The sequence below is a fragment of the Narcine bancroftii genome, chromosome 6 (genome assembly GCF_036971445.1).
Source record: "Narcine bancroftii isolate sNarBan1 chromosome 6, sNarBan1.hap1, whole genome shotgun sequence".
Lineage (NCBI taxonomy): Eukaryota > Metazoa > Chordata > Chondrichthyes > Torpediniformes > Narcinidae > Narcine > Narcine bancroftii.
In genome coordinates, this window is record NC_091474.1 from 202,767,485 (window position 1) to 202,838,801 (window position 71,317).

The following is a 71,317-nucleotide window of genomic DNA, read 5'->3' on the forward strand; positions in this document are numbered from 1 at the left end:
CTTTACTCCTTGGGTGGCATGGTTGGTATAGTGGTTGGCACAATGCCTTTACAGCACCAGTGATGAGGGCCAGGTTTCAAATCCTGTGCTGTCTCTAAGGAATTTGTATGTTCTCCCTTGTTTCTATGGGTTTTCCCCAGGGGTTCCAGTTTCCTCCCATCGATCGAAACAGGCCAGGGGTGTAGATTAATTGGGTGTAAATTGGGCAGCACGGACTCATAGGCAGAAATGGCCTGTCACTGTGCTATATGTCTAAATTTTAAAAATTAAATTTAAAGTGTAGGAGGCTGTGGGGGTGAATTTCTTGTGGTATATAAAATAATGAGGGGCAAAAATAGGGTGATTTGTCATAGCTTTTTTTCCTAGTGTTAGGGAAAGTTTTAAAAACAACCTGAGGGGCACCTTTTTTCCAAATACAGTATGGATGTGGAGCAAGCAGCTTGAGGAAGCGGTATAGGCAGGTACAATTGCAATGTTCAAAGGACATTTAAAGTGATACATGGATTAAAAAAAAGATTAGAAGGATTAAGCCAGATGGTACCAGCTGGACGGACAACTTGGTCGGCATGGTCAAAGTGCCCGTTTCCATGCTACGACTCTAATTGGGCGTGTTACCCTTGGTTTCCTATCGATGCTGTGTCCTGCTGAGTTTCTCCAGCACTTTTGTGTATTTCAACAATCTCAGCGTCTGCACTTTCCTATTGTCTATTCTCTTCCTAATTTTTTTTTTAGATCCTTTCATTCTTCGAAATTCCAGTATTATCACGGATGAATCCTCTGCACAGCCTCAAAACCTCTATATTTCCAAATGCCGCTGTGACATTAACTTGACTACTCCCCTCGCTCATTCCAATTTCACCCCCTAGGAACACCTGGGCCTCCACACCAATCTGAACCTCACCGTCAAATCCGCAGATGCCTCGTGCCGTTGCAGTCTGGTGCACTGACCTCTATCTGGCCAAAGTCAGATGACAACTCTCAGACATCTTCTCTCCAACAAGACCCCACCAAAATTCATTAAATCACTGTATCATGCACCATCTCTGAACTCATCACTTCCAATCACCTCCCTGGCACGGCCTCCAACCTTATTGTTTCCCCCCTGTTTCGACCTCCTACCCAAGATCAACAAATTCAATTGTCCCAGAAGACCCATGTGTGTGGGTGCACCTGCCCCCCCAAATTGGTCTCCGTTTATCTTGACTCTGTTTTGTACTCCCTGGTCCAATTCCTCCCCACCTATATCTGGAACACTTCACACGCCCTCCATCACTTCACCAACTTCCAGTTCCATTAACTCAATCTCCTCATATTTACTAGGGATAACCTCTATTCCCCTTGTTTCTTTCTGAACAATAGAGCCAACCAGTCCCCCTCCATCACCACCACCACCCTCCTCTGGCTGGCAGAACTTGTCCTCACTCTCCATAATTTCTCCTTTCACTCATCGTCCTTATCCCCAGCTATTGCACCTTTGGATAAAGGGCTCGCGTCTCCGCGCAGTCCATTCAGCTCCAAGAGTGGGTCTGAGCGACCGGCACCGGGACAGGGACACTCCGCGCACAGCGCCCCTCCGCTGGCCAGAAGAGGGAACTGCCCTGCACGACCGACGCCGGGACGGGGACACTCCGCGCACAGCGCCCCTCCGCTGGCCAGAAGCGGGAACTGCCCTGCACCGGCGAGTCGCCGACGGAGGAGAAATGCTGCCCTTTCACCCCTCGTGCTCAGGATTCAAGATGGAGTCTTGTTGCGTCTGATGAATGCCAGGATCCGGCAGGTGGGTGACAAGATGTGTGGGTGAGGGAGAGAAAGCGTATCCAGAAGTTTCACCAGCGCGGGGTCGAGTGACCCGGCGAGTGAATAGGTTTGATGGTGGGCTCCGGGCTGATGCCGCTCTGCTCGCTCGTCGGCGCAGCGTCGTGGGGAGCAGACGGCCCAAAATGGCCATCAGTGCCAGTCTCGACCCACTCCGTGCATTCTCTGCTGGTTGGGGAGCCACTGAAACGCTTAATGTGACCAAAATACGGGTTTGCCCCAACAGACAAACACTTGATTGTAATTGACGGGCTCTCGTGGTGAAAAATTGGCTTTTATTTATAATTGGGAGGGCCTGACTCAAAAGGTTGCTGTTACTTTTGGAGTTGATTAGACATGACTTGAGTTTATTGCCACTTGGGGGGTGAAACCTCCGTCAATAGGCGGTTAGTTTAATCGGGTTTAAAATGTTCGTTTTCGTATTTTGTCAAAACGTTTTGTTTTATTGATTCCCTCCAGGACTGAAAACGTCATCTGTGTCGTTTAGGTATGTTTGCCTCCCAGTAGGTTTTAACTTTTAAAATGATCAGAATAATTGGCAGCATTCATCGTTTTTTTTTCACTTGAAATGGTCGTATTTGAGAAGTTACTCAGACATTGACGATAAAGAGGCTGGAATCTATTCTGTTTAAAATAATCCTTTTTTCCATTCCCTTTCTCCGTTAATCACAGTGAAGCAGTGATTGTATTATCTTCGTCCAAAAGGTCAATGCATTGAAATGCTTGATGGTTGATGCAAAGGTGATTTCTTTTTAGAAATATTTAACTTACTTTTTCCCATACTGCACTGATGCCCATTAAGTACATTAGTCAGTAATTCATGAATACTAAGGCTTTATATTTATAATGATAAAAGAGCAGAGTGAAAATTTTGAAAACTTCATTGTAAGTAGTTCCTCTTCTTGAATGTTATGTAATGTGAAAACATTGCACTTTAGCACCATGGAATCACAATCAACATTCTTTGGAGTGGGGAGCTGTCAGCGTAGGGATAATTATGACAGGCTTGCAGTAATTAGGCAGCCCAAAAATTAAAGAACAGATTCTGGCGCATCATGATGAAGGGACAAGAGTACCCAATCTCAAATATGGAAAACAAGATGGGTCTTTCTCAAGAGTTTTTTTAATTAACTGGAATTAAAGAATAGTGCCAGGATTATAGTGTACATGTAATTTTCTAACTTTATTAATATATAAAATATTCACCATTATTAATGGGGATTAAAAATGTTGTGTTTAAGATGTTTCCTCCTAAATTTGGGCATGTAGATAAAATTATGATGCCAGAGCCAAACCAGTGATTTTTGTTGGACAATGGATCAGCTTCTGATTGATACAAGATGATCACTCTTTGCAATCTTCTCACATAATTAATATGTGTGATTGGGACAGACTGTTCTGGATGCCTGAAAATCTTAATTCTTGTTCCTCTCATTGTCTTAAGTGATGTGCATTAAAGGTTATTCAATAATGAAAATGTGGTTGAATTTCATTATTTAACTGTGCTGCCACCTCCAAGTGAAACAAACTTACAGCACAATCTTGGAACTACATTTAGGATTGCATGATGTAGCTACTCACTAGGAGAAGGCTAGCACTTTCTCCAAATTAGTCTATTTAAAATCCAATTAGTTTTTTATCTAAAATCTCCAGTTGGTGGGAGTGATGTTTTGTACAATGAAATTTTAAAAAATGATGTGAAATATCTGCAAAGAAGACTAAATATAATAGTTATTTTCTATGTGGTTTTATCGATTATCGACAATAAACAGGAATTCAAAGTTGTATCCTCAGAAAGTTAATGTATCATTAACTGTCAGGCTTTTTAGCGGAATTTGATTTTAAACCTGGTATTCAGGACAGATGTGCTTTGCACATTTTAAAGTTTTAACTGATATTTTTAAAAAAACTCTTCAAAAAGTTACAATTTGTAAGTCTATTGTCAAAAATTGTACATATTTAAAAATATCGCTCCATCCAATAAATAAATGTAAAGAAGGACCCGAGCATTATGGAAGTTCAGGTAATAGAAATTCACCCTTGCACACTTCACAAACTGGTACCAAATATCTAAGGTATGGAGTAAAAATTCAACACTGCAAAATTTATGTGGGAAAAAAAAATAAAGACAATTTCTTTCAACTCTCATTTCTTGATGCACATGATTTTGTGTTGTGATTAATTTGAATAGATCCATTTTCTAGGAATGCAGCTCTTTCTCACCCCACCCCCCCACCCCCCCCCCCCCCCCCATCCATTATGGATTGTTGAGCTTGTAGTTGTTTGTGAGTTGAAGAAACACTAAGTTTAATAATTCAGTCCAAACATTAAGTTTAATAATTCAACACTTCAGATCAGATGGTGCTATCCTTGGTCGAAAATGCAAACTGACCTGCTGATCCAGAGAGAGGAAAAGAAACTCCCCAGCCTCGTGCTGCTAGTCTGCTGCTTGGACCCCATCATGCCCCTGGGCTCTCACAAGAGCCCGAACCTCCAAATGACAGTTTGGGGACTAAGTTGCATGATCCACCACATGATCCTCCACCTCAGAGCCGGAATATTGGAAGTAGTTAGGTTATCGAGTTGAAGGTGGATTTTGTCGTGATGGTGGATGCCCTCTGCAGTGAGGTTGTGCTGCCTGCACTGGTTGGTCAATGTCCAAGTGTGCCGGCTTGAAATGGTCCATGGAGACAATTTTGTGTCTACTGACCATGTCGATGATGAAAACCATGGCACTGTTTTGCAGTACTCTGAAGGGCCCTCATATGGCTTTTGTAGAGGTGTACAGTGGGAATTTCGGCAAAGGAAAAACGTACTGGCAGTCCTGGAGGTCAGGTGGGACGTACGTGGTTGTGAGGCCATGCTGGGACTGGAAAAAGCATGCCCACCTTCCCATGGAGGCATGCCAGCATGGTCATGGGCGGTTCTTGATGTCCACGTGCTACCGAGATGAAGTCCCCTGGGACCTTAAGAGGGGTCCTGTACACCAGCACAACTGAGGAAGTTACGAGGTCCCCCTTTGAGGCAGTGCATAAGCCTAGCATGACCCATGGCAATCCGTCCATCCAGTCTGGGTCTGTGAGCCATGCCTTGAGGGATGTTTTCAAGTGCTGGTGAAAATGTTCCACTATGCCCTTTGCTTTAGGATGGTAGGCCATTGTGTGATGCAACTTAGTGCCAAGCAGCTGGGCCATTGCTGACTACAGCACAGGTGAACTGTGCACTTCTGTCAGAGGAGATGTCTGCCAGCAAGTCAAAATGGGCTATCCAGTGTGCGGTGAGGGCACATGCACAGGTCACAGTGGAGGTGTCCAAGAGTGGGATGGCCTCTAGCCATCGCTGAATCTTGGGAGGTTTGACAGGGGATGCACACTCTGGCCCAGTTGCCGACCTGTTTGTGCAATCCATGCCACGTGGACTTGGCTGCAGTAAATTTCTTTGTTGCCCAAATGGAAGGGTCAGTACTATGCCGTGAACCATAGCAAAGATCCAGCATCCCCAAGCAGCAGGGATGATGGGTCTGGTGGCTGTTCTGTAGTCACATCATGGAGGAGTGTGGTGTCAGCAGGCCCAAATCTCATATCCTCTAATTTTAGGTCTGAGATGGCAGTGCGGTAGATGAGCATTTCTTTATCCTCTCGCATGGATGAGTAGTCGACACCTTGGGCCAGACTGTGGATAGCATTGATGGCCTTGCGGGATAACACATCTGCGACCTGGTTGCTTTTGTCTGTGATGTGCTGGACGGAAGTCGTGTATTCCGAGATGTAGGTCAGGTGGTGCTGCTGTCGGGCTGACCTAGCATCAGACGCTTTGGCAAAGGTAAACATGAATGGTTCGTGGTCCTTGAAAACCATGAAATCCCTGCCCTTGAGAAAGTAGTTGAAATGCTGGATGGTGAGGTAGAGAACGAGGAGCTCCTGGTTGAAAACACTGTATTTCTGCTCGGGTGATGACTGAAAAAGGCAAGGGGCTGCCAGCTACCAATGATCAGTTGTTCCAGCACTCCACCCATGGCTATGCCAGATGCATTGACCATGAGAGCGGTCAGTGTATTGGCCTGTGGATGTACCAGCGTTGTTGCCTTTGCCAGTGCTTCCTTGGTGTTGTCGAACACGATCATGCCCACGTCATCCCAAACGAGCTCTTTCAGCTTGTTGGCCAGAATCTTGGAAAGCGGTTGCATTATCCTGGCTGCTGCTGGCTCGAAACAGTGCTAGTAGATGACCAAGCTGACAAACTCTTGGAGTCCCTTCACAGTAGTGGGTTTGGGAAACTTTTATATAGCCCTGACCTTGGATGGGAGCGGACTGCTACATGCTGGTAGCTAAGAAAGTTGATGGAATTGAGGCCAAAATGACACTTGGCAAAGTTGATCACCAGACCATGCTCAACAAGTGCGCCTGGCAATGCCTTTGGAAAGCTTGGCAACTTTCTTGAGGTTGAAAGGCATGCGCCGTCTTGAGAGCCCTCTTGGGGATGTGTGAGTGGACTGGAATCTGATAGTAGCCATGTACCAGGTTGCTCTTGGAATAAACCTTGGCACCATCCGGGTGTGCCATGAAGTCCTGGATACCCATTAGTTGTGGTGACCTCATTAAGACGCTGGTGGTCCCCACAGGATCTCCAGCTCTCAGATGTTTTGCGAACCATGTGAAGCAGGGATGCCGCAGGCTGTCTGAGAGGCACACTATATACCCATTTTCTCATCCTGTGGAACTCATCTTCTACCAGTTGGAGCTTATTGTGGTGGGGAGGGGGGCAGCCTACTTGTGTATGCATGGATTCGTAGTCCGGTGGTGGGGATATGGTGCTGCACCCCACGTTTGGGCTGGCCGTTGTGAACTTGGGAGTTATGATGTCTGGGAAATAGGCTAGGATCCTGTCATATTTGCCGGAGAAGGTCACTGAAGTGGAGTACAGTCAATTTGGCATGGCACTAGCCGATATGTTAATGGTAAGAGGAAAGCTAGAGACAAAATTGGTCCCTTAGAAAATCAGAGCGGAAAACTGTGTGTGGAGCCTAGAGAAATAGGGGAGATATTGAACAGTTTCTTTTCTTCAGTATTCACTAAGGAGAAGGATATTGGGAGATGTGAGATAAAAAAAGCAAATTGGGTAAATATGGGGAATATAGAGATTACAAAAGGTGTAGCTTTAAGGCTTTTGAAGAATATAAAGGTGGATAAGTCTCCGGGACCAGACGGGATCTTCCCCAGGACATTGAGAGAAGTGAAGGAGGAAATAGCAGAGGCTCTGGCTGTAATTTTCCAAATGTCATTAGATATGGGGATAGTGCCGGAGGATTGGCGCATTGCGCATGTGGTTCCGTTATTTAAAAAGGGTTCAAGGAGGAAGCCTGGCAACTTTCGGCCTGTAAGTTTGACGTCTGTGGTAGGTAAATTAATGGAGAAAATTCTTAGAGATAGTACTTATAAACATCTGGATAGACAGGGTCTGATCAGGAGCACTCAACATGGATTTGTGGGAGGAAGGTCATGTTTGACCAATCTGATTGAATTTTTTGAAGAGGTGACTAGGAATATGGATGAGGGTAGCGCAGTGGATGTTGTCTATATGGACTTCAGTAAGGCCTTCGATAAGGTACCACATGGAAGGTTAGTTAGGAAGGTGCAGTCTTTAGGTATAAATTTTGAGATAGTCAAATGGATTGAACATTGGCTGAAAGGGAGAGGCCAGAGAGTGGTAGTGGATAATTGTCTGTCAGGTTGGAGGCCGGTGACCAGTGGTGTGCCTCAAGGATCTGTATTGGGCCCATTGTTGTTCGTTATATACATTAATGATCTAGATGATGGGGTGGTGAATTGGATTAGTAAATATGCAGACGATACTAAGATAGGTGGAATAGTGGATAATGAAGAAGGTTTTCAAGGATTGCAGAGGGATTTGGGCTGCTTAGAAAAGTGGGCTGAAAAATGGCAGATGGAATTTAATGCTGATAAGTGTGAGGTGCTTCATTTTGGTAAGAAGAATCAGAATAGGACATACGTGGTAAATGGGAGAGCATTGATGAATACAGAAGAGCAGAAAGATTTAGGAGTAACGGTACATCGTTCCCTGAAGGTAGAAACTCACGTGAATAGGGTGGTGAAGAAGGCTTTTAGTATGCTGGCCTTTATCAATCATTGCATGGAATATAGGAGTTGGGAGGTGATGTTGAGATTGTATAAGACATTGGTGCGGCCTAATTTGGAGTTCTGTGTGCAGTTCTGGTCGCCTAATTATAGGAAGGATATAAACAGAGTGGAGAGAGTGCAGAGAAGGTTTACCAGAATGTTACCTGGGTTTAAGCATCTAGAGTATAGGGAGAGATTAGACAGATTAGGTCTTTATTCTTTAGAGCGTAGAAGGTTGAGAGGGGATTTGATAGAAGTATTTAAGATTATGAAAGGGATAGACAGAGTGGATGTGGATAGACTATTTCCGTTAAGAGGAGGAAAGATTAAAACAAGAGGACATGAGTTAAGAATTAAGGGGCAGAGGTTTAGAGGTAACATGAGGGGGAACTTCTTTACTCAGAGAGTGGTAGCCGTGTGGAATGAGCTTCCGGGAGAAATAGTGGCGGCGGAGTCAATTGTATTATTTAAGAAAATGTTGGACAGGTATATGGATGAGAAGAAGATGGAGGGTTATGGGCATTGTGCAGGGAGGTGGGACTAGAGAGGGGTGTTTGGTTCGGTGCGGACTAGAAGGGCCTAATGGCCTGTTTCCGTGCTGTAATTGTTATGTTATATGATTTGAAGGTCTTAGAAGTGATGAGATGTTGTCCTTTCAAATTGACCTGCAGGGTGTGTGCCCAGAGAAAATTGGCACCCAGCACTGGTTGTGAGATGTCAGCAATGGTAAAGGTCCACTTGAAAATGGAGTTAAAGTTGAACAGACCCCATATGTCCTGATTCTGCTACTGTTGGCAGTGATCAGGGGAGGCCCTTTTTTTAGGAACGAGTATACGAGTGTCGATGTTTGGGGTGGGAGGCAACACACTGACATCTGCTTCTGTGTCAATGAGAAAACACTACCCTGAATGATGATCCCAAATGTAGAGGACTCTATTTTTTTAGCCAGCCATCTTTGACACTACTGATGGCCAGCCAAGATGTTTCCGGGATGTGTGCAGGGTGGTCGCCATCAGCCGGCCGTGGAACTCCATCTTTGGTGGTAGTAGCATCACTTGTCCTTACTGGTGCTCTTTGAGGCTGACGTCACTGTCACCCTTTCTGTGGAGGCTGGGGCTGTCCATATCACCCGGTGAAGCATAGCTACCATCCAGTTGATGGTTGCTTCTCCCTGCTGTTTGGCTTGCCATATTACGTCTGCACGGGCTGCCAGTTGTCGGGGTCGGTGAAATCATCATCTGAGAGGAGCAGGCAGATGTCTTCAGGCATTTGTTTGTGGAAACCCTGTTCGAAGAGGAAGCATGTCCTGTGTCCATCCATCAAGGCAAGCATTTTGTTCATGAGCGTAGACAGTTTGCGGTCACCTCTGCCATCCTTGTGCAGCAGTTTTGCCGCCTTATTGTGGAGGGAGAGACTGAATGTATGCTTGAGGAGCATTTTGATCCCTTCATATTTGTCGGTTGGTGAAGGTAATCGATGATGCATCTAGCAGTTTCCTGGTCCAGCGTACTGACCACGTAGTAGTACTTTGTGGCGTTGAAAGTTATCTGGCATGTATGGAATTGGGCTTTGGCCATACTTGTGGTTGTGATGCCGAGAAGATGGGCAATTTGAGTGAAACTGCATTCTGTAGATCTGAATTGTCTCCTTCCAGCATTTTGCAAACCAAAAGAGGCCATTTTGGATCGTCGGAGTCACCACTGTAGTTGTTTGTGAGTTGTACAAACACTAAGTTTAATAATTCAACAATTCAGTTTAAATGTTGTTACCCATGGTCAAAAACACAAGCCGACCTGCTAATTAGGAGAGAGGAAACAAAACCGGCCAGCCTCACACTGCGAGTCTGCTGCTTGGACTCCATCATGCTCTCGCAAGAGCCCGAACCTCCGATCGACAATTTGAGAACTAAGTGGCGTGATCCGCCACAAGCTATTATATAGTTTTCTTGTTTATCTGCAAAAATTACAGTTTACTGAAATGAAAGTAAGCATACTGCAGATGCTGGAAAAATGAAATAAAAGTAAAATGTATAAACTCAACAGATCTGGCAGCATCTGTGCAAATATAAAGAATCAATGTTTCAAGTTGATGACTCTTCATCAGAACAGGGAAAGAGTGATAACTTGTTTAATAGAACATTGGTTTTCTATCCCTTTAAAGGGCCATCAGGAAGTGTATATCATAACATTTGTGCAATCTGGCTTTGAAGATGAGGAACAAAAAAATTCAGTTCTGTGAGAACTTTAGAATGATACTTTTATGCTCTCTATTGATGTATTTTTCAAATGTGAAATGCACTGCTGTATTTATTGGTTATCTATTTGCTTGGACTGCATGGATAACATAATTTTATTTTTTAAAAATAAATTTAGAACCACACAAATAAAGCACATAATGAAAAATAATTCAAATCAATATAAATGGCATATAAAAAGAAAAAAGGACAAGAACACCTCCCTTTATACCACACTCCTTCCTCTATCCCCACAAAGAAAAAAAGGAAAGAAAAAAAATAAGGAGACAAGAGACCCTCAACAACGGTGCTTATTACTTTAAAGTTTCTTATGGTATACTTAGATCTTAAGGAGAAGAGGAGTGTCAGAGCTTCATTTAAATATTATCACCCATATTGTGTTAATATGGGCTCCATATTTTCCAAAATAAATAATATTTGTCTCTTAAATTATAAGCAATTTTCGCAAGTGGTATACAACTCCGAACTTCAGTGTTCCATCTTTCTATTCCCATATATGTATCCGACTTCCATGTTATGGCAGTACATTTTCTTGCTATTGCTAAAGCAATTTCGATGAACTTAATATTTTATAGATTTAAAGCCACAAAAAAATATGTTCATTTTACAAGTATATAATTCAAATCCCAATTCATGTGATATATATATATAAAAAAAAAGATAGAAATATAGATCTGTCCAGGACCCATCCTCCACATCCCATACTACCCCCTAATGAAAGAAAGAAAGGGACCAGAACTCTTCAACAGAAGTTTTATTACTATAATATTTCATAATATTGTATATATAGAGTCCTTTATTAAATATGTGTTCGCACATATTGCAGACATAAACAGTGGAGTTTGTTAGAATGGGGTTGCAGCAATTGGGAGAAATGCATTTTTCCTTCCTCTTACGAGTTTAATATTTTGTTCTTTTCAACTATTTTACTGTATTTGACATGATAAATGGATTACTATGTGTTTACAGTGATTTTCTTTGCATAATTCACATAACTAAGACAGGAATTTCTTTTATTTCACTTTCAAGAGGGCAACTGTTAACATTTCTCAATTTGTATAGCATTTAAGTAATAGAGATTTAAAAAGTGGATTTTGAAATGAGAACACAGTGCAATTAATCACAGTATTTAGATGTATCTTTATAACACTTATTGTAAGCCAGTTGAATAACTTTGGAAGTTATAGAATTTAATATAACACATTTATGCTTTCTAAACCTAGTTGTGCTACAGGAAGGAAATTCTTAATTTAATAAAAAGATTAAATTAAAATTAAATTTAGACATCAGCATGGTAACAGGCCATTTAGGCCCACGAGCTAGTGCTGCCCAATTACACCCAATTAATCTGCAACCCCCAGTACGTCTTGAGCGTATGAGGAATGGTTGGGATTTAGATGTCGACTTTGTGTTCTTTGATTCAGCTATCTCAGAGGTTTCCAAACTTTTTTTGTATGCTGTCCCCTTGGCCTCCAGGCCACATTCTGAGGCACCCCCTTCCCACCCCCCCCTCAACCATACAATGGCTTTGATGGGTGGGAAGATAGTGGTGGCGGTAGGCAGGGTGGGGGGGTAGTGACGGCGCTGAGAGGGGGCATGGTGGCGGTGCTGAGAGGGAGGGTGGTGACTGCAGCGCTGAAAGGGGGGTGGTAATTGCACTGGGGGAGGGGTGTTAGTGACGCCAGTACAGCATGGCATCCACCGAGACCAGATCTCGCGAGAACGCCTTGTCGCTGTTTATTTTGCTCACTACTGCCACCCCAAGTCTGGCTGGAAAATTACTGCACTGCCTTCTTCATTAAACTGCAGCAAACTGAATAATAAAAAGACTGAAGGTCCACAATGCTCCCTATTTCCTCACCACCTCCTGGATCTTTCCACCACCCACAGAGTGTGGGGGTGGGGGGCGGTGGGGTGCAGGGGAAGTGCCAGCACCCACTTTGGGAATCACTAAGCTACCTGATGCTTTAAAAAAAAAATCAAAAAAGCATCTGCAATGTGCAGGGAAAAAAATAATCTAAACAAAGTATCATAATTTTGGTTCTTATTTCTCTACAAAACCAAGGCCAGATCTATTGCTGAATAGCAAATAACCTTTGAACTCACCCACTTTACTTTGTCATCATCAAGTTGAAACTTGATGGCAAGCTTTTTTTGCATGAAATTGCACTTTATATAAAATTTGTATATTAAACCTCAGACACATGCACTTAAACGCTGAATGCCTATTAGCTCTGTCAATTTGAAATGGTCTTGTCTTCAAAGCTTTCAATTTAAAAGCTCTGATCTTTGTTCAGAATTTTATCTGCATTAAGTTGGGTGACAGTCTCGCAGTCCTTCACTTTCTCAATACCCCAGTTTTAGCCTTTGCATCCATTATCTCTTGTATCTATTTTTGTTCATTATTTGGCTCCTCCCCATTTAAAAAAAAGTCTTAAAACTTGTATCTTTCAACTATCCTTGAGCTCCCTCTGCATTTGAACATATATAACCATATAACCATTTACAGCACAGAAACAGGCCATGTCGGCCCTTCAAGTCCGTACCGGTTCACTTGAACAACTCCACTAGCTCCTCCGCAAACTCCTGAGGAAGTAGAGGCTTTCTTCATGATGCCATTGGTGTCTTGGTTCCAGGAAAGATCTTCCGAGATAGTGACTCCCAAGAACCTACATTTGCTCATCCTCTCAGACAATTAAAATTTGACTTTAACAGTTGAACCAAAAATATTGTTTCTTTTGACACATGACATGTATGTCCTATTTTAATATGAGGCACCTCACATTTATCTACATCTTGGCTAATTCTTCCTTTGAAGTATCAGCATAATTTTCTACTTAAAATGTTGTATAAGTATTTTTGTATTTGAAATCTTAAAGGGAGATTAACACTTTTGGCAGCAATTTTGTATGTTCCAAATTGTAATATTCCTAACCTTGTAAATTATAGTATTCATTTTCAGCTGGCATGTTACTTGACTAAATAGTGTCAAGCCAGATTTTCCCAGTCTACCTGCATGTTGAAATACCCCATAAGCAACTATTATTACCATTCTGACATGCCAATCTTAACTCCTGATTTATTTTGCCTCCTAGCTACTGTTCTGGGGCCTGTATATGATTCCCATTATGACCACAGATCCATAGACGATATGAGCAGTAAAGATTTTTACCCACATTTTTGTATATACAAAATATCAGCAGCTTGTTGTTTACACCTGTCACAGCCACTGTTTTGACCTAAAAAGCGTAATTACAAATGTTTGATGTAGGAAATGTGAGTACACATGGATAGGAAGTGCATGATGCCCATAGGATATTTAGCATTTCTTTTAAATTAGGATAGCTTTAAAATTGAGCTAGTAATAAGATTGTCATAGTAAGTGCAATGAATGTTTTAATGTGTAATACACAATAAAATGCAGGACTTTTTCTTTGTAGGTGAACATTTTATTTTGACAGTTAATCCTGAAGATCAGAATGGTTCGATCTAATTCTAGATCTCATTCATCGAGATCAGGGTCTCGTTCTTGCTCCAGCTCTAGATCAAGATCTCATTCCAGATCCCGTTCCAGGAAAAAGAGATACAGGTATGGGTTTTATATATGATTTGCATCTTAATTCATGGTTTTGGTGCTTGTTTAGACTGGCGAATTATGACCTTTAAAATTCTGCTTCATGGTTGTATTGTATATTTATATCCAAAAATACTTTTATCTTAAGAGTTTAGGATAAAAATATTAATGATTAGATCCGTAACCTTGAAGGATTTGTGAAACTGCTTTTTTTTGTCCAAAGTCTAATTTGGAAGAATGAAGCTGAGAATAGAACAGTTGTCATTGTCCAGGGTCAAGAGGTAGTACTCCTAAGTCAGATGCAGATTTATGACTACTGTGGTTTATTAAGCCCAGAACAGGTGCTCCTCAACTTAAGATGGGGATACATTCCGGAAAACTCATCATAGGTTTAAAAAAATTAATAAGTCAAAAAAGAATACCTTGTAAAAACACCAACAGTGCTGTATCAGTCACCACACTGATACTACTGCCCTAATTACTTAGGTTCATCTATCCTATTCAGATTAAATATAAAGCTCCTCCTGTTGAGTTGTACAATATTTCTAGTTTTTAATCATACAGATCTTTAAGATTTTTATTTATATTTAAGCTTTTATGCGAGGATTTTGAAAGAAAATAAATATAGATAAAATGCATATAACTGGTTAAACACCATTTATTCATGTTATTACATGGTGGGGTTTTTTAATGTATGTGCTTAAAATGTGGTACAGGCCATCACCAGATTATAAATACCAGACTTATGGACAGTACCAATAAATTCATTAAAATCAAAAGTCTGATGTATATACATATATAATTTTGTACTTACAAAGGGCAGCATTTGTTTCCTATTTCTCCACTTTTAATAATATTCTTATCTGCTTTTGATATCATTTATTATAATAATGTTGAGAATGGATACCATATCGAGTGGTTCTTGTATATTTTCTGACTTGTGGACAAAATCAAATCATGGACATCTGGAAGAATAGAATCAGTTTGTAACCCAGGGACATCATGTATCTACTGGGAGATTGCCATGTACACTAATAGTTTTTATTTTTAATATTGTAAATGTGAGTATGTGTGTGATATGCTATAAATTACATATCACATTTATTCCTAAATTATTTGAATTACACGTTGATCTGACCAAAACGTGATTCAGTGATGCAATGGTATTTTTAATAATTCCAAATGATATATTTTATACTTTAAAGTGCACATTGCGATGCTACCATTCTTTTCAATGTACTTTTATAGAATCAATTGTCAGTAGATTTTGTAACAGGTTTGGCAGATTTATGAAGAGCAGTTAAAACTCTGAGAAGTTTTTATATTTAAAAAAAAGTAAACTGTTTTAAAAAGCTAATAGGGAGAATTCTGGGAATTTCAGACTGTGTCATGCATCATTGATGGGCATACTATTGGAGAGGATTCTTATGGACAGGATTTACGGGCATTTAGAAACTTGTAGTCTTTTTAGGAATAGTCAGCCTAGCTTTGTAGGGGTAGGTCGTATCTCATGAGCCCAATTGCAGGCATGTGAATTTTCAGCATTTTTAAACTTAATTTTCTGTGTTTTTAAATGGTTTCCATGCTCAAGAGCTTGGATTGGGGCCCATCAGTCTTCTCACTGCTGCTTTTGAGCAAAAGTGCAGTGAACCTCGGGCAGCAGCAGGGACCTTTGGCTCCAAATCAATAGATCTCACCAGGATGCCTCACAGGTTGATAGAGTAGTTAAGAAGACCTATGGTATGCTGGCCTTCATTAGTTGGGGGGGATTGAGTTCAAGAGTTGTGAGGTAATATTGCTCTGTAAAACTGTGGTGAGACTACACTTGAAACATTTGTCTTCCGTTTGGGACACCTCATTACAGGAAGGATTTGGAAGGTGTGGAGAGGGTGCAGAGGAAATTTACCAGGATGTTGCATGGATTGGAGAACATGTCTTATTCGGTAAGGTTAGCAGACCTATGGCATTTCTCTTTGGAGCGAAGAAGGATGAGTGGTGACTTAATAGAGGTCTACAAGATTATGAGAGGCATAAATAGGGTGGACAGCCAGCACCTTTTTTCCCACAGTGAGAGTAACAAACATTAGAGGATATCTGTACGAAGTGAAGGAAGGAATGTTTAGGGGAGAATCAGTGGTAGGTTTTTAATATATATATAGTGGGTGCCTGGAATGTGTTGCCAGGGGTGAAGGGCTGGTTCAATGGGGATATTTAAAAGGCTATTAAGCACATGGATGAAAGAAAAATAGAGGGATATAAGGTAGGGGAGGTTTTGAAAACTGAATAATGCTAACTACAGTTTTTTTGAATAAGGAAGCTGCCAGAGTTCAGGACAAGTTTAGATCTCACCGTGGCAGAAGGGGAATTTAAAATTCAAGTGATTTACTAAAATCTGTACAACTAGACTCAGTTGCAGTATTTGCATATAGCTAGATTGCCATAAGGCAAATAAAACTTTCTGATATCCTTCAGGGAATGAAATCTTCTCTTCATGCCTGTCTGGACTATATCTGATTCTAGGTTCAGCAAAATTGTTGATTCATCACTACACATTCTGTTAGGTGAAATTACCGATGCATTAATCAATGTCAGTGTTGCTAGTAATATCCCATTTTGTATCTAAATAAATAAACAAGACTCTTGCAGTGAGTTCCAGATCATAACCACTTTCTCCACATTTTAAAAAATGTTTCTTATTCCCTGGCATCTTTTGCCCATGATTTTAAATTTACATCCCTTAGCCCACAAACCATGTGCATATGGGAATTGATCTGAATCCATGGTAGTTTTGAATACCTCTGTCACTTCCCTCAATTTTCTTTATTCTGAGGATAACATTCCTAGGTATTCAATCATGTTATAGAAATTTCTTACCCATGGAACAAATTGGATTATTCATTTATCTCTTATTAAACCTGCCATCTCAGTCACTTATATCCTTCCTAAAGTGTTGTGACCAGAATTAAAAGGTAAAAATAAAAATAAAGGTTCCATTATTGTCATGTAATACTCATTTAGAATGTAACAAACATGAAATTCTCATCTGTTGAGAGAAAATTAGACCTGTGACTAATCTAGTTTATTTTACTAAAGATTAATAAATACTCTTCCTTTTCCTGTATATTTGAAGCCCATGATGCCATGTGCTCTTTGACACATCCTATAATTTTAAGTTTCATGCTTATTTACACCCATTTTCCTCTGCTTACGCATAGCCCTTAGGACTCTGCTATTTAATTTGTACTATCTCTCATTCTTTCTGCCAGATCTATCATTCACACACTTTTCTGCATTAAATTTTGCAGCCTGGTCTTTTACCTTGCCACCCTGCCTGTTCACGTTCCTCTCTAAATGCCATTAGATATTGCTATTTGTATCTGCTTCCATTATCCTGCCCTGATGGTATGTTCTAAGCATCTACCAGTCTGTGTTCAGTATAAAAAAAAGTGCTTCGCAAATCTTTAAATTTCCCCTCTCTCACCTTCATTCTATGTTCTTTTAATATTTGACATTTACATCTTGGGGAAAAAGACTATCTACCCTATTTATGTTTGTCATAAGTTTATACTTTTTTGTACGGTTGCCTCTTGGCCTCTGATCCTCTCTTTTGGCTATTTCAACTATGCTATGCTTAATATGTTAGAGAGTTGTTTACAAAACTTTTTAATAGCAGTTTAGCTGCTGTTCATCCAATTACTCTATAGCACAAGAAGTAAAACTATCCTTTAGCATCTTATGGCGATCACCTATTTAAAGCCATCCCCCCCCATAAGTAAAAGTGAAAATTTCATTAATTTCTAAAATATGCTTACATTTCAGTCAAGAAAAATAGTGTAATGAAAAGCATTGTAGTATAATTCAGTGAGAGGTCTTCTGGAATATTCCTTTGATTAAATAATGCTATTGTTGTGATATCTTTTCTGTGGGTTCTCAGCTCCAGATCACGTTCTAGATCCTACTCCCGATCTCGCAGTCGGGATCGTAACTATTTCAGAGACTATCGAGATTATCGTGGTAACAGAGGAATGAGACGTCCTTATGGTCATCGTGGAAGAGGGCGAGGCTATTACCAAGGAGGACCTCGATATTATCGAGGTGGTTATAGACTTAACTGGCAGAATCGAAGACTGTCTCGCAGTCCACGACGAGGCCGTTCAAGGTCAAGAACGCCAAAACATAGATCAATCTCTCAACGATCCAGAAGTCGATCTCGACATTCACGCAGATCCTCTTCTGCCAGATCGCCTGGTTCATCAACCTCCAGATCTTCTTCACGTCACAGCAGATCTCCAGTGTCTTCAAAACAGCGCAGGTCAACTGACAAACGAGGGAAAAAAATTGATAGAACTGCTCTACAAGAGGAGACTGGAAAAAATAAGCAAACAGAAAAGGCTGCAACGAATATCAAATGTGATTCTGATACTACAAAGGTGTACAGTGAGTTTCGCAAAACTCCTCCCATTCGAAGTGAAAGCTGGGCAGGACTTTCAACCTACAATGACAATAGTCCACGATCTCATCACAGTTTATCTTCACTTCCTAGCCCATCCAGTCTTAGTCCTACACGTTCCATTCCTTCCCTTCATAGTTTCTCACACATTGGACTACCCAGGTTAGGTTCATCGAAGGCCAGTCCACTGTCGTCAAGTTTGCAGCACAGCCCTGAACAGCATAGTTCCTCAGGGCACAGTGCTTCACAATACAGCCCTTCTCAGTGCAGTCCAATACAAAAAAGCCCTGCAAAACTTGTTTCAACTCAGCACAGTGTTCCAAGGGAAGAAGGTCAACTGAAACAGTCTGCTTTTTCGGGTGATGCTGTAGGCCTGGAATTTATTAAATCCAAGTACCTGAAAAGGTAACTGATCGTTTTTGTTTAAATTTTGCTTTTTGGAAACAATTTTTGCTTTCAAAACAAGCTTAGTATAAATATTCAAAAATTATTGTAGAATGGAAATGGATATAGGATAATTTATCATTATTATTACAGAATTTGGTGGTTTCCTCTGGTTTAAAAATTATTTGTAGTGAACCATATTTTCTGCATTTTTATTGCGTCCTTTAATCCATCTCTTCAACAACAAAAAAAAGCAAGCAATTGTTTTTTGTCTATAGACAAAGTGAGAAATAGTGACCTTGAAACAACTAGATTGTTTCTTCTTTAGAGAAGGAATCTGCTATCAGTCTGGGTTTAAAGTCACTCCAGACCCAATACATACTTGGCCTCTGCCTGGCCAGTTAGAGATGGACAATAAATCCTGGCTTTGCCAGCTGTGTCCACATCCTGTGCATGGATTAATAATACGAATAAACATTTATTTTGTGTAGCTCTAGCTACTTGTTTTGTTGTTGGCCCTACTGAAATTCATTCTAAATTTAGAAGGAAAATGTCTATGGTTAGTGTTGAACAAATTACTTTGTATAATAACGAGTAAGTTGCACTGTTCTGTAAATTGGAGGAGCTAGGAATCATCAAATTAGCTGTGCAGAAGTTGTACCAAATAGGCTTTAAAGAGTTTGAGAAATCAAACATGAATTAATTTTATCAATTAAATGGCTCTATGTGTGGGTAAAAACACATTACAGAAATAATGGAAATTTTACAAGCTGCTAGAGCATTTCATTCTGTATGGACTTCAATTCCCATTTCAATAGCATTCACATTTTCAAAATCTTAATTGTACCGCTGCAGAAGAATGTGTCTTGCATTTTACATTGCCTTTTTTCTCTCTAAATAGGTATGCCGAGAAAGAGGAGTGTAGAACCTTTGTGCTGGATAGAAGTGATGGAAGAGAGAAAGATACTGAAAAAGAAAGGGGTTTGGACAAAGACAGGGCAAAGGGAAGGGAATGGGGGGATAAAGGAGGAATAGATTATGGTAGCTCTAAAAATGAGTATGTTAGGAAAGAAGCTGAGAAAATGTATTTAACTGAGTCTCCAGAGAGGCGCAGACAATTTATTTTGGTTGGGTTAACTGATGAAATGGCTGAACTAGACAGTCATAGACCTAAATTTAAATATACGGTGATCAATGATAAGGACAAAAATGTTGATAGAGATATTGGCTATGATGAAGATAAATATAATACAAAAATTGTAATCAAAAGAGAAAAAGAGCCAGGTAGATTTGAAGATGAAAGATCTTTCAAATTTAATGTGGCCAGCTTTTCATCAAGTGTAATTAGAGAGAAACTGAGGGAAGAAGACAGGTATGCAGAGAAAAAATATGAGGAAAGAATAGTGCCAAAGAAAGAATCTATTTCACCTGAGCCAATGAAAGGTGAAAACTTAAAAGAGCTCTATGATACATGCTCTTCGTTGCCACAACCAAAAAACATGGATGTCAGAGACAGGGATAAAATGTGTTTCACAGAGGAAAGTCCACCCAGAATGAAAACCTTACCCACTGCATCCTGTCAACCTGACGTGAAATTGAAAATGTCTGCCTCCCAGTTTGAAGATTCTGCTCTGTAAGTCAGTGCTCATTTCATTTGTGCTATAGTTACTTTTTGTGAAAGATTGTTGTTGAATTGTTGCATGCATGCTTCAAAAATGCAATTTATCTAAAAATGCATTGTTGTACTTTTATTTACCAATTAGTTTGAATGAACACGTGCTGTTATCTCCATTCTATTCCTTTTGGTTGATTAAAATCGAATAGATCAGTGGTTCTCAACCTTTTTCTTTCCACTCACATACCACTTTTTAAAGTTTTCCCTATGCCATCTGTGATTAGTAAGGGATTACTTAAGGTAGTATGTGGGTGGAAAGAAAAAGTTTGAATACCACTGTTTTAATCGTACCTAATTGACTCGTTATGTGCACGGTTTCATAACTCCAAAGGAAATGGGCCAATGACAGTTTTTCTCAAGCAAAATATTTCAGTAACAATTTGGTCTAGAGCAGTGAATCTCAAACTTCTCTTCCCACTTACGTCCACCTTAAGCAATCCCTTACTAATCACAGAGTACTAATTGCAGAGGGATTACTTAAAGTGGTATGTGAGTTGAAAGAAAAAAATTGAGAACCACCAGAATAGATAATTGTTAATAATGATTGATTGAGTTTTCCATCTACTCCCTGTAGTTATGTAATATTGTCAGAGGGACATGAAAATAGAAAAACCCCAAGTTCGGCAAAGGATAAAATTTATCTTCCTCTTGAGCACCATGTATGATTTTAAAAACTATTCTGGGGTTAGTGTGGAGGAAATGCATGTAAAGACCATGTATAATATAAGCTCTGTCTTTGTCAAAAACCATTCTGGGTTGACCGTGAAGAGAAACAGAAAGTCAACACTTTATTTTGCTGGTTTATGATTCTCTGGAAAAGGAAAAGGAATAACCGACTAACCCTTCTGTTTGTTTTACAATATTTAAAATTATTTAGCCTCGTTCCTCACAGTATATTTCAAAAAAATGGTTCTTCCTATTATTAGGACAAAATCCTACCATTGCCCTTCTTTGGGGGAAATTATTTTTGGTTCTATCCTCTTAAAGTCATCCTTGTTCAAGACAGACAAACTTCATTTCATTATCATTGTAGATTTCATGCTACGGCATAAAATATTCAGAGGGAGTAATAGGGTCATGGAGAAAAGACCAACTTATCAATACTTCAAGGATTATTGGCACACTGATAAGATGCTGTGCAACAAGTTTTAGATAACTCTAGCTAATTTTATTTTCTAATAAAAGGGACTACTAGGTTATGTTATTTTACATGACAAAATGGAATCACAATTCTGAAAAGTGTGAGTGAGCCAGAAAAGTGTGAAGTGAAACATTTTGCCAGATAGACCTGAAGGTGAAGTACAAGGTTAGTGGCAGAATTCTTAGAAGTGTGGAAGAATAGAGGGATCTTGGGGTCAAAATCCATTGATCCCTCATAGTTGTGCACAAGTTGATAAGGTGGTTAGGAAGACATATGGTGTATCGCCCATCATTAGTTGGGGGATTGTTCAAGAGCTGCATGGTAATGTTGCAGCTCTATAAAACTGGTACTTCTGATTCCCTCATTATAGAAAGAATATAGAAGCTTTAGAGAGGGTACAGATTTACTAGGATCTTACCTCAAATAGAGAACATGTCTCATAAAGAAAGATTGAGTGACCGTAAACTTTTTGGAGTGAAGCAAGATGAGAGGTGACTTAATAGAGGTGTGATAGATTATGTGAGAAATAGCGTGGACAGCCACCACCTTTTACCCAGGGCACAGTGGGCCAATACCGAAGGGCATTTGTTTCAGGTGGGTTTTGTTTATACAAAAAGTGGTGGGTGCCTCGAATGCATTGCTATTGTGATGGTGGAAGGCAACACAGAAGGGATATTTAAAAAACTACTTGATGGGCAGATGAATGTAAGATTAATTTAGGGCTTTGGGCTGTGAAGGAGGAAAGTGTTAGATTGATGAAACCGGAGAGTCTGCAACTGCTGTGATTGTAGTGCAATACACAAAAGTGCTGGAGAAACTCATCAGGTAACGCAGCATCTATTGGAAGTAAAGGGTAAATTCTGCCCTGAGCCTTTCATCAAAGTATGAGCAAAAAGTAGACAGGTGCCTGATTAAAAATGTGGTGTGAGGAGAGAAGGGATGAAGGGCAGGGGAGGAGTTGCCACTGAAAACCAACTATTAATAGTTGTAAACCTACTACATTGAGCTTAATTTCAAGAATGGTGATTGGATGCACCAATAACAACCTTGTACTCAATGTCACCAAAACTAAGGAGCGATTGTTGACTTCAGAAAGGGAAAGCCAGAGGTATACAATCCAGTGATCTTTGGGCGAATCAGAGTTGGAGAGTGTGAGCAAATTTAGATTCTTGGGAGTCTCTATCTCAGAGGATCTTTCCTGGACTCTTTACACCAATGGCTTCGTGAAGAAAGTGTGTCAGTGCCTCTAGTTCCTCAGGAGTTTGCAGAGATTTGGTATGAAACCCTGGCAAATTTCTACAGATGTGTGGTGGAAAGTGTGCTGATTGTCTGGTAAGGGAACACCAATACCCCTGAGCGTAAAGCTCTCCAAAATGTAGTGGACACAGCCCAGAATATTACAGGCAAAACCCTCCCCACTATTGAGTACATCTACAGGGAACACTGCCGTCAGAGGGCAGCAGCATTCGTCAAAGACCCATACCACCAAGCATACGCTCTTGCTGCTGCCGCCATCAGGAAAGAGGTATAGGTGCCACAAGATTCACGCCACCAGTTTCAAGAACAGCTGCTACCCCTCTACCATCAGAATCTTCAACAATAAAGTCAATAAGAGACTCATATAAGGACTCTTGTGCACTTTATTGATTTTCTTTGGTCTCACTGAATTGCAAAGTTTGTTTACATTTGTTTTCCATTCACAGTTCTTTTGATTGTTTACATGTTTTCATTGTGTATAGTTTATTTTTTTTGCACTGCCAATTAGTGGTAATTCTGCCACGCCTACAGGAAAAAAGGAATCTCAGGGTTGTATGTGATGTCATGTATGTACTCTGACAATAAATCTGAATTCTGAATCTAAAGGACTCATCAGATCAGTGAAGAGAGAAACAGAATCAACATTTCAGGTCAAATGTTCTTCTGGAGAAAGATGATTGACTTCCAGGATTTTTTGCTTCATTTCGGGGGTAAGAATTTTCAGTAAAAAAAAACTGTGAAGCAAACGTGAAAGGATAAGCAAAGCATTATAAGGCTCAAGTAATTACTTATTTCTAAATTAATTATTTTCTTAATTCTTATTTTCTTTTCATTGCTCCCTAATTCCTTCTCCCATTCTCCAAAAACTCCACATTAAATGGAAGTGAATATCTTTTTTGAGGTAACATAGATGATTTTAATAGTTCCCAGAATTATGATTAAAGAGAAAGAATTTTCTTGTTCTTGGAATGTGTGAAATAATAGTGAACCATGATTTGTTGTCTTTGCCGCATTCTCTTGGAGGCATTAAAAGTCATTTTTCAGATTTATTGTTGGCGTACATACATGACTTCACATACAACCCTGAGATTCTTTTTTTCTTTGGCAAGGCAGAATTACCGCTTGGTGATAGTGGGGGGAAAAAAACTACACAGCATATACATGTAAACAATTAAAGAAACCAATATAAACAAACTGTGCAATACGGAGAGAATTAAAAAAAAATTAAAGTGCACAATTAAGAGTCCTTAAATTAGTCCTTTCATTGCATGACTGGAATCTTGACTGAAGAATGCTAAGGTTTGAGGTGATTGGTTTACTTACTTAAAAGACATTAGTTAAAAAAGCCTTTTAAAAGCAGTTCAAATACATTCTTCTAGATTACCATATTTATTTAATTGAATTTTTCAACTTTTCAGGGTAGAATTTAAATCCAAACATGATTTCTGGATCAAAAAACCATTACCAAAAACCTTATTTGCCTGCTAAGAAAAAACTTAAGTGAACAGGAAAATACAAATATTGCTTAGATATTTTCACATCCAAATGCTGCATACAAAAAATAATTATAATTTGTTTTTTCTTTTCTTTACAGACCAGGAAGTTCTTTGACAACTGAAAGACTGCTTTCCAGTGCTCTTGTCCATTCCAATACGAAAGAACAAGGATTCCGTTCAATCTTTGATCACCTTAAGTTGCCTCACATTTACAGTTCCTCAGAGTCATTCATTCACCATATTGTGACCCTGGTTCAGCATGTTAAAGGTATGTTGGTACCTGGATAGAACAGCATTGTAAACAGCATGCTAGAAGCATTTTAATATTTTAATTAAAATCTCTCTTGCCTCATCTTAAATTTAATGTAGCTAGATTTGGATTGTTAAATATCAGTGTTTGTTTGATCTCTGATTCTGTTCAGTTGTTTTTTTTAAAAGTACAAGTACAAATTTATTTCCTTGAAAGAGACAATTTTAGATGGTGGTTTTTAACATATGAAGTCATTTATTTTGTTCTGAAAGATTGTTTTCCCTGAAGGTAGGAGAAATGGAAATAAAATTATCAACTTATGTTTGCAATTTTTAGTGCAACATTTTGATGGTCTTCAGTAAAATAGAAGTTTTCATTATTGTTCAAACATTGAGAGCTATTTGTTGAAGAATGTTCTCTTCGTGTTTCACCTCTCACCTATAAATACTACATTTTCTAAGAGCAGTGTACTCAGGATACTAGAAATCTGAAATAAAAGTAGAAAATACAGCAGCCATATCCTATTGTGAGAGAAGGAAAATTCTGTAAATACTTGCACAAAACCGAAACTATAGGGTGTGAAAGAAAAAATTAATATTGCAGGTCCACAGCCTTTCATTGGTACTGGGGCAATTCCTTTACTTGTACTTATTTAATACCACCAGGCATAAAATATTCAAGCAAATAGTCTTTCATAATATCTAAGGAAGTACAGTAAATCCTGGCAGGCTATTCTATATCAAGGCAGGCATTATACCCAAGTTAATGTGAACTCATTGCATAATAATAGACAACGTATCTTGACCGTATCTCATCAAGGAATGTTGAGGTAGCAAAATACAAATCCCATGGGTATTAATTCTTAACAGTTTTAGACTGCTGAAACCTTCAGAAAATCTTGACTATTTACCCATTATGAATAAGGATTTCACATTTTAAATGTGGAAAATATAGTTTATCTAACATTTACTGCATTGTCCTAAAAGATGAGTAGGAATTCTTTATTGTATTTCTAATAGTTGGTCAAAGTTGTCTTAAATACAGTATAACCAGTTTGAGGTATATTTTGCAAATTCCTCCTTAAAGAACTGAGGTAGCATTGTCTATCCATGGCCTCACATACTCTCCCAACAAGACTACCTGTAAATTGGAGGAGCAATACCTGATTTTCCGTCTGCGCACTCTCCAGCCAGATGGCATTAACATCGACTTTCCCAGCTTCTGCTAACCTGCTTCCCTTTCCCCCTCCCTTCCCTACCCCGTCAGCTCTCCATTACCTTCCCTCTCTATTCACCTAGCTATCCTTCCTCTCATTGCTTGCTGCTGTGCCCTCACTCTTCTCCACCTATTACCTCCTGTCTTTGTGACCACGCCTCCTCCCTTACCCTTTTATTCAGATGCCTGCTGACATTTTTCCATACTTTTATGAAGGGCTCAAGCTTAAAAGGTTAGTTATTTAATTTTATGTAAAGGACACTGTTTGACCTGTTGAGGTTCTCCTGCATTGTGTTTTTACTTCAACTATGATGTCTACAGACTTTTGTGTTTTACTTCCACCTATTACCTCTTGTCTGTGGGCCTGTGCTCCCCTTTCTTTCCCCCCCCCCTCCATTTTATTCAGGCACCTGCCTACATTTTGCTCATGCCTAGATGAGGCCTCAAGCTTGATAAATTGATTATGTATCTTTATATTGCTATATAAAGCACACAATTTGACCTGGTGAGTTTCTCCAGAATTGAGTTACTCTGATGAGAAGAATCTTACACTGAGAAGAACTCAATCTGAACTATAAACCCACATTTGAAATAAAATAGGGCTAAAAGGAGATATGAAGCTGCTTTGCCAGGCAAAGTAAAAATAAATCAAAAGGGTTTCTATAGATACATTAAAAGAATAGTGAGGGATAAAATTGGGTCCTTGAAGATCGGGGTGGGGTAAGTGGGTAGGTTCCTTGAGAAGTCAGAGATGGGAGAAATTTTAATTTTTTTTTCCTTCATTATTTACTAAGGAAAAGAATATTGAGCCAGATGAAGTGAAGAAATATGGTAGGGAAGTCATGGATAATATAAAGATTAATGAGGAGTTAGTGTCGGATATATTAAAAAGATGGATAAATCTCCAGATCCTGACAAAATATTCCCTAGGATCCTGAGGGAGGTTAGTGTACAAATAGTGGGAGTGTTAACAGAAATATTTAAAATGTCATTGGCCACAGGGGTGGTGCTGGAGAAATGGAGGGTGGCTCATGTTGTTCTGCTGTTCAAAAAAAAAGGATCCAAAAGTCAACCTGGTAATTTTAGGCCTTTAAGTCTGTTGTCATTGGTGGGTAAATTAATGGAAAGTATACTTAAAGATGGTATATTCAACTATTTGGAAGGACAGGGATTGATTCGGAGTAGTCAAGCATGGTTTTGTACGGGCAGATCATATTTAACAAATCTTAGTTTTTCGAGGAGGTTACTAAAAAGGTTGATATGGGGAAGGCTGTGGATGAGGTCTATTTGGACTTTAGTAAGGCTTTTGACAATGTTCCCCATAAGAGGTTAGTAAGGAAGGTGGAAGCATTAGATATTAATGGTGAAATAGTGAAATGGATTCAACAATGGAGATGCCAGAGAATTGTGGTGGAAAATTGTTTGTCAAATTGGAGGCCGGTGACTAGTGGAGTGCCTCAGAGATTGGTACTAGATCTACTGCTCTTTGTCATATATATTAACAATCTAGATGATAGGGTGACAAATTGGCTTAGTAAATTTGCAGATGATACAAAGGTTGGTGGTGTTGTGGACAGTAAGGAAGATTATCAAAGCTTGCATGGTGATCTAGGACTGTTAGAAGAGTGGGCTAGAAGATGGCAGATGGAGTTTAATACTGAAAAATGTGAGGTGCTACATTTTGGTAGGACTAACAAAACAGGTCATGCATGTTAAATGGTAGATAATTGAGTGCAGTGGAACAAAGGGATTTAGGAGTCGTAGTACATAATTCCCTGAAAGTTGAATCACATGTAGTTAGGGTGGTGAAGAAGGCACTTGGTATTTTGGTTTTCATAAATCAGAGTATTGAATACAAGAGTTAGGATGTTATATTGAAGTTGTATCGGGCATTGGTGAGGCCAAATTTGGAATACTGTGTGCAGTTTTAGTTACCATATTACAGGAAGGATATAAACAGAATTGAGAGAGTGCAGAGAAAGTTTATGAGAATGTTGCCAGGATTTCAGGGTTTGAGTTACAGGGAAAGGTTGAGCTGGCTGGAACTTTATTCCCTGGAGCGTAGATGATTGAAGGATAATTTGAAACAGGTATTCTTAATTATGAGAGGGACAGATAAAGTCAATGTGGATAGGCTTTTTCCATTGAGAGGGGGAGGTTCAAAAAAAAGAGGGCATGGATTGAGAACAAAAGGAGAAAAGTTTAGGGGAAACATGACGGGGAATTTCTTCACACAGAGGGTGGTGGGGGTGTGGAATGAACTTCCAGCAGAGGTGGTAGAAGCGAGATCGATCTTAATATTTATGGAAAAGTTGGATAGGTGTATGGATGGGAGAGGTATGGAGGGTTATGGGCCGAATACGGGCTAGTGGGACTAGGTGGGAGAAATTGTTCGGCATGGACTAAAAGGGCCGAACTGGCCTGTTTCTGTGCTGTAAATGGTAATATGTTTATATACGTTTGTTGTTATTCATGTACAAAATCTGACATTTCAGTTTTAATTAAATGTATACAGAATTTCGTGTTCTGATTATTGATTAACGGATAAATGTGGTCAGAAATCTGGTGGAATTTGTGATTTAATTTGGGGGGGAAAAAAAACAAGTTCTATTTACCTCAGCAACATTCATCCTTAAATATGGCAATGAAAAAATGTTTATTTATTACATTATTGTTTCTGGGATTCTTCTTTGCACATTATCCACATTACAACTCCATTTACTGATATGCTTTTGGCATCCTGAGGTAACACGAGTTCCATGTAAACCTAAGGTTCTTGATTTCTCTTCACATTTTATTATTATAGATGCATCACAAAGCAGTCACATTGTCTGTAACATGATGTGTGTAAACTAGTGTTGACAATTTGTAACAAACAAAATTAAGTGTTGTGTCTATTTATGTGTACATATTTGTATTAGCACATATATCATTTAGTAAGGTTAACAAAAAGCCCTAATGAAATGTCTTCACTGAAATTAATTTTGAGAATTATAACAACCTTTTGGCAATACACATTTCTGAAATAGTTTGGTGATATATTTTTCTTGGAATAAATGCTTTTAATTGACGTCTAATTAGCTGCATTTATAGGTTGTACTTTTTCAGTTTCCTCATTTTTTTCCAGGGAAGTGACTTGTATTGGAAATGTGTACTTTATGTGAAAGTGAAACTTTTGGTTTGAAGTTCCGTGATGTGCCAAACAAAATTTGGAAGAGGATAACATTTCAAAGTATTTGAAATGATATAACTGCTAAATATAATATTGGTGTGTGTATGTATGTTATTACAGTAACTAACTTAATTGAGATGGTCAATTTATGCTTGATCAACTGCTTTGAATTATGTTTTTCTGTCTTTTTCATTGAAATTAACTGAAGGATGGTGACAAGTTGGAAAAAAAATCAAAATTTCAGTAGATAGATTATGGAAGATACTTGATTTTGTTTTAGACATACAGTACAGTAACAGGCCACTTCGGCCCACGAGTCCATGCCACTCAATATACTCCATTTACTTACACCTCTGGTACGTTTTGAACGGTGGGAGGAAACCGGAGCCCCCGAAGAAAAACAACTCAAGACACGGGGAGGACGTACAAATTCCTTACAGACAGCACGGAATTTGAACCCTGGGCCTGTCCCGATCACTGGCACTGTAAAGGCATTACACTAACCGCTACGCCAACCATACCTACTCAGATTATTCTAACATGGAATTGCAAAATGCACATTACTTTGCATCTAAATTAGGTATTGATAGAAGTTTGTAAGAGATTCAGAGATTTTATCATTCAGACATAGAGAGTACATAGGATACTAAAAAATTATTTAACAGCATATTTTGCTTCATCTGAATTAATAAGATTACACTCTTGTACCTTATCAGTTGACCATTATCTTTATAATACACTTTATAGGTTAAATTATAGGGGTGGGCAGTTGTTGGTGGTTGGAGAGGGTGGCGTGTAGAAGACTGATTCGCTGATTCGGTTGTCAATAGCCAGTGGATCATTGTGTTTGATAACATGTCTGCACTCAGTGATTAGTGTTTGCTCTGGATGTTGCTTATTGTATTTTTTTAAACAATTGAATGCATTAAAATGGAATGTAAAATTTATGTTCAGGAGCACACTGCTAGCTAACTTTTTGGTATCTAGCATTGGTGATTCAGAATTATTAATTGTTTATTTCTTTAAGTTACAATGTGCTTTTACTTATTTTTGACCAGTATAAAATTGGGGATAATTTCAAAAGGCGATCTAAATAAATGTTAAATATACATCCGAAAGGAGTAAAGATATGTTCCTATTTGTAGGTGCTTGCTATAATATATTTCTGGAGCATTAAAGGTAGTTTTTCTCATTAAACATTTTCTATAGGTTCTGTCACTAGTTTTATTAAAATGACAATTTCATTATTACGCCGCCTTTTTTCCTACCAGTGATTTAAAAACTAAATGAGTTTTCATGTTCATAGCTTGAGCTGCACAGAGAGCCAATTGCTATTTTTCACTTTAAACTTTGTAATTTTTGAAAATGTGGCTATCATAATGGTATTTATTGGTTAATTTGTCAAAGAGTATGCATTAAATCAGTTTTTATTAATTAGTCATTTGTCTGTAAAGCTATGTAATTTGATGTACACTTGATAATGTTCTACTTAACATTCTCTATGGTTCAGAGCTCAGCTCTGAAATGAAATGTTCAAACTTAAGCCCCTGAATTGCAGCATAGATTGAATAGCATTCTCAAATTTCTGTGAATACTGAAAATGATCACCTGTCTTGTAGGTATCAGCAAAATTCTCTTATTATTGGTGAAGTTAATTTGAACCTCTATCCAACAGTTTATGATGCAGCATTGACTTTGGTAGTGTTAGATTGTACCATGTAGGCATTTAGTGTAAAACTCAAACATTTTATGAACTATACTGATATAGAATAAGTGACAATGAACTATTTGTTCTTTTAAATGCATTTACCTTCATTTGAGAATCTGGAAACAGCCCGCTTAATTTTTTTTTCAATTTGCCTCTTTGAAAATGCCATAGTAAATTAACAGTGACTTCACTACTTAAGTTGTGTTTAATCATTATTTGTGGTTTGTAGATTTAGTGGGTACTTCATGCATTTGTAATTGGAATACTAAGGAATTAATGGCGTGCAAATCTCAACATCACAATAAAAAAGGCAATGATGGATTTCAGTATAATTGCATTGACTTTTAAAAGTTAGCTTTAAGGTAAAGTACAACAAATACTTTGAGTTCACTGCTATTGACTAGATATTGTAAATGCTGAGGCAGCAAACAATTACTTGAGTAACAAACTGAAAATATGGATTGAAAATCTTCAAAATAGTTTTTTATAGTTATTTTCTTTATCAAAAAAAATACTGTTCAGAGGAGTTGAATTACAGTATTGTACCATCGAATAAAATTAGCTTCAGCTAGTTTTGCCTTTTTAATCTGGAGAACTGTCCAACTTGAAATAGAATTTCCTGCCCACAATAAATGAAATGTATGCTTCCTTGTAGCTTAAGCAAGAACTTGCATTGATCTAACTTGTGTGACTCATGTGCCATTTTGATAAGAGTAATTTTGACATGGTTGAGATAGAACAAAAATGTTTTTAGGTAGTCAGAATATAGCATTTTTTTCTTTTGGAATGTATTTTCTTTAGACATTTAGAAAAATCCCCAATTTTGACAGTCACAAAAGTGTTTACAAAGATCTTCATAACAACCTTCTTAGAAAGGATGTTAAACGATATAATCAACTTTGGAAATGAAGATGGGGAGGGAGAAAAAAAATTGCTTCATCTTTTCCTCTCCAGCCATCATTTATCAAATATTTTGTTAGCTATTATAAATATCTGACTGTTGGAATTTTTTAGTTTTTTAAAATTTTTGTTTTGTATGTAAATAATTGTAACGTGATTAAATTAGAACATATTTAATATACAATTGCATATGTTCTGGGGAACCATTAATATCACACTGCTTTTAAACACCATTAACATCACACTGTTTGTAAGTTGATTTGCCCTCCCCCTGCATGTACATTATAATGGTATATAATCATATGCTTTTATCATTTTGTTGCTTTTGACCATCATGCTTGACATAAAACATCAGATATGCAGAGAAAACTTGAAGCCCCCTATCTTTACCAATATTATTGATCACCAATGTACATGAAATTGATACTTTAGCACTTTATAAATCCACCAGCCTTTAATCACCTTGATCATTTTCTAGTGAAACAGTTATGAAAATAAAATACATAATAATGTTAGTACACCAATACGCTGTTACAGGTACAATTTTTATGCTGAGCTAAAAGCCCAGTGATGTTTTCTTTTTCATTGCAAATAGGTCATGGCAATCCTGGGATGTGTTCATGTATTGAAATGCCAAGTCCCATGTTAAAAAATATAATAACGGTTGAAAGATACAGATGCAAAAAACACAGGCAAAGTTGAAGCTTCTGTCTTCCTGGAAAAAAGGCTTATAACTGAATTGCTAACAACAAAATTCCTCTGCACTCCTTGTTGGGTTTCATGGAATTGTGATCGAGGCACTACTGTTGTAGTGACCCATTGAAGTGTTTATGGTTGGTTGTGAGGCAGTTTCTGGATTTCAGGCGGTAAGTTTTCCCATAGATATTGTACTTGTGATTTTATTAACCATTTTTTTATTCCATAGCCAAATTTGAAAGTTTTTTGTCACGTTGATAAAGGAATAGATTTGTTGATCAAAATATAATGGTTTTATTGGCATTGCTAACTTCAAAAGTCATCCACAAGTGGGAAAGGTTCCTTTTTTTTTAGTTAGTACACAAGATAATTCCTCCAGATCCAGGATAAGTTTTCAGCACAGTGTTTGGTTATGAATCACTACTCAGTTCTCAAACTAGCATGGGTTAGGCAATTTTAAAAAAAACTTGCATTGTAAATAACTGGTCTGTTTGCTGTAAAATCAAAATGCTGCATTGTTACTTTAGTGTGTGATGCAGCTGTTGAGTATAAGGCAGTTGGAATCATTGCTATTATGCATTATATGAAATTTGTATTGCTTAATGTGTATGTACATGGTTCAGATTACCACAAGTCTAACATACAACTAAGAAAGTTAACTTGCAGCCATTATATTTACTGCATGATTCTACTTTTACTTCTGCCAGGTTTCATGTGTGTGTGTATGTATGTGTGTGTGTGTGTGTTTTTATATATATGTATATATATATATAATATATATATCACATACACACAAAAATATATATATACACACACACACACTCTAACACATCTTCAAAAACACAGTGTCTGATATGAAATTGAACTAACTGAAAAATATTTCTCCTCTAAAATCAACAGAGCACTATTTCAAGTCAACAGGAATGACCCTAAATGAGCGCTTTACAATGTATCAGAAGACAGCAGAAGATCATGGAACTAAACAGAAAAGTCCTGAAATCCACAGGTGTAACATTTCATACTGTACTTAATATTGTTCACTTTATCGAAATTGGGAAAACTCATGGACAATAAGAAGCTAATTGTTACATAACAGAAGATATTGTGCTGACCTAATTATCTGCTCTAACAACTGCTGAGGAAATCCATACTGCATACTAATGTACTTCCACTGTGGCCGGCAGCTCATTCCATGCATCCACCACTCTGGGGTGGACGGAATCTGTCTCTTACATCCCCCCCACCCCCATACTTTCTCCCAAACACCTTAAAACTGTGCCCCTTTGTTCAATGGCTCTCATCTTTTACACCTCTTATCAGGTCACCTCTCATCCTCTGTTGATCCAGGAAGAAAAGACTTTTCACTCAAACTATCCTCATGCGGCAATCCAGGCAACATCCTTGTAAATCTCCTCTGTACCCTCTCTATAGCTTCCCCATCTTTCTTGTAATGAGGTGACCAGAACTGAACATAATGTTCCAAATGGGGGTCTAACCAAGTTCTTGAATAGCTTTAACATTATCTCACAGCTCTTGAACTTGATCCAACAGTTAATGAAGGCCAACACACCATATGCCTTTTTAACAACGCCATCAACTGCAGCAGCTTTGAGTGTCTAATGGACACGGACTTCAAGGTCTTTTAGTTTGTCCACACTATTCAGAGTCCTCCTATTAACATTGTATTCCACCATCATATTTGATGTACGAAAATGGGTTAAGCTCCATATGCCACATCTCAGCACTTCCTATCAATGTCCCTTTGTAATCTCTGCCAAATCCTCCATACTATCCACAACACCACCCACTTGAAGGAAGGTCAGTAACCATTGTTGTTCTGCAGGGATCTGTTCTGGGACCCTTCCACTCTATTATTCAGGTCATTTATAAAAGTACCAAAGAGGAAGGGTCCCAGAACAGATCCCTGCAGAACAACAATAGTTACCGACCTCTCTGCAGAATACGAACCATCCTCTGCCTTCTCTGGGCAAGCCATTTCTGTATCCACAAAGTAAGGCCTCCTTGGGCTCCATGCCATCTTAATTTCTGAATGAGCCTTGCACGGGGAACCTTATCAAATGCCTTACTGAATTTTTTTTAATATCTGTTCAATAAGGATTTATTTTTGAAAAACAATTTATTTGTCGTAATAAACTGCAGTTTATTTCTCAGTGTAAGTGTCATCCTGAACAAGCTGACGATTACATTGCCTAGAGGGTTGAGGGTGCATTTGTCATAAAAGGAAGATTGCAGCTTAGTTTTTGCTCTGACATTGGTTATTCATGCATTATTGTTGACTTTTAGGAGAATTGATATTTCCCCCACCTCTCTACGAAAACATACTCACATCACAGAGGAAGATATAAACTCTAAGGAAGAGAACCGAAAGGTGAACATTTTGTGTTTCAATTTTATTGTCTAAGTTTTAAATATTTTATTTTTGTGGATTTTTGACAGCAATATGTTCTGGGTAAGATTGTTGGAAAAGAGTATTTAATCCAAAAAGCTTGTCCCAACAGTTTAACATGTTTATACTTCATGTTTTAGAAGTATTTCTAGTTAGTTTATTTCAGTGTCACTGACGGTTTCATTATGAAAAGAGGTCTAACATCCTTTGAAACTCCCATCTCCAGGCAAATGGGAGCAGACAGGTTGGCCATGTGAGATTTGGCAATCCCATACATATGCCTCAATTTCCTTAAAATCTAAAAATCTATTGATGCCTTTCCTGAATGAGCTCAGCACTAAACCTCCACAGCCCTCTAGAGAATTCCAAAAATTTGCTAATCTCTAATTTTGTACTATTAGTACACTTGGATATGTTATATTTACATCCGTCAGCTAATTAATTTACTTTCTTTGGCTTGGCTTCGCGGACGAAGATTTATGGAGGGGGTAAAAAGTCCACGTCAGCTGCAGGCTCGTTTGTGGCTGACCAGTCCGATGCGGGACAGGCAGACACGATTGCAGCGGTTGCAAGGGAAAATTGGTTGGTTGGGGTTGGGTGTTGGGTTTTTCCTCCTTTGCCTTTTGTCAGTGAGGTGGGCTCTGCGGTCTTCTTCAAAGGAGGCTGCTGCCCGCCAAACTGTGAGGCGCCAAGATGCACGGTTTGAGGCGTTATCAGCCCACTGGCGGTGGTCAATGTGGCAGGCACCAAGAGATTTCTTTAGGCAGTCCTTGTACCTTTTCTTTGGTGCACCTCTGTCACGGTGGCCAGTGGAGAGCTCGCCATATAATACGATCTTGGGAAGGCGATGGTCCTCCATTCTGGAGACGTGACCCATCCAGCGCAGCTGGATCTTCAGCAGCGTGGACTCGATGCTGTCGACCTCTGCCATCTCGAGTACCTCGACGTTAGGGGTGTGAGCGCTCCAATGGATGTTGAGGATGGAGCGGAGACAACGCTGGTGGAAGCGTTCTAGGAGCCGTAGGTGGTGCCGGTAGAGGACCCATGATTCGGAGCCGAACAGGAGTGTGGGTATGACAACGGCTCTGTATACGCTTATCTTTGTGAGGTTTTTCAGTTGGTTGTTTTTCCAGACTCTTTTGTGTAGTCTTCCAAAGGCGCTATTTGCCTTGGCGAGTCTGTTGTCTATCTCATTGTCGATCCTTGCATCTGATGAAATGGTGCAGCCGAGATAGGTAAACTGGTTGACCGTTTTGAGTTTTGTGTGCCCGATGGAGATGTGGGGGGGCTGGTAGTCATGGTGGGGAGCTGGCTGATGGAGGACCTCAGTTTTCTTCAGGCTGACTTCCAGGCCAAACATTTTGGCAGTTTCCGCAAAGCAGGACGTCAAGCGCTGAAGAGCTGGCTCTGAATGGGCAACTAAAGCGGCATCATCTGCAAAGAGTAGTTCACGGACAAGTTTCTCTTGTGTCTTGGTGTGAGCTTGCAGGCGCCTCAGATTGAAGAGACTGCCATCCGTGCGGTACCGGATGTAAACAGCGTCTTCATTGTTGGGGTCTTTATATAAATTAAAAACACAGTCTGGGCCTCAGACATTCCCTGAGGCAATGCACCAGTCACAGCCTGCCAATCCTAAAAAGCCTGTTTATTTTTCCACTGGTTTCTAATTGTTAATTAACCCTCAATCAATGCTAGTGGTTTGATTGTGCCTTCTAATTTATTTAATCTCTTGTTATCTCATATGAGTCCTCTACAAATGCAGATTAGGTGATCATTTCATCAAGCACAGGATTTTTGTTGGGTGCAATCAGAAACTCCTGGTTGCCAGACACTTTAATTCCATTCACCATTCGCATGCTGACATGTTTGTCATAGGCCGAGGTTAGGCGAAGTTTAAAATTGAACAACATGTTATATTTCTCTTGGGTATCCTAGAACAGTGGAACCGGATCGGGGAGGAAGGTTACTTGGGTTTTCCAAGTTGTGGTAACCCCTTAATCCAGTTTCATTGTTTCCATCTGTCCTTTTGTCTGCTTCCTTTCTATTTTTCTCCAACAGCACCCCCTCACATCCCCTTCCCTCGGTTCCTACATTCCTCCCCACATGTCTTATTATCCCTCCTACCTTCATATCTGCAGAATCTTGTCACCTCTTGACACCTCTTCAGCCCCTTCCCTTTTTTGGAGTATTTTATTTAAATTTTTTATCCATATATGTATTAGTAGCAAAATACAATAATCAAATATTAATGTCATTTCCATTATGCATGATGGAATAAAACTCCCAACCCCCTCTCCCCAGCAAAAAAAATCGCCAAATTAAAAAAAAAGAAAGAAATAATGATAGGAAAAAAAACAAGAAAAGAAATAAGAGAAAGTAAAGAAACCTGATTTCCAAGAAGACACCACCCACCACATGGTTCTAACCATTTACTTTCTAAAAATTCTTAGAAGGAGATTAACGAGGTTATCTCAGTTTAGCGAAAATATCTATAAATTAATTCCTGCAATTTGTAAATATGGGCTATGAAAGTGAATCTATGGACACTAGGTGACTCTGGGGGTTCTCTTTTGCTTTTCTTTCTCTGACTGTAAGAGGTGTTTCAGGCAATTTCTACCGATGGTGAATCTGTCTGCCTTAGAGCAGGCAAAAGCAATTTCCTGCAATATGACATTGTTTTATTACAATGACAAAAAATTGAAACTTGTATCTTGACTGCCTCTCATCAAAGCCGATATACCTCCTTGTGCTGATTCCTAAACCAAGTCACCTTTCAGACTCTTTGTCCAGTGATTGTAGTATCTTGTGAACATCTTTGATTATTAGATATCTCACTTGATTGTTGGATAAATTTGTGCAGTTTAAAAGGATTCTGCATGTTCCTAATTTTGTGCAATTAACCATAGTAAATTGTGGTATTATATATTAATTTTAAGGGTACCATAATAAAATTAAGCCACATGCAGTGTTTGTAAAATCCTACACTGCATTTATCAGATCTTTATTTTAAAATAAATGTAAATGTGTAATTTTCATCTAATACCAGGCACATGAAAGGTTTTCCTTATGTATTGCTTATGGCTTCAGTGTTCTTTTTTCAAAAATAATTAGGCAGAAAAAAAGTTGAAATGTGATGCAGCTGACTTGCGCCATGATATTGATCGACGTAGAAAAGAGAAAAGTAAAGAACGTGAGGGTTCACGAGAATCCAGTACATCAAAGAAACTTTCCTTAGAAAAATCAGGGAAAGACCAAAAAGAGTACAAAGATTTCAAAACTTTCAAGGAGGGCAGGTGAGATTGTATTTTTTAAACTTTTAAATATGGGTGTTAAAACAGTAAAGTCTGCAGATGCTGATATGTAGGGGAATAGACAAAAGAGCTGGAGAAACTCAGCAGGTCACACAGCATCCATAGGAGACGATGTTTAGGGCCTGAGCAAGGTATGAACAAAAAGCAGCAGGTGCTTGCATAAAAGGGGGGGAGGGGGAAAGAGTAGGGAGAAAAGTGCAGAGGGAAGAGTACAGCCTAACAGTTAGGAGGTCATGTGGATGGGAGGGTAGAAGTGAAAAAAGCTGAAAAGTGCTAGGGAGAGGGGATAGCTCTGAATGGAGATGGAAGGATGTGGGGGGGGGGGAACTGGACGAAAGGAGATAGGGAAAGAGATAGATTAATGCCGTCTGGTTGGAGAGTACTCAGAGAATATTAAGTGGTGTTGCTCAAATTTGTGAGTAGTTTCAGTTTGTTAGTGTATGAGGCCATTAATGAACATGTGTGTGGAATTAAAATGTTTGGCCACTTGGAGGTCTTCCTGTTATTGCAGTGGACAGAGCGATGGTGATCAGTCTTTCCAATGTAGAGGAGGCCATCACAGGAACACTGGATATAATAGATGACCCCCTGCAGATTCACAATTGAACTGTTACTTCAGATGGAAGAACAGGGGCCCTGAATAGTGGTGAGGGGAAGGCTGTAGGTGCAAGTGTAGCATTTCTTGCATTCACAGGGGTAGATACTGAGGCGGTGATTAGTGGGAAGGAATGAGTGAACGTGGAGGTTCCAGAGGGACCGGACCGTGTGAAAAGTGGGCCAGGGAGGAGAGGGGACAATGTGATGTGGGCCAAGTGGCCTGAACTGCTGTGAAATTCCATGTGTCTGGTGATAGAAATTATTTTAAATAGTTTATTGTCACCTGACTGTTCATATACAACCTGGCAAAACATGGTTTCTCTGGGAACAATGCACTGCACACACATAGACATACAATACTAAGTATGTAATAATCACATATATACATAGATATAATTTTAAGTGAATTTAAATATTTTGGGATGATTTACTCGGTTACAGGATTCTGTTCATCAATCTCTCAGCCTGCAGGAAGAAGCTATTTCCCAGCCCGACAATCTTTATTTTGATGATCCTGATGGTAGTGGGTCAAAGAAACTGTGTGCTTGATGGAAACAGTCGTCTATAATTCTTTGAGCCCGATGAAAGCAATGCTCTTGGTAAATGTTGTCAATAGAGGAAATTACGAATTTGGTTATCGTATTGGCCATTTTAATGATCCTCTGTGTTGACTTCTGGTCCGATGCTTTACAGCTGCCATCGCACACAAAGATGCAGCCAGACAGACAGGACACACTCAATTGTGCTCCTATAAAAAATTATTGTTGGGAGCTGGTAGCCTTACCCTCCTGAACCTCATTAGCAGGTGTAGGTGCCTAATCAGAAGATGTTGTGGCTCTAGGATAGATTAATGAGCTCACCAAGGAAATTTGTGCTTTTCACAAAGGAACATTAATGTGTAATGGGGATTGGTTGACCTTTGAACCCGAATCCATAATTGTCTTGTCCATGTTGAGGCTCGGGTTGTTGTTCTTGCACCACTTTACTAGCTGCCCATTCTCCTCTTTGTAAGCTGACTCATTGTTGCTATTGAGGCCAACTACTGTTACATCATCTGCAAACTTGATGATTCTGGTAGATCTGAATCTTGGCAGTTCAGTAATGAGTCAGCAGCGTGAAGAGTTATGAGTTGAGCACACAGCCCTGAGGTGCGCCAGTGCTCAACACGATGGGACTTGAGGTTTGGCTGCCAAACCTGCAGTTTGGAATTTGCAAGCGGGTCATTTGATGTAAGAATGAGCATTTCTTTTTCAAAAGCATATGTTTCAGTACAAATAAAACTGCAGAATAGCCAATCAACTTTGAAAAGGTCAAAGTAGCTCAGACATTTATAAATATGAAAGCATCATTGTCCTGAATGTAATTGAATGATTGATATGGCTCTGTATTTAATGTCAGAGTTCCTAACCTGCCATTACCAAGTTAAAATTTTTTTGAAAATAAGTTAGTGGAAAATTATTATTTTCAATTGTTTTTGTTGATTTATTTTTTGTGTTTCATTGATAGTAAAAAAAAAAGAGTTGTCTGATGAAGTTGTGGTCTTTAGTAATTTTTGTAAATATTGTTTCCTTCAGCAAGTTTAGAAACAAAGATCGGGATCAATCCAGTTGCTCATCAACATCTTCACCTTCACCTTCACCTGATAGTGAAGTCAGAAAAGAAAAGGATGATGGATCAAGTAGTTTTAAGTCGTTCCAAGGTCATGCAGACAGTGCAATTTTTCAAGGGCGAGGAAGATCCAGAGGAAATTTTGTAAGATCAACATCGTGCTATAATTCTGGAGTTGAACAAGATTATTAAGCTGCACTTTAAATCTTATAACAACTGAACAAGTCAATTTAAATTTTCTTTCAATTTTGAAGTTTCCGTTGGGCTAACTATTGAATCTGGCCATTATTAGCCTTTGTAAATTTAAACTTAAGTTCGGGCTGATTTTTGATTTTTTTTTTCCCGTATAATCAAGATTTTGGTTTTCATTGAATTATAAAATGAAGGAAAATGGTACTGAATAAAATAAGAAAATCATTTAACACAGCAGTTGTAATGTAGAAATGCATGCCAAATTGTTTAACAAAACTACAATGAATATAAATGGATGCTAAGATGATCATTGTAGAGATGCCCAATAGCAGCATCTTGGAGGTGGGCATTAAAGAAGCTCTTCATAGTTGCTTGAATGTACAGTAGTGACATGAGTAGACAGTGTGGTGAAGAAGGCATTTGACTTGTCTTCATCAGTCAGGGCATTGCGTACAGGAGTTGGGATGTCACATTGCAACTGTACAAGATGTTGGTAAGATCTTGCTTGAAATCTTGCAGTTCTGATCACCCAGATATAGCAAAGATTTCATGAACCTAGAAAGTGCAGAAAAGATTCCTGAGAATGCTACTGAATTGGCAGGCTTTTATTATAAGGAGAGGCTGGATAAGCTGGGACTTTTCTCTCTTGACTGTAGGAACTGAGGGATAACAAAATCATGAGGGATATAGATAAGGTAAATGGTCACAGTCCCCTGGGTCTAAAACTTGAGAGCGTAGATTTAAGGTGAGTGGGGAACTGGGTGAGAATTGGAATTTGCTGCTGGAGGAAGTGGAAGAGGCAGCTTCAATTTCAAAATGCAAATGACATATTGATTGTGTTACAGGTTATATTATATAAATGTCTTTAAAATAGATTGTGGGGGTTTAGTGTAGGTCAGTTCACAAACAGATAATTACACTTTCACATCTCATTTAAAATGCAAGAGCTTTGCTGAAGCCAGACATTCAGGCTCCATGATTTTGGAAACAATGGAACTGCTTTGGAAAGAATTTCAAAAGCAAGTGCCAATGGAAAAGTCCGGGCTCAAGTGCTGATAAAGATCTTTCAAAGATTGGGCTTGGAGCCCTGTAAGAAGTCATTTGGCTTTTACAAGCAGAGAGAGAAATGAAAGAACAAACAGGATTTCTCTTATAGAGAGAGAGCGAGAAAAGTCAGTTCTGCAGTAAATTTTGAGGCTGCAACATGGCAAGTTGGTAGGCTTATTGAAAACTCCATTTTGAAGACTGGTTGTGAGTTCTGAGTTCAGCCTGTTTCAAAACCTTTTTAGTCCATACAAGAGAAAATGACTGGCTGGAGTGTTTCTCCTGAAATAGAGGTAACAAGAGTAACTCGATGGTGACCTTGAAGAAGATGTTATCATTTGGAAAACCCATAATGGGGCAAATTTCTTCTGCAAGATAGTGAAGTGACTGATTGGAGGAAATCAGTTTGAGTGTATCCAACGAGCAACAAATCTCTCTGAAACCAACAAAAACCTTCCAGAGTGGTAACCATTTACTCTTAAGCACCAGAGCCTGGCGAAAATTTATAAATGTTAAATTCTGCACAGTATAAGAATTGCCTAATACCGGTGAACTTGGAGAAGTGAGGTGAATAATTGGACTGTTGAATTGAAGAACTTTCCTGAACATATACACATGACATACATATGTAATGTTTGCTTAGAATTAGAAGAGGGTTAAGTTAGGTTAAGTTAATAATAATAAGTTAAAGTTTGATCCTGTTTTTATGTTTAAAGAAAATTAAAAGCAACTTTTGTTTAAGTAACCATTTGCGTTGGTGAATTTCTGTTGCTGCTAGGTCTTGGAGTCCTCAGGGCTCATAACAAAGTGGGGGATCGTCCTTTTATGATTGAAATATTTGGAGTTTTGAGATCTTAAACTTTTGGAGTTTTTGCGATTTATTAGTTAATTTGTTTTTCCAAGCTAATTCAAAGCTTGTGTGTGTGGGAAAAACAGCAGCAATGAATCTTAATACACCCATTGTTACACCCATCACCTGTGGAGCTGCAGAGAAAAAGAAAAGAGGAACTGATGGTCATTGCTAAGGAATTAAAGCTGGCTGAAGTCGGGCATTGGAAGAAGAAATTACAAATATAGAGGATTATAGTGAAATAAAGGTGAGAGAAAATTTGTTGTGATAGACAATTTTCCAGAAGATAGATCTTTTGAATTGGAATTGGAGAAATTGAGGGTGGAAGAAGAAAGAGAGAAACAGAGGGTGGTAGAAGAATGCGAGAAATGTGAGTTTGAATTGCAGAGATTACAATATGAGGCAGAAGAAGCTGAAAAACAAAGACATGAGGCAGAGGAATCTGAAAAACGAAGGAAGGAGAATGAAAAATTGGAGGAAGATGTTGAAAGAGACAGATGGCTTGAATTAGAGAAGTTAAATATTGTGATGGAGGGAGGTAAGAGAAGTGTGACTATAACTTCTGGGGAGAGGTTTTTGGCTAGTCGAGAGGTAAATTTAGTTCCTCCTTTTGATGAGAGAGATATAGATACATATTTTCAGCTTTTTGAAATGGTTGTTGAGAGCTCAAGATGGCCAAAAGAAAAATGGCCTCTTATGCTCCAAAGTGTATTGAAGGGAAAAGCACAAATTGCATATTTTAGTTTGATTACAGAGCAAGTGGCAAATTTTGATACTGTTAAACAAGCAGTATTGAAAGCTTATGAGTTGGTTCCAGAAGTATATAGGCAAACATTTAGGAGTTTGGTGAAAACATGGAACCAATCTTGTATGGATTTTGCTCTGAAGTAATCTGTATGTTTTGACCATTGTGCACCTTAAAAGGAATAAATAATGATTTTGACAGATTAAGAGAATTGATATTAATTGAGGAAATTAAAAGGTGTGCTCCCAGTGTGATCAAATTATATCTGGATTAGAAAGATGTGGGGTTGTGGCAACATATGGCTAGGTTAGCAGATGAATATGCCCTAATTTAAAAAAAGCAACAAACTTCAGTACAGTAAGCTTTTTCAGATGGTTAATGTGGAGCAGATTAGTAAGCCTGAAATTGAGTCTGGAGAGAACATTAAGAAAAAAAAAATGAAGGTAAGGTGGGAAAGGACAGAACTTCTGGATTTGTATGTCATTGTTGTAAGAAACCTGGTCATGTTCTTGCAAATTGTTTAGTGTTAAAAAAGAGACGAGAAAAGGAGATATTACCAGGAGCATGTATTTAATGAGAACAGATATTCCATACCTGGTAAGGATGTTATGGATGTATTCAAACCTTTTGTGTCAGAGGGTTTGGTTTCAAGTAAAGGATGGAAATTCCCAGGTTCCAGTTAAAGTTCTTAGAGATACTGGAGCTGCCCAGTCACTGTTGTCGGAGAATGTTTGAACTCTTGATCAAAAGACGGATATAGGAGAGATGACTTCGATTAGAGGTGTTGGTGGAGATGTGGAGTCAATATATCTTCACAAAATAGTGTTGAATTCAGAATAAGTTAAAGGACCTGTTGTAGTAGGAGTTATTTCAAAGTTACCCATGCAAGGAGTCTCAATTTTATTAGGGAATGATTTGGCAGAGGATAAATTTGGGTCAGTTTAGAGATTAACAAATAAGCCTAGTAAGGATGAAGTTGAAGAAGATTGTGAGATATATTCTGCACGTGGTGATAGATAAAATCAATCAAGATGCGTTTCACAAACATTTCTCGGACTAGTTGACCCTGTATTGAATGTGCCCAGAAGTATTGAACTGCACGTTTTACAAACATTTCTAAGTCTGATTCCACCTGCATTGAATTTGCCCATCGTTATTGAATTAAGATCTACCGGGACCAGTGCCTGAAGAGGGTGCACAAAATCAGTGAACCGGTGTGGACTCGAAAGGCCAACATGGCCTGTTTCCGCTCCGTAAATGGTTATATGGTTATGGTGTAACAAGATCTTTGTCTAAGAAAATGATGAGAGCTGAGGAAGATCAAGTACTTCTGAAATAGTCCAGAGGGAGGAGGTTAAATGTGAGAGTCTGGATTTGTCTTTGTCAAGGGAAGAGTTAATTGATCTGCAAAAGACAGATTCTGAACTTGTTGATTTAAGGGAGAAAGCTATGAATAAGGAGGAGATTAAGGAAATGTCCTGTGGATATCACTTGAAGGGTGAATTGTTAATGAGGAAATGGAGACCTCTTGATGTTCCTGCAAATAAAGTGTGGGCAGTGATTCAGCAGGTGGTCATTCCTAGAATTTACTGGAATGTAATTTTAAATTTGGACCATAGTACACTTTTGAGTGGTCATCTTGGTGTAAAGAAAATAATGAATAAAATTTTGAAACAATTTTTCTGGCCTGGTTTGAGGAAGGATGTTGTGAATTGGTGTCAGACATGTCCCCTGCCTAAAACAAAAGCTGGGAATCAGTACTTGTTAACATTTTGTGTACAGCGTCCAGATTTACAGAAGCTAGCCATTGAGGAATATTAAAGCAAAAACAGTGGTAAAGGCTTTAGAATTTTTTTTCAGTTTTTATGTTACCTAAACTGTAGTGTTCAAAGAATTAACTGTCTGGGTTATTTCAGCAGTTGATTTATGAGTTGGAAATTAAACAGATAAATATTTCATTCTACTCTTTAAAAATATGATGAGTATTTATTGTCTGGAAAATAGGAAAGATTGGGTCGAAGATACTCATTTACTGTTATTTGCAGCAAGAGAGTCTGTGCAGTATTCATTAGGTTTCAGCCCTTTTGATATTGTGTTTGGACATCAGGTTAGAGAACCTTTAATGTTGTTAAATGAACAGTGGTTTAATGAGGATGTACAATTGGACTTGTATAATGTTTTTAAATTTAAAGATTAGTTACAAAAAGTGTGGACTTTGGCTCAAAAGAATTTAAAACACTCCAAATTGTAGGATTAAAACTCAGGTTTGACATAAAAATACGTTGAAATCTTATGAGGAAAAATAATAATCTGTATCAGAGGTGTTAGTTGTTAACAGGGTTGAGGAAGTTATGGATCAAAGATTATTGAAACAGAATCTTGTGTGGGTAATCTTAAAGAAACCATGGTTCCTGTGTGCCTGTCTAACTCAGCAATTTTAGAAACAATTTTAATTTGAATTAAAATTCCTTTGTAGGGGGAGAGTATTATGGGTTATATATTATATAAATATGTTATTAAAAGAGATAGATTGTGGGGGTTTAGTGTAGGTCACTTCACAAACATACTTACACCACATTTCAATTAAAATGCAAGAGCTTTGCTGAAGCCAGACATTCAGGCCCCATGATTTTGCAGACAATGGAAGTGCTTTGGAAAGAATTTCAAAAGCAAGTGCCAATGGAAAAGTCCGGGCTCAAATGCTGATAAAGATCTTTTAAAGTTTGGGCTTGGAGTCTGGAGAAGTCATTTGGTTTTTACAAGCAGAGAGAGATGAAAGAACAAACAGAATTTCTCTTATAGAGGGAGAGAGAGAGAAGTTAGTTCTGTAGTAACTTTTGAGGCTGCAACATGGCAAGCTGGCACACTTATTGAAAACTCCATTTGAAGACTGGTTGTGAGTTCTGAGTTCAGCCTGTCCAAAACCCTTGTAGTTCTTACAAGAGAAAATGGCTGGCTAGAATGTTTCTCCTGAAATAAGGGAAACAAGAGGAACTAGGTGGTGATCTGGAAGAAGAGGTTATCATTTGGAAAACCCATAATTGGACAAGTTTCTTTGGCAAGACACTAGTGACTGATTGGAGGAAATCAGTTTGTGTGTGTCCAACACAACAAGTATCTCTCTGAAACCAACAAGAACCTTCCTGAGTGGTAACCATTTACCTTTAAGCACCAGAGCCTGGTGAAAATTCATAAAATGTTAAATTCTGCACACAGTATAAGAATTGCCTGATACCGGTGAACTTGGAGAAGTGAGGTGAATGATTGGACTGTGAATCAAAGAACTTTCCTGAACATATACACAGTACATACACTTGCGCCTTAGAATTAGAAGGGGGTTAAGTTAATAGTAATAAGTTAAAGTTTGATCCTGTTTTTATGTTTAAAGAAAATTAAAAGTAACTTTTGTTTAAGTAACTATTTGCCTTGGTGAATTTCTATTGCTGCTGGGTTTTGGAGTCCTCTGGGCTCATAACAATTGGTACAAGGATAGGAAAGTTTTAGAAGCATGTGGGCTGAATGCTCATAAATGGGACTACCTTTGTAGACAACTTGGTCGTCATGGACAAGTTGGGTAGAAGGACTGATTCTGTAAAACTCACTTGCTATAAGAAATGACAGTTCGAGATGCCAAGTTCAGGGCTTGGATAAAAACAGAAATTTATTGAATCATTGTTTGAGGCAGACAAAGGCTGTGGAGATATTTGTCATCTTGCTGTTTTGAGTTTCTGGAGACTATTGGTATATTAAAATCTAAAAAATGTGCAAGACAATTAAGATTGTTATTTGGATCTAAAATTGCTTATTAGTGCAATGACATTTAAACTTTAAATCTGCTTGTGACAACTGCCAGGGATCCGTCAAGATTTACTTGCTATGGACAATTTATCACTCTGAATTAGGAGAGGACTTCAGACAATCCCATTTGTTTTTACAAATGACTTATTTCCTCAAAAAGCATTGTCACTCATATGAAGTTAAACAGGAAAGATTGCAGGTGGCAGGATTGTAGTGCAATATACAAAAATGGTGGAGAAAAAAAACAGGACACACTGCATCTTTAGGAAGGAAAGGTTAATCAATGTTTCAGGCTTGAGCCCTTCGTCAAGGTATGAGCAAAAAGCAGGCAGGTGCCTAAATTAGAAGGTGGAGGGAAGAGGGAGAGACAAAAGGGAGGAAGGGGCAGTGGAGGAACATAGGCTAACCGGTAAGAAGTCATGGGTGGATAGCAGAAAACATCCTAGATATCTTCAAAAAAATGTGACTGCCCCCTACAGCCATCAACTCAGCCATTACCTGCATTTTCTCTATTTCCCTCACATCTGCCCTGGCCCCCTCTGCACGGAGATACTACAAGGACAGTAGACAGACTGTCCTCATCTACCACCCCACCAGCCTTCACAACCAATACACCACTTATAACTTGATCACACCACCAGACTTGCCTTCCTCTCCCATGACCGCTTTCCTTAGAGATCACTTCCTCTAGGATTCCCTCGTCCACTCATCCCTTTCCACTAATCACCATTATCCTTATACAAGACAAACAACAGAAGGATGAATTCTAGATTCTGTTAACATCTAATGTCAGTATTATTCTCGTTTTCAAAATGTACCTGGCAATTTCAATTATAAAATTGAACATTAAAATATTATGCAAATTCTTAAAAAGTAATTCAGCATAATCCTCATAGTCTGATACAGAAGAAAATTAAAATGAGAGGAAAATAAAAATTACAACAGTTAGCTACCCCTGTGAACTCAAGAAATGCAACACCTGTACTACTCTTCCCTCAGCACCATTCAAGGCCCCAAATAGTCCTTTGTGAATATGCAGGGGTCATCTACTGCATCCGGTGTTCCCATTGTGTCCCTCTACATTGAAGACTGGATGCATGCTGGGAGATCGTTTCATTGAATCCCTTCGCTCAGTCTGCTGCAATATCCACTGAATGACGAATGATTTTAATTCCACACACCGTTCCCACAGAACCGTACAACACTATGGCACAGAAACAGGCCCCCTTCAGCCCTTCTTGTCTGTGCTGAACCTTATTTTTTGCCTAGTCCAACTGACCTGCACCCAGTTCATAGCCATCCATGTACTTGAATAAACTTTTCTTAAATATTAAAATGAGTCTGCATTCACCACCTCAGCTGGCAGCACGTTCCATACTCCTACCAATCTCTATGTGAAGAAATTTCCTAAACTTTTCCCCTTTCACTCTTAATCTACATCCTCTGGTTTGTATCTTACCTATCCACAGTGGAAAAATGCCTACCTACATTACTCTGTCTATCCTCCTCATAATTTTTAAATACCTTTTATCAAATATCCCCTCATTCTTCTACACTCCAGGGAATAAAGTTCTAACCTTTCTCTATAACTCAGTTCCAGAAGTTTGGGCAACATCCAAGTAAATCTTCTATCTTATTGATATATTTCTAGTATTTAGATGACCAAAACAGCACACAATACTCCAAATTTGGCCTCACCAATGTTTTATACAACTTTACCACAACATCCCAAATCTAATAATCAATACTTTGATCTATGAATATCCTGGTTTGGGGAAGGGGGACCAATAGACCTCTTCCACCTGAAGTTCCTCTCCTCCCCTTTCTATTCCCAATATCTCAATTGCAATGGAGCTTTTCCTCTCCTTCCCCTCTTTAAGACCTACAATTTTTATATTATTTTTCCTGTTAAGGATTTCTAGCATATCTAGTTTATCCCAAATCTTTTGCTTGTACTTTACCCCCATGTCTTTTATCATTCTCTAACCTTTCTACACTGTCCTCCATGCTATTGGCCCACTCTTCCACCATATTCAGCCTTCCAGATACCTCCCCCTTGGCTCTCCTGAATTCCCCTATTTCTGGTGTTGTATTTTAAAACATTTCTTAGTCTTTTTTCGGAGGCCTCAACCACAACCTCCATTGTCTTCATGATGTTTTCCATGAAGGGCTCCGAGCCCCCTCCTTCTCTCCTCCGCGTTCTCTTTCTCTCTCCTGCCAGTGACGACGGGCCTCCCAGTCAAACACTCTCCCCCTCTTCCTCTGTATTGCTCCGGATGCTCTGATGCCACCTCGTAGCCTCTGCTGCCTCTGGGATGCAGGTACGGCTGTTTTCCTTGAACCGCCTGATCCTCCACCCCCGCCTCGGGATGCATGGCCAGGGTCACCCACCTCCTCCACAATCCTTATTTTCCTTACTTCCCACAACTCTGCCCATTTCCTGAGTGAATACTGATGAGGGAAAAAATAATTAAGATCTCCCCATCTCTTTTGGCTCCATACAAAGCCAACCCCACTCTGATCAAGCGGACCAATATTGTACCTTTATCCTTTTGCTCTTAATTATGCCTGTAGAAACCCTTAGGATTTTTCTTCACATTGTCTGCCAAAGCAACCTTGTGTCCATTAGCGTTTCTGATTTCTTTCTTGATGTATTTCTTGCATTTTTAAAAACTCAAATACAGGTACATGATCCTTTATCTGTAACCCTTGAGGGACAGTGTGTTCCGAATTTCATATTTTTCCGGATTTCTGAAAGCCCACCCGAATTGTGCTGCCATATCCACCCCCACCCCCTTCCGGCCACCTACCTCGCCGCCTCCCCCAACCGCTGGTCCCCACTTGCCAGATTTTGGAGCTTTCCGGATTTTAGATGTCCAGATAAAGGATCATGTACCTGTATTTCATTTGCACAGTGTTGCCTGTACCTGCTATAGACCTCTCTCTTCTGAACCAGATCCCCAATATTCCCTCAAAAAAATAAACTTCCCTATGCCTGCTAACTTCCCTTTAATTCTGACAGGAACACACAAACTGTACTCTCAAAATTTGACTTTTGAAGGTGTTCCACTTACCTTGCCCAAAAACAACTTATCCCAGTCCATGTGTTCTAGATCCTTTCTCATTTCCTTAAAATTAGCCTTTCCCCAATTTAGAATCTCAACCCGAGGCCTAGACCTATCCTTCACCATAATTAACTTGAAACTAATGGCATTATGATCACTGGACATTGATGTCTATCCATGACCACGTGCATTGTCAAACTGAGGCTACCTACAAATTGGAGGAACAATGTCTGATAATCTGTCTGGGCTCTTTCCAACCAACCAGCATTGACGTTGATCTACTTTCCTCCAAATTCCCAACTTTTTCCCCCAACATTCAGAGCTTCTCCCTCCCTTTTCACCTCAGCTTTTTTTTTCTCTTCTACCCTCCCACTTGTATCCACCTCTTACCTGTTAGCCTCTGCTCTTCTCCCAGCCTTCTCCTCTCCTCTCCTCCCCTTCTGGTACACCTCTCCCCATCTTTTTATTCAGGAGCCTACTTGCTTTTTGTTCATACCTTAACAAAGGGTCCGGCCCAAAGCATTAGTTACCCTTCCCTTAGATGCTGTGTGGCCTTTTGAGATTCTCCAGCAGTTTTTTGTCCTGCATTCTCTTATGAACTAACAAAAATTAAAGTAAGAGAATTTATAAATTTCACTTTTCTCTTGTGCTTGTTACCATAATATCTATGTACCTTGTTTTGGTGAAATAGCATCATGTAAGTTATTGGTGTATGTATAAATAAATTCAGATCTTTTCACAAACAAAACTGCAACAATTTAGGAAATATTAGCTAGAAATTTTTGTATCCTTGTATTTGTCTAATACTTGGGGCATGTTGCACTCAGTCATTTACTTTTAAAAAAAAAATTAAATTTAGACATACAGCATGGTAATGGGCCTTTTGCCCCACAAATCCATACTGCCCAATTTACACCCAATTAACCTACACTCCCAGTACTTTTCAAATGGTGGGAGGAATCTGATTACCATGCAGATACAGGGGGAATGTACAAACTCCTTGTCGACAGCTTGGGATTCGAACCCAAGTCCTGATCGCTGGTGCTGTAAAGGTGTTGTCCTAATCGCTACGCCAACCGCACTGCCCAAAAAATGAAATTATTTATTTTATTTCAGATGTAGATTAAGAAACCATTAAACTGACACGAGAATATAAATAACTATGTATTGTGCAGTAAAATCCGTTTATCCAGAATTCAACTAACTGCAGCCTCAAGCAACCAGCAAATAAAAAATTGCGGAAAATAAATGGGTTAAAAAAAAGAAGGAAGTTTAAAAATAGTGCACCTAGTTCACCAACCATGCAACACACAATCTCAAGCAACTGGAAAATTCACTTATCCGGCATCTACTAATCCCCATAAGTGCTGGATATCCGGGTTTACTGTATTAAAATATAAATATATTTTGTACATTTTGAATGCCAAGATCTAAGTGAATGATTCAAGAAGTATGCAAGAATGTTGAACTTTGGAAAAGATAATGGAGCATTTAAAAACTTTAAAAAAAATGCATTAGGATCAGTTGTGAGATTTATTTAATTGTACGCAGCAAATTCCAATGCCTCTAGAGGATTGCAAGGATTGGAGAGTTTCCTCTACAAGGAACAGTTGGAGAAACTTGGATTCTTATCTCTTGAGCATTGGAGGCAGAGGGGCGAGCTGATAGAAGTACAGTACAACTCCGATTATCCAAAATGGTCGGGACTGGGCCTATTTCGGATAAATGATACTTTTGGACAACTGGTCATTTTTTAAAAAACAGCCCAGCAACAGCACCAAATCACTTATAACAGTGTTTACACAACAAACAACAAGGGAAGGCTTTTTAAGCATGAAATAATGTTTAATTCTCTCCAAAAGCAACCTGAACAAAATAAGATAAGTCCAATGTTTAAAAACTTGAAATTTTACTCAGAGGTTCTGAAAAAAAAATTACAGATACCTGAGGATTTCTGATTGTTTCAGATATCCTTATTTATCCAAAATGTTTTGGAGGCAAAATGACATAATTTCGGCTTCAAATTTTTTTGGATAAATGAGGAGATCCGAAAAAAAATTTTGGCGCCGAACAGACGTCACTTCTGGATCAAAAAAAAAATTAGATAACCAAGGATTTCGGATATTCTGAATTTTGGATAATTAAAGTTATATGTACAATTATGAGAGGCATAAATAGGATAGATTTCATGGGATGGAAATATCAAATATTAAAGGGCATAGGTTTGTGAAGGTAGAAAGGTTATTTTATATACAGAGTTGTAGATGCTTGGAAGCAGATATAATGTGTAAGAGGCAATTGGACAGACATAATTGGGAAGGGAATAAAGGGACAACTGATAGGATTAGTTTTGATTAGCATATAGTCTGCACAGACATGGTGATCGGAATGGCTTGTTTCTGTGCATTTCTATGACCTTTAGTCTTTCAGAGGCAGGGATCCTGAACATTAAAAAGGATATTCTGGTTGTTAGTAAATATATGAGCATTATCTACAATGATGTCTCCTTTTAAGTGATTGTAAATCTGTTATTCTGTTTGGAGATTTATGATTATAGCCAGAATTCTAAAATTGATGTCTTATATTCTTGCCTTTAAATATCTAAATATATATATATATACACATAGTGGAAAATTACACTTTTCTAACTTGAAACAAAATATTTATATGTAAGTCAGCAGCTTTAATTTGCAAACTATCTTCTAAGTCTGGCATTGAAATTATGTACTGATTAAATAAAATGAAGGACATAAAAGAAAAGATGAGAACATCAAGTAGATCAATGTAAATTGCCTTGTTTCAATTAACTAAGAATAGGTAGCTAATCAGGATGGTTCATATTTTCTCATACTACCCTTTATCTTTGCATCCACCCCACTTAATTTCCCACTTTCTGAAATATTTCTAGATACTGTTTTCAGAAATATCTAACATCTTCTGTGCTTTGAACATTTAGCAGTTTCGAATAAAAGGTGGCAGAGGGAGAGCCAGAGGAGCTTTCTCTGGTTCGAATACTGTTTCTGCTAATACTGCAAATCCACATTTTCAAAAGCGATCCAAGGAAGAGGAATGGGATCCTGAATATACTCCAAAGAGCAAGAAATACTTCTTGGTAGGTATTGGGATTGCCTGCTCCTCAGAATTTGCTGAGGTTTCTCTCGACTTCCAACTGCCCCACCACATACATACAAGTACACACTCATATTTAGTACAAAATGGTTGATGGGAGAGTTGGCATTTTGTTAGCATTCATCTTTATTACAAGTCTGTTTTTAGTTCCCCTCCAGTCATTGAGAGACACTGCACATTACTTTGATCAAAAAAGATTTGAAATGCCAGGTCAGAATTGTCAATTGAAGCAGAATTTGAAAAATCTGCACAAGTTCTAAAATAGGTAATGCAAACATTTTAAGAATACTATTTACCAGCATTAATGTTGCTGCTGTAATCCATGAATCATCAAATTAGGCATGGTTCCAGGATGGTTGAAATCCTTCAAATCTTTCCAATGAGACCCTATTTTTAGCTAAGCAGTTCTGAAATATTCTAATCATGTAAACTAGAAATGGCTTCCTTTCCAATACTTGAATTTGCTGTTGGTTTCTGAATGTTGAATTCTTCAATCATACATGTTCCAAGTTAACGGTGATGCTGGATTTGATCCTGAATTATCCTGTCACCCAAGTTTGCTTATCTGCCACATTCTGCTGCATCTCCATGTGGCTAATCAGATGTGCATATGTTAAGAGGTGATATAGATTGTTACAGTATTTGATACACTTTTTCATGGTAGCTTGCATGTGTCTGTTCTTATCTATATGAGTGAATTATAATTATGGGGAATTCCAGAAGACATAATCTGATAAAATGGTGAAGTATTTCCTGTTCTTTTCTCTCTTCATGGTAGCATGATGACAGAGATGATGGGGTGGATTACTGGGCCAAAAGGGGAAGGGGGCGAGGTACTTTTCCAAGAGGACGTGGGCGATTTATTTTCAAAAAATCGAGCAGCAGTCCAAAGTGGACACATGACAAATATCAGGGAAACGATGAAAAAGAAGAAGAAAATGGAGGAATAGAAGATGAAGAGGAGAGAAAGGACAGACACAAAAAGGAAAAGGTATATCTTTTGATGAGAGCTGGAATTAATACTTGGATTTTCTAAGATTTGTGTATTTTTAGACAAACTTATTTCAAAGTTCCCCTTTGCATCTTCTCCAAAAGTTGGGAGGAAAGTCATTTCAACCCACTAGCCCATCCAGGTAGTAACTATGTAGCTGTTTATCATCAGTAGTACCAGAGGTTTATCAATGTGATAGGAGAGCAGAATGTTTCCTTATACTGGTATCTAGGTCAAGGTTTGAATATTTCACTGTGATAAGTAGATTTGAGTGATGACCAGCTGTTTTCTTTAAAATTGTATTTTAAGATAAATGAACTTTTTTTGGTCCACTTTCATAATGTATACCAGTGTCATTCAGCAGTTAGATACCCGTATTCAGTTATGAATCTGTGTGGGCAGTAATTTTAAGACTGAGTAACACAACGATCCGTTCATGCCTTGTCAGCAGAAACATGATTGTATTCGCAACCTTTTGGGCAAATGTTTGCATGAAGTTTATTCAAACTCTGAAAATTTGGTAACAATATGTATCTTTAAAAAAAAGCACAATGTCAAAAGATCATTTCGTAAGGATCAATTTTATTGTTTCAAAAATTCTTGACATTTGGCTCAATTTAAAATATTCCATGCTTGCATTGTTTCAAAAACACCCTATGTTCCTTTAAGGTTGGTTTGAGTTTGTGCAGCGTATCGCAATGATCTGATCGTCCTACTGTGCAGTTCACAGCTGATTCTAAATAACTTTTAGGACATGTAATTTTCCCTAACCAGATACCAGCTCTTACAGTGTGAAGCAACAAAATGAGCAAACCTTGAAAATTATTATTTTTCAAGGAAATCATGTAGGTGACTGAACAATCAAATGGGAACCCTAAATGTGGGAATTAAGCTGTACTTGACCTATCTGCAGTAGTTAATCATACAGGGAATGAAGTTAGTATGGTAGGGATCATTTGTATCAGGCATGTTTCTGTTATTTGAGTTTATTTTTGATATTAACCAGGTTAGAGGTGTCAAACATATAATTACATAGAGCTCCCAATACAAAATCCTGCCAAATTACATGGATCAAAACTCGCAATATTTATTTGAACGCAGTGGTAAATAATTGGCAATGGGCAATCAAATAAAATGAGGTCATGCAATACAAATTTTGCTTATGGTATTCCAGTGTCATATTGAACCCAAATCTTATAGATTTGTTGAATTGCTCCCTTACATAGTAATGGAATATACAAAGAAGGAACAACCTATTTGTAGATCTTGGAAAAACCAGGTGGACTCATGTTTGGCATCAAAAATCAATGTATTTTTTCCATTTCTAAAGTAACCTTAATACACTAAAAGAGTCATCTGAGGCAATGTGAATATTTTTTGCAGGTCCATAAGAGGCAGAATTACAAGGCAGCTAGCTCCTCAATGCCTCCACAGTACAACTTAAGTCCTTCAGAATTTTGTTGTTAAATTTATTGAGACAATGTATTGCTTCAAACTTGAAGCCTCTTTGTCTTTATCCTCTTGTTTCTCAATTGTCCATTGGTGAAAACAATCCATTATTTACCCGTAGCCCCAAATTTACTAACTTGTTTACCCCCAAATTTACTAACTTGTTTACCATTACTTGTTCTCAAATGCAGCTCTCTTAAAAATATTATTACCCTCGTCTTAACTATGTTGATAGTTCTTGGCCACACCATCTCAATCCAGTTTTAGTCTCAATCTCTATTAGTCTTTTCCAGTCAGTCAATTTTTGAATGGCCTCAATGGGAGGGGTAGGAAGCTACTGTTGTACCACAGAGTGTTAAAGGTATGTAGTTTTTTCACTCATTTGGGAAATAGGAACATAGGAAGTAGGAACAGGAGTAGGCCAAAAATGGCCCATCGAGCCTGCTCCGCCATTCAATAAGATCATGGCTGATCTAATTTATGACCTAACTCCACCTACCTGCCTTTTCCCCATGCACTCACATTCAGGGCATTTAGTAGAAAACATACAGCATTACGTGTGTGTGTGTGTGTGTATACATGTACTATCTCTCTCTCTTTCTCTTCCCCCCCCCCCCCCCGATTATCAGATCAATCTTTTTTCGGGTGACTAGTCATTTTTTAAAAAAAACAGCCCAGTACCAAGAGCAAATCACTTGTATTAATCTTTAAACAACATGGGAAGGATTTTTAAGCATTAAAATTACGTTTTAACCATATAACCATTTACGGAGCGGAAACAGGCCATGTCGGCCTTTCAAGTCCGCACCGGTTCACTAGAATAACTCCACTAGCTCAAACCTCCCGCTCACCAAAAAAATGCTAGCAGCAACTGATCACCGAGATCTCCCATCTGTTGATGGCAAACCCCAACTCGTCCTTGCTGCTGATCTCTGAGGAGGCATCCCAGGCCAGTGGAACACTGGTGAGTCAGTGGGCTCCTGCCTCCCCAGTCACCGGAGCTCCCGAATCCGAGTCCTCCCCTAGGCCTATCACACAAGCACACCAAGGAGTCCAGTATGCGTGCGCTATAGTAGTCCGAGGGGAGGGTTCGGAGTTGGTGTCGGGAGCCGCGCACTGCCTGGGAGGCTGCCTCCTTGATGACACCTGGACAAGGGATTCTTCTGACTGCTTGTGGCTGGGAGACAGTGGTACACAGTTTGAGAGGGAGAGTTGGAGAGAAAAGTTAATAGGGAAAGGTAAATGGAATGAGAGAGGGAAGGAAGGTACCTGAAACGAGGACAATCATCGTTCTAATTTCAGGTTGAGTGAATTTTTCAAACTATGGGGTCGGTTTGGCTCTGGAAAAAAATTTCAGACGAATGAGGATTTCTGATTTGTTTCGGATATTCTTATTTATCTTAAATTTTTTTTCAAATAAATGAGGATTTTGGAGAATCTGGCTTTGGATGATCGGAGTTGTACTGTTTTATATATATATATTTATTTAAATGTTCGATTTGTAAAATGGTAATGAAGAAATGTACAAGGATAGGTGGACTGGTACGCTGATTGAAATGTCTCCTTTCATTCCAAATGATAAGTGGTGGTAGCATAATTAAACTGTACCATCAGCGCAGATATATTTTAAGCACTCGTAACTGCAAAGATGTAAAGTTACACCTATGTTAACAACAAACAGTATGCTGAAATGTTAACTGAATACTGGTCACTCATCATATTTGCACTAACTAAATTATCCAATATCTCTTCAAGAATTAAATTTGCCCAAATATATTTCTTTCAGTGTCTCACAGAAGTAAAGATAAAATTTTAAATAAATGCCTGTTTTGTTTAATAGCTGAAGGAAATGGCTGAGAGAGCTTATGGTGTATTTTTTTTCTTATCTCCTTCTTTGCGTCTTTTCTGAGACTTCAGAATAAGTTCTACAAGGAATGTTGCCCCTGCAGTACATTTCCCTAGATTTCATTTGTGTTTAGGATTAGACAAGGCATTGGTAGGCTATTTGATCTTTTAGAATGGGAAGTTCATTTTGCACCTGATTTCTCTCTTAACTGTATCATTGATAATATGCAGTTTTTCTGCATGATTTGCCAGATCACAGAAAGTGGGAACACTAACAATTTGCTTTGAATTCAGTTGTTAAATCCAGTTACAGTGGCATTGCTTCTTTGGCTCAATGACCTCAGTCGAAATATAAAATTTTACCTGGAATTTCCCTATTCCTATTTTGACAGAACAAATTTGAAAACCAGTCACAGTATTTTAAGAATTGTTGCTTGCAAAAGACTACAGCAATATCATTCTTCTTGTTCATTGTAAGAATAAATTATGCATTTCTTGGAGAATTTTATGACTTAAAATAGCAAACTAATGATTTCATCTTAAAAATGTAGTACTTTTAAAATTTATGGTAAATCATGCACTTAAATTACAAATAACCCTTTCAAATAATAGTTTGATGGTTACATTGTTTTGAGTTTTCATGACACTAATCATTTTATTATAATAATAGCTGTAGGACAGTTTCATATTCTAGAAACTATTAAAAGCATTTACCTCCTCCTTTGGAGTAAAATGACTAAGGATATGCTTAAAATATATATTCCTAAAATTGGTAGTCTTCCTGAAATACAATTTTATTTCACTAATTTTGTTTTTATATTAGTGTGTTATTGATAAGACTGGCACATTTGGTATAATTTGTACTTGACTATTTTCAATCCTGTTAAACAGCCATTATTTTAATCTGTTCTATAGATAGTGATTTATCATTTATCAGAATGTTTAAAATTGTTCTGATTTAATTTCGCTAACAATATACAGTCACGACATTGGCATGACTAATTGAATAATTCTGGTTCACAGCCATCAAATTAGCATAAACAATGAGAATTATGCTCAACTTTGTATTATAATGTTTTAAAACTAGTCTGAAAATATCATGGTGAACATCACTCTACTCATCTGCAGCTAAAATGGAAAGCATTTAAAAATGTGTTAACATTATTCCATGAAGTCAGTGTCAGATAGTTTATAAAATTGTAATGGACTCCTCTTTCAAATTCAGCAGAAACTTAAATGTCATATTTTGGTAAATTATTTTTTTTAGTACAATTCTGCATACATTTGTATTTTTTCTTTTTGTTTTACAGGAACACATTTAAATATTTTTCTCCACATGGAATGAAATTAGCCCCATCGTTTGAATTTTACATGGAATTTCCATCTACTGTCCTTTACTCACCTTTTGATTTATTGTCAAATGTTAACCTTTAATTAAATTCTAAAGTTGAGTCAAAATCTTCTAGTTTTGAAGAGTACATATGTGTGAAATGTCTGCCTTAATTGTTCACTATTAATTATTGAGTATACAGCAGTATTTTTTAGATATTGATAACTGCATGGCTATTTGATGTATAACATAAAAGCACAGTTTAGTAAATGAACATCTTGTATTTGGAGAAAAACGTGGGGATTTTTTTTATCGTGTGTGGCTGTATTTAGTCTTTGCTTCTCAAATAATATTTGCTTAATGAAACGTGTCTTGTCTCTTCCTTGTATACAGTCTTAGATTCTGTCCTGCCAACGGCATTTTGACCTCTTTGATAACTTGTTACTAGTTCAAAATGGGCAGATAATGGGTTTTTTCTGACCACTGATGCAATCATTTGTATGTATGCATAATAATTAGGGTGATAACTTCTCAAACAAGAGTCATTAAATGGCACTCTGCAATTAAACAAATAAGCATAGATTATTATCTGGTATTGCAGATCTGTAATTTGAGACATCAAACTAAAGTTTCATTTGTCCAAAATATTACATTTTATAAGGTGTTCATGGAGATGGAGAAAAATTATTTAAAAATCTGAGGAAATTGAATGGGCAGTGTTGCCAGATGTTGCTTGCATTTTAAATGGAAGTCTGGAACCATTTCCATAGTTCTTAATGTTATACAAAAATGATTAGTTAGAGGCTATAACCATTAATTGAACAAAATATAGGCAACCAAAATCTTAAATAACTATATGTGTGATAAGAGCTAATGGAAATGCAGCCTCACAGCGCCAGAGTTCAGTCAATTCTGACCATGTCCTAACTGTGTAGTTCGTAAATTGCACCTGTGACTGTGATTTTCCTCTAGGTGCTCTGGATTCATCTATAATCCAAAAGATATGGAGATTGGAAGGTTAATTGGTTGGTTAATTGTCCTGATTGTGTAGATGAGTGGCAGAATCTGGAGAAAGTGGATAATGTTGTCAAGAATAAATGGAATGGAGGATTAGTGTAAATGGGTGTTTGAATGTCAGCGTGGATTTTCAATTTCCAGGCTAATACAATGGCACTGTGTAATAATCTCTCTCTCTTTCTCTATTTGTATCCAGTAAAGGCAGCATGATGCAACTGCAGCCAATCGGGACAAATCTATATACAAAGCAATTATTGCTTCAAGGATCCAGAGCAGAAAAGTGGCCAGGGTGCTATATTATGAAACTATGTAGTTAAACCGTGTGGAAAATAGTTAATGGCGCAAGAAATATAGTGCTTGTAGACTGTTCATATAGCTATATCTGTAATATTGATTATTTGTAACATTTAAGAAACATTTGATAAGTTGCGTGAAAATTCTTGAGGCCATGTTTTTGCGCACCCACAAATCTTGCAACACAGTGGAAGGAGCTCCTTGTGTCACAAATTACTCACCTGCATCACAAGATACCCACACCATCAGTAAAAGTGTCTATATTTCTCACATTGGCCTCAGTGGTCATCTCAAAACCCACAAAACTGAAGAGGAAGCAAGTCACCCCTTTTCTTTTTCCACCATATTGTAAAATAGATTGTTTTCTGGGTTTATCAGGCAGATTCAACTGTTCTATTTCTCCATTACCACATTCAAGAGGAATCATGACCTATAAATTGAAGTATATACTATGAATTATTTAAAACATGTTATTTTGATTTGAGCCATTGCACTTCTGCCTATTCCTGCCTCTGGTAATGTAGGTCAATTTAACAGTCGTAAAATGAAAATTGGTAATAAATAAGACACTTGCCCCCAAAAAATAAGCAATCTTCAACTGAAGAGATGACTCTGGATCAGTATTGTGACTCAGCTATTTATAATCTGATGCACCATCAATCATTCAGGAGACTATTGTGGAGAAACCAATAGGCTTTAATTCACTTGAGAACATAGCATATCCCTACTGTTTGAGTGTCTTGTACTGAGTTGCAGGGAGCTGTGGAACAGCCATCTTTATACAGGAGCCTGTGGGGAGGGGCCACAGGTACAACTGGCCAATAGGCATGCTTGACCAGATAATTATACATTACATTGGTTTACCACATTCACCCCTTGTTTTTTTAAAAAAAAACCCAATGAGGTGAAATAGAACAGAAAGTTATACATTTACAATTTAAAAGTCATAAGTTCAGCCTATCATATGGTCTGGTCATTCTGCTGAGACTGACATAGAACTGGTTGTGGCTGTGGTATAGCAGCGGGATCCTGGATGGTCTTGGGCGCCTGTTTGTATCCATCAGTACTGTGCTGGTGGGTGGGTGCTATGCCTGGTGTACCCTCCATTGGGACAGATGCAGGATACAAGAGGTCGGGTGCATCATGTGAGGAGGGTGTAGGGTGATTAGCAGTGGTCTCCAGGGCCCCTGAGGGAGCCAAGACCCTAATGGAAATGGTGTCCTTGTGTCCATCTGGATATGCCTCAGGCATATTGGGGGTTGGCATGGAGGAGGTGGACTGGTCAGGCTCATACCGGTAGTGTCCCTGTCACAGATTTCCTGGGGAAGGAAAACTTCATGTGGTGTAGTGTCAGTGGTGGTTCACAGCTGGGACCTGATAAGAGTGGAGGGCCTGTGGGAGAACCTTCTGCCAGGGGGACACTGGGAGGCCATTTGACTGCAAGATCAGGAGGACTGTCTTCGAGACTGTAGTATTCTCCCTCTCCACTTGCCTATTACCCTGGGGATTGTAACTGGTGGTCCTGCTTGTGACAATGCCTCTGGCCAACAGGTGCTGGTGCAATTCGTCACTCAGAAAGGACCCCCCCCCCCCCAGTCGCTGTGTATATAATTGGAGAAGCTGTGCAGGACCTTGAAGACTGACAACGGTCATATCCAAGCAGGGAATGGCAAATGGAAAGCAGGAGTATTTGCCTACTTTATGGTTGGTTGAGGTCAGGGGTCCTTTAAAGTTGACAATGAGTCACTCAAAGGGTTGAGTGGCTTTAATGAGTTGTGTCCTATCTGGCCAGTAGAAGTGCGGCTTGCTCTCAGCACAGACCTGGCAGTTCTTTGTCATGATCCTTATCTCATCGCTGGGTTACGATAGGTTGTCTGCTTTGACAAAGTGAAAGAACCTGGTGACTCTGGGGTGACAGATCATTACGGAGTTTTTGCAGTTGGTCAATCTGGGAGCTGGCACAAGTTCCATGGGATGACATCTGGTGGTTTGTTAAATTTCCCTGGCTGGTGTGTGATGTGATAGTTATAGGTGGATAATTCTATTCTCCACCGCACTATTTGTTTTTGTTTTTGCCTCGCTGTTGATTGTTGAACATGAATGCGACAGTGTATTGATCAGTCAGCAAGGTGAATCTTTTACCGGCCAGGTAATGGCCCCTGTGCCGCACTGCCTCAACAATGGCTTGGGCCTCTTTTTTGACTGAAAAGTCGAATCTCAGGGCCCTGCAGGGTGAGTGAAAATGCGATGGGCCTGCCAGCCTGATTAAGGGTGGCTGCCAGGGCGAAGTCTGACATAACGCTTTCCACCTGAAAAGGGGTGGATTCGTCCACAGTATACATCCTGGCCTTGGCGATGTCAGGCTTGATGTGGCCGAAGGCTGCACGAGCCTCCTCTGCCAGGGGGAAGGACGTAGCTTTGATAAGGGGGTGGGCCTTGTCCGCATAATTGGAAAAAGCCCAAGGCACCTCTTCAGGTCCTTGAGGCTGTGTGGGAGAGGAAGCTCCAGAAGTGGTCGCATGCAGTCTGGGTCCAGGCCAAAGATGCCATTCTCCACGACACAGCCAAGGATGGCCAGGCAAGTTGTGTGAAACGTGCGCTTGGCCTTGTATGTCGGATTAAGGAGCTGTCTCGAGAAATCTCTGGAGATTGGCATCATGGTCCTGCAGGTTGAGGCTGCAGATGGTGACATTGTCGAGATATGGGAAAGTGGGTCACAACTTGCACTGATCCACCTTGTGTCCATCTGCTGAAAGACCGAGATGCCATTTGTGATGTCAAAGGGGACCCATAGAAAATGGTAGAGGTGGTCATCCACCTCAAACGCCATATACTGGCGGTGCTCTGGGAGGATAGATAGCTGATGATATGCTGACTTTAGGTTGATAGTCAAGAAGACCCAATACTGGGCAATTCGATTCTCCGTGTCAGTGATTCACAGAAGAGGGTATACATCCAATTGAGTGTATCTATTGATGGACTGACTAGTCAATGATCATTCTATTCTTTTCCCCGCACCTGCACTCTCCAAGGGCTATTGCTGGCTTCAATAACCCCTTCCTTAAGTAAATGCTGTACCTCTGCCTGAATGAAGGCCCTGTCCCTGGCGCTGTGCTGTCTGCTTTTAGTGTGGTGACGAGTTTGCAGTTGGGTGAGAATAGTGATGGAGGGGAGACTTTTAAGTGTGGAGAGCCTGCAAGTCGTGCATGGTGAGTGGTTTGGTTGCCTATCGAAATGCTGATTACAAATGGTGACAGATGGATGGGGCCCATCAAATGCCATTGCCACATTTTTAAGGTGACATTGAAAATAAAGCCCCAACAGTACAGAAGCACAGAGCTGTGGCACTACCATCAGTCTAAATTTGTCATATACAGTACCCCGCACCGTTAAAGTCACAATACAGAAAACCCCAAATGTCCACTGTAAATGACTTAAATGCCAGGGAGACCTGGTTCACAAGCAATTCTGTGAGGGAGAGGCTCCGCACCATGTCCAGATGTATAAAACTGTGCTCCTGTTATTAAGCAAACAACTCATCATGTGGCCATTTACCTTGATGTCCATTATCGACCTGGCAAGTTGGTGTGAACTGTCCTGGTTGAGGGTTATGGAGGCTAGGGTTGAGTTGCTGCACATTGCTACAGTAGAAGGTGGCAGTGTCCAAGATGGTAGCCCCCAGGGACCACACGCAGTGTTGCCGGATCCAGAAAATGGCGTCCTCTGTGGCCTGCACATGGCACAGCTGGGTTCTGAAGGTGGCATCCAAGTAGGCAGCCCCTGTGGATTGAATGTGGCGCTGCTATGCCTAGGTGATGGTGGCGTTGTGGAAGACGGCCCCCACAATCCATACACAGCGCTGCTAGGAATGGGTTTAGACTTGTACACTTTGGCATAATGGCCCTTTTTTCCGCAGGTGGAGCAGATCAAATCCTTCGCTGGGCAGCGTTTCCTCTGATGCTTGCCCAGGTCTCAGAAGTTTCACTTTGGGGGTTCTTGGAATACCGCAGCTGTGGACGGGTTGCTACCAGATCTGGTCGGGAGGGTTTTGCAGAGCACTGCTGCTGTAGTCTGGTCGTCAGTGGAGCAGAGGGGTGATGGTGCGTCCCAGGATGGCTGCCACTGGGGTGACCATGAGGTGGCTGCATTGTTGGTCGAGTAGGCCTCCATGTTCTGGAGAGTCACCTCCAGCATATCTGCCAGCTCGACTGCTCTCCACAGGCTATGTTCCCCTTGCTCCAAAAGTCTGTTGTATATAATTTGACTTGATCCCTGCGATGTAGGTGTCCCTGATGAGGTCCTCTGTATGCTCCGCGGCGGACATGGCTTTGCATTCACAGGCCCTGCTGAGTGTTCACAGAGCCCGGAGATATTCGGCGTTTGACTCATCGGGTTGTGGCTTTCTGATCACTAGAAGGTGTCTAGCATAGACCTACACAGGTATTGCCCTTTGAGGGTGTCCATGGCCTCCTGGAACATTGTGGCACGGAGTACACCAGGGTGCCGATCTGGGAGTGCAGTATTTGCAGTTTGTCCGTTTCGAATCACGCAATGGTAGAGGAGGCCTGCAGGAATGCCTCAAAACAGCGCAGCCAGAGTTTGAAGCTGGTAGATGCCTCAGGTGATTGAGGGTCGATTTTCAGTTTTTCTGATTTAAGGATCTGCTCCATTGTAGAAAACTTCAAGTGAATTACATTGATGCACCATCAGTCACTCAGGAGACTTTTGTGGTGAAACCAGTAGGCTTTAATTCACTTGAGAACATATCCTTCCTGTTTGGCTGTCCTGTACTGAGTTGCAGGGGACTGTGGAACAGCCACCTTTATACAGGAGACTGTGGGGAAGGGCCAGAGATACAACAGGCTTGACCAGATAATTATACATTACAGTGGTTTACCACATAATCTATATTAATGATTTGAAGACACTGAGCAGAATGTTTTCAATTTGTGGATTAAAAATTGGAAACTAAGAGGACACATTCTGGAAAGATAGACACAAAGGCAAATGAATGGGTTTAATGAGAAGGATCAGGTTATACACATTTGGTAGGAAAAATAGAAATTTGTTTAGCACACAGGTTCAACAAGTAATTATGGTGGAAAACAATGTCTAAATTGTTAGAGCAATAGATTACAAGAGTGGGAGTTTATAATAGCGGGGCTTTGGTGTCATGGTTTTTGTCTTTAAGACAGGATAATACTTGCCTTCAACACTTGTCGGCTCTTCTATCCTTGTAGTTGGGTAATTAACAGTCATTTAACCTTTCAGTATGTTTTTGGTTTGTTGATGGAAATTAGAGCATTAAGATGTAACTAGTTTTAATAGAGAGTACATGCGAACTGCAGCGCAGTGACCAAGTTTTAAAAATCTGAGCATAAAACACAAAAGTCTGCACAGCGATTAAAGTAAAAACACAATTCTGGAGAAACTCAGTGGGTCAAACTCTATATACCATAGCAAAGATAAAAATTCATAACGAATGTTTTGGGCTTAAGCCCTTCAAGGTATTGACAAAATGTAGACAGGTGCCCAAACAAAAGGGTGCAGGAGGAGCAGAGTTCCACAGGCAAGAGGGGGGAACACCATCAAACAGGGAGGGGGGAAGGTGCTGTGAATGGAAAGGGAAGGGGGTGGATAACTGGAGGAAAGACAGAGAAGAGAGGAAAAATGGGGAATGGATTAGCAGAAAACAGAAATCGAAGTTAATGCCATCCAGTTGGAGTGTACCCATATAGAATATTGGGTGTTGCTCCTCCAATTTACAGGTGGTCTTGGTTTGGCAGTGCATGAGGTCTTGGACAGGTATAGCGGTGGAGAGGGGTGCAGAATTGAAATGGTTGGCCATTGGGAGATCCCTGTCATTGATGCAGACAGAGCGAAGGTGCTCAGTGAAGTGATCATCCAGTCTGTGTATCTAATCTCCAATGTAGAGAACATCACAATGGGAACACCAGATTCAGTAGATGATTCCCCAGGTTCACAACTGAGACTTTGCTTCACTTGGAAGGACTTCTTGGTGCCTCAAATGGTTGTGCGGGAGGAGGTATGGGTGCAAGTGTGGCATTTTCTACATCTTCAGGGGAAGGTGGCAATGGGGGATGCAATTGGTGGTAAAGGATAGGTGGATGAAGGAGTCACAGAGGGAGTGGTTCTTACAGAAGGTGGAGAGGGAGAAGTGGGGAAGACGTGTCTGGTGGTGGGACATGTAGGTGACAGAAATTGCAGAGGATAACGTGTTGAATGCGGAGCTGGTGGGTGGTAAATGAGGACATGGGGAATCCAGTTTTTGTTCTGTCTTGGAGCAGAGGGGGCACGGGCAGATGAGCAGGAAATGGAGGAGATGTGGGTAAAGGCTGAGTTGATAGTGATAGAGGGGAAGCCATTTTTATGGACAACTGAGATTATCTGGACTGGAAGACCTTATCTTGTGAGCAGATATGATGGGGGATGGAGGAATAGTATTCTTGCAGGGGACTGGGTGTGAAGATGTGTAGTTGTGGGAGTTGGTAAGTTTATAAAAAATGTCTGCAGAAAGCTTGTCTCCTGAGATGGCAACAGAGAGATTGAGAAAGGAGGGAGTGTTGCCAGAGATGGACCAGATGAATTTGAGGTCGGGGTGAAAGTTAGAAGCAAAGTTGATAAAGTTGACGAGCTCATCAAAGGTGCACGAGGCAGCACCAATGTAGTTGTCAATGTAATTAAAAAAAGATGAATCTGGCTCTCTTCAGGATTTAACTCTAGCTGTAGCAGAGGATGTGTAAATTGCAGAGCAGCAACCAAGTTTAAAAAAAAGAATCTGGTTCTCTGGAATTGTTACACCAAAACAGTATTAACTGGAGTGCTTCATACTCCCTTTCAAGTGGCAGAGAAATTTTAAAAGTCCATGTGCCAAATTGGACTACACACAGTAGGAGAAAAGATAGCAGGAGAGTTTATATATTAATGGGACACTAAAGAGATATCAAAGAAAACAGATAACCCTATATTAAAACATGTGAAAAAAAATAAATCAATGTATCAGAATAAAGGTGGGGATATCTCCTAAAGTGCCTTTGACCCAGAACAAATTAATACCATGACTCTGGATAATAAGATCCTGGACACTTGGTATGGAAGGGGATCAGGTGTATCGAAGATTGTTATAAGCAAGAGAAGCTTATGTCATTTGAATGGTTAAAGGATAGGATTTGTCTAATAAAATTTTCTTCTGCTATCTTCAGCTAAGATCTTTCTTAAGGGATAATTTGGGACCGACTACGTTCCTGGCTATGTGTATTGACATGGAGACTCTAATTCGAAGGGGGAATACATGCAAGTTTATAATGTATCTCCTATTCCAAAGTGAGGTCCTGAAGCCAAGTTTACACAAGGCGAGGGAAAGGTGGGAGTCGGATTTGGGCACAACAGACCTGCTCAGACCTGTGTCGGTACAGCTTGACAGCAGTTATTAATTCCAAGTACAGATAGGTGCCACACAATTTCCTTCATCAACTATACCTCAGAACACAAAAATTACAAATCTAAATCAGAAATTTTGTAAATGTGCTTTTGGTGTGGTGTCGAAATTGGAACCTTCATCCATTCAACCTTGCTGTGTACAAAGGTGAGATCCTTCTGGGAGGACCTGGGGGACATTCTGAACAGGATTTTCCACAAGATCCAGAATTGTACCTTCTGGGAAACATTATGGACATGAGTTTTAAACTGTCCAGATAGCAAATTCAGTTTGTGATGGTCACCTTGAAGGTAGCAAGGAAGAGTATTACGGTCACATGGTAGTCTGACTCCCAACTAAATATTACATGATGGAATATGGAAATTCAGAGTTGTATTCCCTTGGAGAAAATAATATATATGGCACATTTGTTAGCGTTATGTTTCTGTAATATTTGGGAGGCTTCTAAATAACTTAAAGATCCAAGATTCAAATAACAGAAGAGACTTTACTTATTGATGCCTTGCACCATTTCAGGAAACTGTTCACACACACACTCTATAGATGCACATATGCCCAACAGTGGTACACTACAGTTACTACAGAGAGAAGGGTATATTCTTATGCAGTTACAAAATATTTCACATTATCCTGACTATGTAACGTCCTTCCTTTTCAAGATAAAGAAAGATTTAGTGTTCTTTATCACTTTCTTTCCAGTGCAACTTAAGTAACTGAACTTGTACACTAGTTTATTTACACAACTATTTTAAAATAGTTCTTATCAATATCACTGGTGGCAGTATGTTGCTTTGCCCTCTTGTCGATTTGGCTGCGACCATTGGGCTCTGTTTTGCTGGTACACATGTAGGTGATGTAGTTTGTTGTGTTTCACCTGACAACTGCTCTGTTGATGTTTCAGAATTAGTGATTGTGGTCTCTTCACTTGATATTGATGTTGCAGGCTTTGCTAGTATTAAAACTTTCTGTTTCATCACATCTTATGTTGGCCGGATATGAATTCTGTTCCTCCTCAGCTGATTGTCAGAGTCTGTCTTGACAATGTATGATCTTGGTGTTTTCAGTTTTTCTGATGACCTTTGCTTGGATCCATATTTTCAACATCAGCTCTTGAATATGATGCCCTCTGAAGAGTTCTGGCAATGTTTGTTATAATGCTGGCGTCCTTCTTGTGTGTCAGCCAGTCTTCTTCTGATTTCGTCCTGGTCTTCGGAAGGGTGCGTTTTGCTTGGCAGAGTTGTGTTATATCTCTTGCCATTTAGAAGTTCTGCCAGGGACTTCATGTCAGGCCTTAAAGATGTTGCTCTTAATGATAGAAGAGTTAGGTAAGGGTCTTTTTTCGTTTCACAATACTTAACTAGTGTGTGTTTGACAGTTTGCACTTGTCTTGCAATGAACCCATGATCTTTGGGGTAGTGTGGGGATGATGTGAACTGCATGATGTGAACATACACTGTAGCTAGCTTTCTGAATGCTTGTGATGTGAACTGTATTCCATTGTCAGATATTACTTGCTCTGGTATTCCTTGTTCAGCAAGGAGTGGTCTCATTTCTGAGGTGATTATTGACGTTCTCAGGTCTTTCGCCCTTTTGACGAATAGAAACTTAGCGTAGTAACAGGCTAATATTAAATACCATTCTTAATTCTAGGTGAACAAGTCTGCTCCCAATGTGTGCCATGGCCTGGCAGGTACTTCTGTGGAAATAATTTCCTCTTTTTGTTGTGTGTTTCTGTACTTTTGGCATATTTTCTTCAACTGGATCTCATAATTGACAGAGATCAATTGCAACTCCAGCAGCTATCCAGACCTAGAATTGCTGGTCCGTCTGCATCTACCACATAGAATGTACAGAGGATGTTCTTTCCCTTTTGGAAGCCATTGATCTTAACTCTCCCTAGCTGCTTGATCATGGGTTCACCATAGGGCGTTAATGTGACAATTGCGATTTCCAGTGCACCATCTTTTGGATACCCTTATATTATGTTCTCTGGGAACATCTGGCAGTAGAATCTGAGTGGAAGTACGTTGCTTTGTGATCTAGTATCCAGCTTCACCTTTAGGTTAAATATTGTAGGCTTGTTCTGGATTGTCCTCTGTATTTGGATCCTTGTGTGCAACTCATTTCCTTCCTTCATCTCACCTGACATCTCATGAAGGTGTATGGATTCAACGTCCAGTATCTGGGTGTCGGAGTCCTCATTGTTGTTTCCTTTTATGTGGTGGATCCTCTTGTCTTTTTTCTTCACTGATATTACTGTTTTCTTCATACCAGCTTGCACATCTTCACCCAGTGGTTTGCTTTACCACAGACTCTACATTCAGGGCATTTGTTTTGGTCATCGAAGGGGTGTTGTCTGCCACACTTCCTGTAGGTTTTGGGGGGGTTTGCACTTTTCTGATTGTGTTCTTTATAGCATCAACCGTTCCTTCGCTTTGCTGAGGGTGGGATTTCATTTGCATCCTCGTGGCTTCGAAGGCTCTGGCAGTGTCTATAGCTTCAGCCAGTTTCAAGCTATCCTTCCCTATAAGAGACTTTTGCACTTTGGGATGGGCACTCTACCATATTAGTTGATCAACTAAATTTTCCTATAAATCCTTAAATCTGCATTTTGCAACAACAATTTTTAGTTTAGTGAAGAAGTTGTCAGCAGTTTTATCAGTTTGTTGCATTAAGCCTTGAAATTCATAGCATTTAACTCTTATGATCAAAAATGGGTTCAAGGTGAGAAGCAAACTTTGCAAATATCTGCTCTGGATCACTATTCTCCACCTCTGTAAGCTCCCAGCTATTAAATAAGTCAAGGTCTTGCTTCCCTGTCTAGAGAATTATATAACTGGCCTTCTCCTCTGCTGTTGCATTTTTAAAATAGCTTTTGAATACTAAATTGCACTTCTGAAACTTTTTAAAGTGATTCAACAATGTTTTCAGCCTTCCAGTCCATCACTAGGTGCACTGCTGTTGCTCCAGTCATTTTTTTTTCATTTTACTTTTTCTCTTCTTCCTCTTTGTATTTCAGTGACTTACAATCAATTGCATGGCTTTATTCTTGTTCTCTTATACCACTTCCACCATATTATGTCTCTATGTTACTCAGGAGGGTTCTTAAATAACTTGGAAATGCAAGATTCAAATAACAGAAGAGACCAGAGATGGTCTTCCACCATCTCAGGAAACTGTTCACACACACTCCATAGATATATATATATATATATATATATATATATATATATGCCCCACAGTGTACTGTTACTACAGTGAGAAGGGTGTATTCTTAGGTGGTTACAAATTAGTTCACATTATCCTGATGACAATAACAGTTAGGGTGTGACAACCCTATCTGCAACACATGGTACAGATATAATTATACCACTTCTGAATATAGGAAATGCAACAATCCATGGCAATAGTGAAATGATTTGAGATCGATGAAGTGGGTTGTGGCGCAGCTCTTGTATTTTGTTTCTCATCTTTTTTTTAATTTTAGTTTTCCTTGGGTTTTTCTGGTTCTCAAGGGTTTGTGACTACTGGTATTTGGTTATTTGTGTTTAATTTATATAATCTTTTTGTTGTATGGGAGGGAGGGAAGGGAGCTAAGGGAAAATAGACTGTATGCTATATACTATTGTTGAATGAGATTGTGTTTGTTTGGATTTGTATTGAGTCTTTGAAAATCAAAAATAAAATATATTAAAAAAAATCCAAGTGGCTACTCGATGCCCTTTTTGTCCCTTGCCTCTCTTTTGTGTGGTGTCTGCCAATCAACTTTCCCAAATCCACCCCGCACCTTCCTTCTGTCATCCTGCGGTCCTCACCGGATTACCAGGACCCTGTCCAAAACCTCCTCCTCCATCCTCATTATACTGGCCATTTGCATCTGCAGTCTTGATGATGAAGGCTTTCAACCCGAACCGTCATTCTTTTTCTCTCACCGATGCTACTCGACCTTTTCGCCCCACATTCCAGCACCATGTCTCGTCTTTTCTCATGTTCTCGACTCGCCACTGGAGTTCGATTCGGGTCCATGTTTGGAGTAAGGCTGTGATCAGGCCAGCAAGTTGT

General features: G+C 39.2%; 1 protein-coding gene across 6 annotated transcripts; it reads left to right on the top strand.

Moving 5' to 3' along the window:
- The first annotated feature begins 1,677 nt into the window (after positions 1-1,677).
- On the top strand, positions 1,678-58,851 carry LOC138736961 (bcl-2-associated transcription factor 1-like). 6 transcript variants are annotated; one of them, XM_069887232.1, is made up of 14 exons: positions 1,707-1,777; positions 2,275-2,302; positions 2,488-2,556; positions 13,647-13,795; positions 17,715-18,635; positions 19,516-20,247; positions 24,282-24,451; positions 33,025-33,130; positions 34,429-34,513; positions 37,643-37,824; positions 40,014-40,191; positions 52,698-52,853; positions 53,649-53,861; positions 58,466-58,851. In XM_069887232.1, exons 4-14 carry the CDS (start codon positions 13,686-13,688, stop codon positions 58,475-58,477), a joined length of 2,865 nt encoding a protein of 954 aa, XP_069743333.1. In that variant the 5' UTR covers positions 1,707-1,777; positions 2,275-2,302; positions 2,488-2,556; positions 13,647-13,685; the 3' UTR covers positions 58,478-58,851. The 6 variants fall into 6 exon arrangements, with proteins under 6 accessions (XP_069743331.1, XP_069743335.1, XP_069743336.1 ...); XM_069887231.1 differs by lacking the exon at positions 2,488-2,556 and having other exon boundaries at positions 1,704-1,777; XM_069887233.1 differs by lacking the exon at positions 2,275-2,302 and having other exon boundaries at positions 1,728-1,777.
- The last annotated feature ends 12,466 nt before the right edge of the window (positions 58,852-71,317 follow it).

Coding starts and splice junctions, on each gene's coding strand:
- LOC138736961 (XM_069887230.1), top strand. CDS start 13,686: ATGGTTCGATCTAATTCTAGATCTCATTCATCGAGATCAGGGTCTCGT. Junction 34,514..37,642: donor CTAAGGAAGAGAACCGAAAG/GTGAACATTTTG, acceptor AAAAATAATTAG/GCAGAAAAAAAGTTGAAATG. Junction 52,854..53,648: donor AGAGCAAGAAATACTTCTTG/GTAGGTATTGGG, acceptor TCTTCATGGTAG/CATGATGACAGAGATGATGG.